This window comes from Cynocephalus volans, chromosome 4 (genome assembly GCF_027409185.1).
Source record: "Cynocephalus volans isolate mCynVol1 chromosome 4, mCynVol1.pri, whole genome shotgun sequence".
Lineage (NCBI taxonomy): Eukaryota > Metazoa > Chordata > Mammalia > Dermoptera > Cynocephalidae > Cynocephalus > Cynocephalus volans.
Window position 1 is genome coordinate 103,653,617 of NC_084463.1, and position 52,839 is coordinate 103,706,455.

Here is a 52,839-nt window from a genome sequence, read left to right on the forward strand (position 1 = left end):
TAATGGTTCTTCACTGTGTACTGAAGTAGCTGTGGCTCCAAGGTCCCCCCGCCCCACAACTTCTGAGTGGATAATTATCTGGAGAGGCAAAAGGAATTCTGACAGAGACCCTGCCATAGTCATTTCTGAATATTTGTGGGACTGGAAGACTCTCCTGACTCAACCTGAGCAGTTAAAGCCTACACAGAGCTTCCTCTCTCTCAGCTCCTATACAGGACCCTGCTGGTATTCTCAATCTCTCTCTCTCTCTCTCTCTCTCTTTTTTTCCTAAGTACTCCCTGATTTTTCTTTATCTCATCTTTGATGATATAACAGGAAGGTTTGAGGAAGGAGCATTAAAAAATTGGAAGAAAAGATTTATTTGTAAAGAATGCAAAACCATCAGACTTCAGAAGATATGCCTCACAAAACACAAACCCATCATACATTTAAAGAAAAAAAAGTAAAACAGAAATTACCAATGATATCAGGTTTACATTAATGAGTATGTGGTAGATTGTGATCATGATATTTACAAAGGACATAATTTACTTTCAGACATCAGCCTAACAAAATCAGAAATCCTATTGTTTTTGTTAGGGAGTTTGTGTTAACAGAACATATTTAGGTTCTATTATTTTGGGGATCAGGCTGACGAAGTACATTGGAAGTTTTGTTTCATCTCATCATCTCAGGTTGCAAATTATTTTTCTTCATTTTTTTAGACTTTCATTTGTGAGGTGCTCAATATAATGAAGCACAACAAAATTTGGCTGCTGCTCCTCCTCTTCCTCCTCCTCCTTCATTTTAGGGAAAGTGTTTCCCTCAAACAGAATGTGACATCTAACAGCCATCTTCTGACTCTTACACAATCTTAAATGCCACAGTGACTCCAAACAGATCTGACACCAGGCTCTTGTGGAAATTACTTCTCGGGCCATACACTACTATTCAGGGTTGGTGGGGGATGGCTTCCTGGATGGATTAACCCTCCAATGGACCCCTCATCATTTGTGACTTTCACAACCTGGTACCTCTGCAGGATTCATTGAGGACCTAGGAATCTGGCACACAACCCTGCTCTGAAACCCAGTCTCACTAGAATGTGCAAAGACTTCAGGGCAGTATTGAGAGCCCACTTAAGGTTGCGTATAAGAAACTTGTAGCCACGCCAGTGTGCAATTGTAGGGTTACAAGGGGATGACAGAGAAGGATGTTTAGAAACGAAGTTTTGATGGAAGAAAATGTTGATGACATTGACTTGTGAATTCTGGGACACTTCAACAAATCTACGTACAAAGCCTGGCCACATCCGTAGTCTCATAGTTCTTATCTCCTCACTTCTGTTACCTTTATCTCCACAGTACCTCAGCCAATTGTGTATGGACATGTCCCGGACCTTGTCACTGCTCAGAGATACTAGAACTCTAAATTTTTGAGCATCTTGCCCTAAACTACAGTATCCTGTCTCTCTGTGCTTTTGCTTATCCCATGTTCTTCCACGTCATCAACTCCTTTATATATGTGTGTGTGTGTGTGTGTGTGTGTGTGTGTGTGTGTGTGTGTGTGTGTGTGTGTGTGTGTGTGTGTGTGTGTGTGTGTGTATAGCACATAATAAACAGTATAAAGGTTATTATATGGACATATATTATATAAACATAATATACAAAGATGTATGCGTACATAGAATAAATACTATGGGTCTTTAAAGTTTTCATGGAAAGATTTGTATTATGTTTAAATTCCATTTTTCCATTTTCTTGTGTATGAGTTCATGCTGGAGTATAGTGAGCTCCTAATCCTATATGACTGGAATCTTTATATGAAGGGGCATGTGGACACAGAGATCCACACACATGAGAATGCCACGTGGATGTGAAGGCAGAGACCAAGATGATGCATCTCCAAGCCATGGCTTCTAGCAAACCACCAGAAGCTAAGGGAGAAGACGCATGGAACAGATTCTCCTTCCTAGTCAACTGAAGAAACCAACCTGCCAACACCTTGATCTTGGATTTCTAGCCTTCAGAACTGTGACACAAACAATTTTTGTTGTTTAAGCCATTCAGTCTCTGGTACTTTGTTAGAGCAGACCTAGCAAACTAGTATAACAATAAGTACATTCGTTATTCTAAATCTTCACCTATAAATATTTATACTTCACATGGACTATAGACATTCAAATATAGTTTTAATGAAATTGCTTATCTAGACAGGGGCCCTACAAAACATATTTATCTGTGCCCCACGTACCTTAGGAGTGACCTTGTATTTATGTAAAGATACATAAATATGTTATTGAAAACATGATTTTAAAAAAAACAAAACTAAAATAGCTCCAAGCATATAATTGATTGTAAATAGAGAAATCAATGCAATTTAGTGACAGAAAAGATGTCTTTTTATTATTTATTTATTTATTATTATTTTTGGTTATACATACATGTGGAGTACAATGATGACTTTCAGCAATTTTGTACAACGTGTGGTGGTTAGATCAGTATAGTTAGCTTATTCATCATTACAATAAGCGATCATTCTTCGTGTCCCTTAACCAAGTCCTCACTAGCCTCCCTCCCTCTTCTCCCCTTTTCCACTTCTGGTAACTGTGGTTTTTTTCTTTCTTTCTAAAAGTTCACAGATAAAAATAACCAGGATTCTTTTCTCTGTTTCTAATTTTCTAAAAGTTACTGTGATTGTTGTTTCTTTCTTTTGCTCTCTGTCTCTCTTTATTGTATATTTGTTTATTTATGGATTCAGCTCCCAGATTTGAGTGAGAACATGAGGAATTTCTCTTTCTGTACCTGGGTTGTTTCACTTAGGATAATTTTCTCCAGGCTGCAATGGTAGAATTTCATTCTTTTTTATGGCTGAGTGGTATTCCCTGGTGTATATAGACCACAATTTCCTTATCCAGTCATCCATCCATGGACGTTTAGATTGGTTCCGTCATCTGGCCATCGTAAAAACAGCTGCAATATACATGGGAGTGCAGGTATCCCTTTGACCTGATGATTTCAAATCTTCTGGATATATCACCCGTAATGGGATTGCTGGATTATATGGTAGTTCTATCTGCAGTTGTTTTATATATATTTTCCAGGGGAGCATTATGCTGCAGGTGACTGAATTTGGGGAAGAAGGGAGAAGAGAAGGAGGGAAGTAAAAGGGCATTTATTCCCTGCACTCTACATAGCAGGAATAGAATCTAAAATTAATTAGGGAGATAAAGAACCTTTATATTAATCTAAAAGATTATAAATAATGTAATAATTAAAATGGAGTAATAAACATATTAATTTGATGTGTTTCAGTCTAGAGTGAGGAATCTTCTGGGAAATTCTAGTTGTTAGGGACAAGTCCCGAGGGTCTCTCGGCAGCAGGGTTGGGTTATATGCTGGGCTCCTTACAGAAGGCCTGGCCCAAGAGCCACCTATACACACATTTGACTGGGAAGTGAGTAGAAAAGGCAGTTCACATGCTGTCGGGATCCAGGTAAGATGCTAGGACCAGAAAGAGCAGGCCAAGAAGACAGAGACCTTAGAGGGAGGTTGATGATATAGAGCAGAGAAGGAGGGATGGGGAGTGAAGAGGCAGGTGCTTAGAGACTTCAAATCAGAGGCAGAAAAGTAGAAACATTAGGAGGAGGGGTGCAGAGTAACAGGCTCAAGCTAAAGGTTGTGGGACTCAAGTAAGATATCAGCAAGTAGTTTGCAAACAAATTATTTCTTTCCAGGGAAGAAACCTCAAAGTCAGTTACTTCAAGGAAATAAAGTAGAATTATTGTAATTCCGTGTGGCCCTAAATGTGAGATATGCATATATTTTATAGGTACTTCACTTAGTTTTTAAATTTGACTGACTTCTGTGTCTCTGTTTGTTAGGAAATAAGCTTCTTGAGTCCTTCCACTTGGCATCAGCTCCATTTTTTTTATAAGATTCTCGAATTCTGAGCTCCTTCTAGCTCTTAAAATAGTAGCCATTTATATTTAGAAAGAAGTACTTTAAATAAAACTTGAGGTTTTTAACCATTGCAGAAACATCTAGAAATAGTCAGGTCAGGAATATTTTATATATATATAAAATATTCAAATATAAATAAACACACACACACACACACACACACACACACACACACACTTTAGTATACGTATTAATCGGCAGCTGTCTTGTACAGGGATTGAAACATGGTGTTATCAGTACCATGTTCTAACCAACTGAGCTAACTGGCCAGTCCAATCAGTGATATTTTTAAAGTCCAAGATTTATAGATCATGGACCATAGGTGGGAATGAGGTTCTACATCCAGTCAATGGTTGAGAAAGAACTTCTATCTTCATCTTTATTATTCTGCCTGGCCAGAATAATTATGTATCCCAATATTTACCATTTCATCTATGACCAAAATCTCTGGACACAGAAATCTGTTGTTATCACTTCCTGTTTCTAACTCCCTCATCATCAATCAAACCATAGAACATCACCAAAGGGGAAAAAAACAAACACACACAGTCTAACTTAAAGAAAATGCATGGGCACCATCTCCTGATATTTACATTTATTTGATCAGGGCTGAGATCTTGGCTTCATATTTTTTGACAGTTTCCCAAATGATTCTAATGTGCTGACATGATTAAAATGCAGTAATTTAGCCTACCAATTTTATTAACTTTTTTAAAGCTCACAAGGTGGAGACTATACATTGAGTTGATAACAAATAAGTGTCAAATGGAATAGCCAAAACAAAATCCAGATATTTTGATGCTTGGTTCACTTACTAAAATGGAGAAGTTGATGAGTTTGTATGGGGGCACTTTTTTACCTTCTTAGTAGAGGGATGATTAAACCATCTCTTTACTAACATCTTTCACTTCCTCTACTGTCCCATTCAACATTATAAATCAAGTTGTTTTTATTTAATTTTTGATCCCCCATCTAGCCTTGGACTAATTTTATATTGTCTTGTTTATTCCATTTTCCCAAATACATTCAAATCTTTATATCTTATTTTCTATACTTTAATTCAGATTGCCATTTTTAACTAGATACATCAGTATTCTTTGGTTTGGCCCTCTAATGCATGTATAATATGCTGTACTGATAATTTTGTTGACATATATCTTTTGCAAGCAGTAGTATTTAAATTTAATGCAGTGTTTTATATCAATATTTTACAAAGTTGCTTTAATTTTATCCTCAAAAAGTCATAAATGCATTTTCTTTTATTTGTTTCAATATTATTATAGATTTTTGCCTTGAGATTATTAATTTAAATACAGGGATATGTAAAGTAGGAATCTTTTTATATTTTAAGAAATTGTTACCAAATTGGCCAAACCTCATTTATCAAAAAACCAGTTCTTTATTTTACTCATAGAAGATTTTATTATTATCATATTTGTTACCCTCATTCACAGTTTTATGGGAAATACTATTCTTTTCTTGGGATATAAATTTTTATAACTTTGTCAATATTACACTTTCTTAATTACAATAGCTTTTTATATTACATTTTGATATTTCAAAGGACAAGTCTCTCCTTTTTATTGTTATTAATATTATACTAAATGTATTTGCACATTTATAGTATTTAATATACTTTAGTGTCCATCTGTCACTATCCATTAAAAATTCTTGTGTGCTATTGATTATAATGCTTGGAATTTATGAGTTAGTTACTGGGAGAATTCACATCTATTCACTGTTGAAGATTCCTATCTTCAGGAATGTAATTAAGGAATAATGAGCTTTCTTTATGTTTTTTAGTAAAATTTCACAGACCCTCCTCTGCCTCTACCCAAAAACTTTTTGTTATCCCAATACATTTTATAGTTTTGTTGTTATTGTGAGTAAAAAATTAAAAAAAAATTTTCACAGTGATTAATTTTGTGAACAGGAAAATCTATTGATTTGCGATATTGATTTTCTATCTGGTTATTTTTATAAATGGTATTTTAACAGTTTACAGTCTATTCTTTTGGATTTTTTCAGGTAAAAAATCAGTTAAGAACTAAATAAAGACATGTCTTTTTTCTTTTCAAATGAAACACAGTTTACTTCTAATTACTTGTCTTTTTGCTAATAATATTTCAAATATTTCATAAAACGTTGAATAGTAGTAGATATGGTATCTTGTCCCTGATTTTAATGAAAATGCTTTTAGTAGGTTACCAGTAATTACGTTTGCTCTAAATATCTGGAAGATATTCTTCACTAGGGAACATTTATTTTTTTCCTAAATATTAAGAAAATCATAAATTTCCATTGAATTTTCTGAATTTTTTTCTCTTCTCTTCAGAAAATCATGTTTTCCGTTTAATATGAGTATTTTTTTATTCATAACAGAATCAACAGTGTTAAAATGCAATATTCTTTAAAAGCACAGTCGCATTTGACTTGCTAATGAGTTATTCATGTTTCCATCTGTCTTCATAAGTAATTAGATAATGACTTTCCATCTTTTCATATGCTCTAGGATAGGGTTTCTCAAACTTGACATTATAAACATTTTGGGCTGGATAATACTCTGTCTTAAGGAACTGTCTTGTGCATTTTAGGATGTTTAGCAGGATCCCTGGCCTCTACCCGTTAGATGCCAGTAACACTCCGGTTACAGTTGTGGCAACCAAAAATGTCTTCAGACAGTGTTCAATGACCCCTGAGGGACAAAATTCCCTCTATTCTGAACTAGATGAATTTGTAAAAGATTAAAGTACTTATTTTTTGCTTAAGTTCGGTAGAAAACTCACAAATCAAAACATGTTCTGATTCTCCTCCCCTTCATTAGTAAAGTTTTTCCTATCATTACCATTTCTTCTCTGCTGGGTTTTATTTCTTAAGCTAGATTGGTAATTTATGTTTTCCTATAAAATTATATATCTTATATATGTCATAAAACATATAGTTATAGTTTTTCATACTATTCCTTTGTATTTAAAAGTATATTTCTGTAACTAGAATTGTTATTATTTTCATTTTTCGTGCTTTTAAAAAAATTTTCTTGACCAATCTTATAAAAGGCTCACTTATAATCTTTTTAAACAATCAACTTTGACTTTATTGATAACTCATTCATTTGAAGATTTTATCTTTCTCAATAGCTTCTTTTGACATTTATTTATTTTCCTAGATTCTTAAGATGAAAACTTAGATAATTAATATTTCCCATCCTTGTTTTCTGATAAGTTTGTAGTCTTCTGGTTATAAATTGCACTCTGGTATCTTGTCCAACAGCTTCTGACATGTGGTATTCTCATCACTTATTTTTATTTTTATTTTTAAAATTTTTTAAAAAAATTTTATTTTGTCGATATACAATGTGGTTGATTATTGTGGCCCATTACCGAAACCTCCCTCCCTCCACCCTCTCCCCCCTCCCACACAACAATGTCCTTTCTGTTTGCTTGTTGTATCAACTTCAAGTAATTGTGGTTGTTATATCTTCTTCCCCACCCCTGGTTTTGTGTGTGTGTGTGTGTGTGTGAATTTATATATTAATTTTTAGCTCCCACCAATAAGTGAGAACATGTGGTATTTCTCTTTCTGTGCCTGACTTGTTTCACTTAATATAATCCTCTCGAGGTCCATCCATGTTGTTGCAAATGGCAGTATTTCATTCGTTTTTATAGCTGAGTAGTATTCCATTGTGTAGATGTACCACATTTTCCGTATCCACTCCTCTGATGATGGACATTTGGGCTGGTTCCAACTCTTGGCTATTGTAAAGAGTGCTGCAATGAACATTGGGGAACAGGTATACCTTCGACTTGATGATTTCCATTCCTCTGGGTATATCCCAACAGTGGGATAGCTGGGTCGTATGGTAGATCTATCTGCAATTGTTTGAGGAACCTCCATACCATTTTCCATAGAGGCTGCTCCACTTTGCAGTCCCACCAACAATGTATGAGAGTTCCTTTTTCTCTGCAACCTCGCCAGCATTTATCGTTCATAGCCTTTTGTATTTTAGCCATCCTGACTGGGGTGAGATGGTATCTCAGTGGAGTTTTGATTTGCATTTCCCAGATGCTGAGTGATGTTGAGCATTTTTTCATATGTCTGTTAGCCGTTTGTATATCTTCCTTAGAGAAATGCCTACTTAGCTCTTTTGCCCATTTTTTAATTGGGTTGCTTGTTTTTTTCTTGTAAAGTTGTTAGAGTTCCTTGTATATTCTGGATATTAATCCTTTGTCAGATGTATGTTTTTCCCACTCTGTTGGTTATCTTTTAACTCTGTTAATTGTTTCTTTTGCTGTGCAGAAGCTCTTTAGTTTGATATAATCCCATTTGTTTATTTTTCCTTTGGTTTCCCGTGCTTTAGGGGTCATATTCATGAAATTTGTGTCCAGTCCTACTTCCTGAAGTATTTCTCCTATGTTTTCTTTAAGAAGTTTTATTGTTTCAGGGTGTATATTTAATTCTTTAATACATTTTGATTTGGCTTTAGTGTATGGTGGAAGGTATGGGTCTAGTTTCATTCTCCTGCATATTGATATCCAGTTCTCCCATCACCATGTGCTAAAGAGGCTGTCTCTTCCCCAGTCTATAGGCTTGGTGCCTTTGTCAAAGATCAGGTAGCTGTAGGTGTGTGGGTTGATTTCTGGATTCTCTATTCTATTCCATTGATCGGTGTGTCTGTTATTATGCCAGTACCATACTGTTTTGGTTATTATAGCTTTGTAGTATAGTTTAAAGTCAGGTAGTGTTATGCCTCCAGCTTTATTTTTTTTGCTCAGCATTGCTTTGGCTATGTGTGGTCTTTTGTTATTCCATATAAATGTCTGGATAGTTTTTTCCATTTCTGAGAAAAATGCCATTGGAATTTGATGGGGATTGGTTATATCTTTACCTGGTTTTGGTATTAGGATGATGTTTGCTTCATAGAATGAGTTTGGGAGATTTGCATCTGTTTCAATCTTTTGGAATAGTTTATAAAGAATCGGTGTCAATTCCTCTTTGAATGTTTGGTAAAATTCTGCTGTGAATCCATCTGGTCCTGGGCTTTTCTTTGTTGGGAGCCTTCTGATAACAGCTTCAATCTCCTTTATTGTTATTGGTCTGTTCAGATTTTCTACATCTTCTTGGCTCAGTTTTGGGAGCTTGTGTGTGTCCAGAAATTTATCCATTTCCTCCAGATTTTCAAATTTGTTGGCATATAGTTGTTTATAGTAGTCTTGAATGATTCCTTGTATTTCAGATGAATCAGTTGTAATATCACCTTTTTCATTTCTAATTTTTGTTATTTGAGTCTTCTCTCTTCTTTTTTTTTGTTAGCCATGCTAATGGTTTGTCAATTTTATTTATCTTTTCAAAAAACCAACTTTTTGATTCATTGATCTTTTGTGTTGTTTTTTGGGTTTCAATTTCATTGAGTTCTGCTCCGATCTTAATGATTTCTTTCTGTCTGCTAACTTTAGGTTTGGATTGTTCTTGTTTTTCTAGTTCTTTAAGGTGAAGTGTTAGGTTGTTCACTTGTCATCTTTCCATTCTTCTGAAGTCAGCATTTAATGTGATAAATTTCCCCCTTAGTACTGTTTGGCAGTATCCCACAGGTTTTGGTATGATGTATGATTGTTTTCATGAGTTTCAATAAATTTTTTGATTTCCTGCTTGATTTCTTCATGGACCCATATGTTATTAAGTAGAATGCTGTTTAATTTCCATCTGTTTGTATAGTTTCCAGAATTTCGTTTGTTATTGATTTCTAATTTTAATCCATTGTGGTCTGAGAAAATACATGGGATAATTCCAATTTTTTAAAAATTATTTGACACTTGATTTGTGACGTAATATGTGATCTTTCCTGGAGAATGATCCATGTGCTGATGAGAAGAATGAATATTCTGAGGTTGTTGGATGGAATGTTCTGTAGATATCTGCCAATTCCAATTGGTCTAGAGTATTGTTTAGATCTTGTGTTTCTCTGCTGTTTCTTTGCCTAGATGATCTGTCCAATATTGACAGTGGGGTGTTCAGGTCCCCTGCTATTATGGTATTAGTGTCTATTTCCTTCTTTAGGTCTAATAGAGTTTGTTTTATAAATCTGGCTGCTCTGACACTGGGTGCATATATATTTATGATTGTTATGTCTTCTTCATGAATCTATCCTTTTATCCTTACGTAGTGTCCTTCATTGTCTCTTTTTATGGTTTTTAGTTTAACGTCTATTTTATCAGATATAAGAATAGCTACTCCAGCTCGTTTCTCTTTTCTGTTTGCATGGTAAATCTTTTTCCATCCTTCCACTCTTAGTCTATGTGCGTCTTTGAGGTGGGTCTCTTGAAGGCAGCATATAGTTGGGTCCTCCTTTTTAATCCAGTCAGCCAGTCTGTGTCTTTTGATTGGGGAATTTAAGCCTTTATATTAAGAGTTGTTATTGAAAAGTGTTGATTTATTCCTAGCATTTTATTGATTATTGTTTGGTTGTCTTAGATGTCTTTTTTTCCTTGCTTTCTGATTTACTATTTGTTTTCTGTATTTGTTGGTTCCTTGGGTTGTAGATAGCATTTTTGTTTGTTTGTTTTCTCTTCATGAATGCCATTTTTATTATACTTAGTGGGTTTTGATTTTTCTTGGGTTTTTATGTCAGTGTTAGTTATTTTTCAGGCACCAAACCCAGTACTCCGTTGAGAATTTCTTGTAAGGTTGGTCGTGTGGTGGTGAACTCCTGCAGTTTTTGTTTGTCTGAGAAGTATACTATTTGCTCTTCATTTTGGAAGGATAGCCTTGCAGGGTAGAGTATTTTTGGCTGGAAATCTATGTCTTTTAGTATTCTGAATATATCATCCCATTCCTTTCTGGCTTTTAGGGTTTGTGGTGAAAAGTCTGATGTTAGTCTGATTGGAGCTCCCTAATAGGTGATTTGATGCTTCTCTCTTGCAGCTTTTAAGATTCTCTCTTTGTCTCTGAGTTTTGCCAAGTTGACTATAATATGTTTTGGAGAAGACCTCTTTGGGTTGAATATGTTTGGAGATCTTTGAGCTTCCTGGATCTGAAGATCTGTGATTTTCCCTATACCTGGGAAGTTTTCTGCCACTATTTTGTTGAATATGTTTTCAATGCAATCTCCTTTTTCCTCCCCTTCTGGAATACCCATGACTTGGATATTTGAGCACTTAAGGTTGTCTGATATCTCTCTCAGATTTTCTTCAATGCATTTGATTCTTTTTTCTTTTTTCTTTTGTATGCTTGTGTTATTTCAAACAGCCCATCTTCGAGTTCAGATGTTCTGTCTTCAACTTCCGCAAGTCTGCTGGTTAAACTCTCCATTGTGTTTTTTATTTTGCTGAATAAATTCTTCAGTTTGGCAAGTTCTGCTACATTTTTTCTCAGGGCATTGATTTCCTTGTACATTTCTTCTTTCAGGTCCTGTATCCTTTTTCTCATTTCATCTTATTGTCTAGCTATGTTTTCTTGTATCTCATTCAGTTTCCTTAGAATTATCACTCGGAATTCCTTTTCAGTCATTTCAAGGGCTTCTTCTTCTATAGGATCTAGAGCTTGAGAATTATTACCCTTTGGTGGTGCACTTTCTTGATTTTTCGTGTTTTTGGTATCTTTTCTTTGATGTTTATTCATTGTGGCAGGCGGTTTCACAGTCCACAGGTTTGACACTATTGTCTGACTAAGATGTTGCTGGGGTTGCCAATTTGGTATGGCTACCTCAGTGACTGCTCAGTTGGCCACTAGTGCCTTGTGTGTGTGGTTGCCTCTGATCTTGGGCCTCTCCAGGGAGCCACCTCTCTGGTCAGCTTGCACTCGGCCAGGCTGCTGGGTCACAGGGAGGTACCACAGGGTGTGTGGTCTCTGCTGAGCTTCCACTTCCCGTGCTGGATATCTCCCTTTTCCCGTGCACTGAGCCGGGCTGCTGGGATGCGCGGAGGCACTGCAGAGTGTGTGGTCTCTGTGGAGCTTCCCCTTCCCCTGCTGGATGTTTCCCTGCTCTCTGCACATTGGGCTGGGGTTGGGATGGAGCTGGGTGGCAGCGGTGAAGCCTACCTGCTGCTGGATCACGTGGCGGCAGCCCCCCCACAGGGTGTGGGTCTCTATGGAGCTTCTGCCTCTCCCACTGGATGTCTCCCTGCTCTGCACGCACTGGGTCCGGCTGGGAATGGAGTCGGGTGGCAATGGTGAAGCCTATCTGCTGGATCATGCGATGGCGGCCCGCAGGGCTTGTGGTCTCCATGGAGCTTCTGTCTCCCCTGCTGGACGTCTCCCTGTTCCCTATGCACTTGATGTTATCTTTTTATAGTTGTAAATCAGTTGATTTGTGGGAGAGAGTGATGCTAGGGACTGTCTATTCCACCACCGTGACCAAAAGTGTCACAGCATTATCGGGCCACCTGCTCCCACTGCTGCACCCACACTCTCAGTAGGACGAGTGCCGCCACCTCCCCCCTCTGCCACCGCCGGCCTCCGCCTCTGCCTCAGCCACCAGTGCCACCTGTTGGGGCCTGCCGCAGCTGCCGCCACTGCCGCCACCGCCACTGCCTCATCATTCAGTTTAAAAAATAGTTTTTCTTATTTACATTTTTCAGGCATAGAGAACATGCCTAATAAATGGATGTTGTTATTGCTTTTCAGTTCTTGTCATTATGATATTAATATTATTATATTAATAAAAATAAAGTATTATTACTTATAAACTAATTTAATAGTCTAGGTTAGAGAGTGTGAAGATCTGGAAGAGAGCATTTTATATTTAGATAAAGATACAATGAAATAGATAGAGGGATATTAGAGGTTGAATAGAAAAGACATGGCAATTACTTAGAAGTGGTGTTAGTTAAAAAATAAAAGACTAAAGGATGATGCTCATATTTCTAATTTAGATAATTGGGGTATTTTGTGAAAAATGTAAGCTTTATACAGAATATGTGGGAGGAAGAACGGTTATAAGGGAAAAGGTTCAATTTGGTTTTGAACATATCAGGTATGAATTACTCATGAGAAATCCATGTGGAAATGTAGAGAAGCAAGTTTTATCTTCAGATCTGGAACCTGGAAACCAGAACTGCCTTTGAAATATTTACTTAAAATTTATTATATAGGTGAAATATGAAGGTGTAAAAATTAGCAAGGTAATTTTTAAAGTGACTTGAGAATGGGCATAGAGTAAATCCTTAAAGGATACCATATATAAGGGTGGAAAACAAGGTTCTCGGAGGGGAAGAAACAAAGAAAAAATAAAACCAAAAGAGTCAGAGAAAGAGCTGATTAGTGGGTAAAAAATAATAGACTAGTGCTTTACAAATTGATGGGAAGAAAAAATTCCAGAAAGAATCATCAGTAATGTATGTAAGAGCTGGAAAAAATGAGATAGTCACTACAATGAACCAAATGAATTGGCGAGTTCCATTTTAGCGTCATGTTCCATTTTGGCACAGCGAGTGTAGCATGGAAGCCTTATTCTCTGAGCCCTTTGCAGAGAGGGATAATCAACATTAAGGACTTTCCAGAGAAGCTGAAAGAATTTCATATCTGCTCGTGTTATGTGGAATTAACATTTGTCATAAAGGACTCTACTAGAAAGAAACCTCATTGATCACAGCATGTCTCTTTAAAAGCACACATCTGAAAAACGTTTGTCAGAAACTGTTGTCAGATTGGTTTAGAGAATCCTTTTATGCATTCCTCAGCTTTATGAGTGCAGGCCTTGGAGTCAGACATGCAGATTTCAGTCCCGGACTTTTTGCTGCCTAACTGCATAATCTGGGGCAAATTAATCGTTTTAAACATCTGTTTCTCATTTAATGTAGGAACAATTATCAATAAACCTGTTATTCTTTTTTGAATGACACACAAAAAGCACTTTAATTAGTTACACGTTTTTTCTTAAAACTCTTTACTCTTTCTATGCTTCCAAAATAGCCATTTTATAGAGTGAACCCTAAAATATATATCAGTGTAATTCAACATTGGGCCTTGCATAGATGGGACTATTTTGCCCTGTATTATGTCCAGGGGCACAGCCAATGTAAATACAAGCTACCATATCAAGGGCTCAACATCAGTTTCTGTTGCTGTTAGTTGAATATTAAGAGTGGTAGTAACACTGCTAACATTCTGGGAATGAGGAAAACACTATTTTCAAAGTCTTCTGCCAAGATTCACCTTGGAAAAGAGAAATCATACTTTTGGTTCATGCTTTATTTCTATCTCTGTTGTAATAACTCAACTTATGGGCCCACTGCACCACCAATGAGGGAGCCAAGGCTTGCTGATCTCCACACATGGGTGCTTTCTACCTGGTTGTTGAGTTCCTTCTATGACGTGGGTACTGTCTGGTTAGTATTGAAATGAGATAACAAAGATGTTTATCCTTTGTGTCTACCCCTATATGCATGTCATAAACATTTTCTCCAGATTTCCTTACTTCTCTTCTTCCAAAATTGGTAGTTCCATCCCCTGATCAATTCTCCAAGCCTTTCAGTAAAGTTTAGTAGTCCATATATACCCACACACCTCAGATGACCTTTCATTTCAGACAAAGTTAACCACCAAGATTCCTACTCACACTATTATGAGGATTTTCCTTCACCAGTATTTTTTTATGACCACCCGTGTGGGGGGCTCTTATACTACTGTACAGTCTTCCATTTTTGGTTAACACCAACTTGTTCACCAGTCCATCCATGAACCAAGCCTGAATATTTTCCTCCCTTTCAACCCCTTATCCAGGATGAGGCCATGGATGTGAGTAAATGGAGAGACAGCCATATAAGTGAGAAGTGCCATGAGATTCTAGGCAAACCGTTCACATAATTTATTTGTGCTTTTTTGACCTTGTGCTTCACCCCACCTACCATAATTCTTCAAACATCACAAATTGGAATAACCTGAGAATTTTTCCAGCAACTAAGTATATTACCCCCAATTATGCCCTTAAGCATCTGAGCAATAACCACAGGTAAAGGTCTGTGCTGTCATTTTCTACATTGGATCTCCTACTCAATGACTTGACACATAGTTGTACTCTAAACTATAAGCTCGGTAAAAGCAACCCATCTATTTTGGTCATCTGTGTTTCTCAGCAGCTTGCACGCAGTGCTTTGTGCATAAGAGGTTGTCAAGAAATACGTTAAATGAATGAATGGTGATGACAGTAGATGTGCTGATTGTGGGAAGGAATAAAATTTACTTTTCCTGCATTTCATAATTTTTGACCAAGAAAGGTATTTTTATAATGTGTATATCTTCGAGAATTAAAGTTGGAGTGAACACAGGTCATGGCCCCTTTGGATTCATCTTTCTGGCTAGGTGAATCTAAGCAGGTCTGTAATGTTCCCCTGGCTTGACACTATGTGTTCCCTTTTCTAGCCATTTATTTTTATGACAGCTGTATTTTTCCTTTTAGATGCTAGAGTAGGAAGTTTAAAAAACTAGGCTGGATATTTTTGGTGGAATGAAAAAGAGTAGGCCTTTAGGGCTATTTTTTCTGCTCCACTAATAGTATGGAAGTCCTCCGTATAATCCTGCCTCATTCTGCATAGTTCTGCCACAGCTTGTAATAAAGTGCAGACATGTTTTGGTACATGTTTCTGTATATATATCCATCTCTGAGCTCTCTTGGGAATCCTGGCTAATGTTAGGCTTTTCTGGATATTCTGTCCTCCATAATGCTGCCATAATTACATCTTGTTTTTAATATTCTCCAAAATAGTCATGTGGCAAAATGTTTCCTCCAGATTACCTACACTGTACTACACAACACTGGCATCATTTCTGTGTCATGAATTCAAGCCCACGTTGGCCATGTAGACCTTTCAGTGCAAGGCAATTCATGTTCCTATAGCGATGCCAGAAGAGGACCATTCAAATGTCCTGCATCCCTTCCAGCCTGTCTTACTTAGCATCCAGTTCTAAGTAAATCTACTGCCTAACAAATCTGGCTTGATTCACCCAGTTTTCTGGGAGTTGCGGCACTGTGTCCACCATCGTGTCCAGTTAAGCCTTGCATATAGGGGAACTAAGACTATAGGGAAACAGAGCAATATTTAACCAGGACTCAACTCTTCCTGGTAGTAGGAGATTAGGTGTCATGACCATGACTATACTTCTATTGGCGTGATCTTGCAATAAAAAGCTACTAATACCAAGAGATTCTGAGCTTAAGTACGATTCACAGCTTTATCAAGGTCTTCAGAAGTACTAAGCCAACAAGATCTATGCTATAGAACCAGGCCACCAGTTCATAGGTCTCTTTTCTGTTTACTGACTGCTCTAACTAGATGACGACAGCCCCCACCTCCAGCCCATCTCCTCTTGTATTAGACTGAAGATAGAGTTATGACTGTTGGCTCATCTAGGTTGGTTCATTTATTCATTCCTTTTTTTGAGGCCAAGGGTGTTTTGTGATACATTTTCTTTTGCAATATACATAGATATATTACTGTCTAAAAATTATATGTTACCTTACAACATGCTACCAGAATTGTGCCTTGTATTTATTTCCAATTTTCAACCTAGTAAGCAGTATAAAAATTGATGTCTCCTTCTAAACTCAAGGGTCCAAGATATCAGGCATGCTGAGACTTGGGCTTTCCTTCCTGTTCTGTGAAGTCAAGTGCCTGAAGGGGCTGAAAAATGTGAAGGGGCTGGATATAAGATCATGAAGAAAGGAGAAGTCTATGATAAATTTGGGTGTTTGTGACCTACCTAAGGCCATTCACATTAAAAATAAATTTAGACATTGAGATGATCAAATAGAACAAATCTCTAGGCAGGATTCCACCTCAGGTGTGCGTGTCTCTGACCTCAGAGATGGTCCTATATTGAGTCTATTAGGGCATGTGCTGAATCTTAGAGCCACTGTTGGATATGGGCTACCTTTACCAATGTCTGAGACATCCCCAAAGCCTGCACCTGATGTGGGAGCAGGATGGCAAAAGTTATAGCTATGTCCATGAGTCAGAACCCACTCTCTGCATTTTCTTAAGAGAGCCCCTTATTGACAGACACAAATGAAGCAAGAAGAGTCATTGTTCCCAAAGGATTAGGTGTCAGTTCTCAGGAGGATGTGCTTATGCTAAAGAAGAATATGAGAATATAAATAAGGATGTGGATTCCGAACAGTAGGCTACATCAGAAAAGCTGCTGAACTTGCAGAATTTGAAGCTACTTCACCCTCAGTCTGGAATTAGGGAGCAGGAGCCTGGTAAGTCTCGTGAAGACTCAAATTAAGTTTCCCTAGGAAGATTTTATTTTTTTCTAAAGAAAACACTGAAAATTATAGAGATCTATTCTATGTCTCTCACAGGGCTGAGGGCAAAAATACTTCTTGGGTTGTCCAACCCAAGGGATCGAGCTACATTTGAGTCAGGGTTTATGGATGAGAAGACTAGTGTCCACATGTGGGATGTGGTACTTGAATTTGCAGGATGAATACAGTTGAAAAAACAACGTTGTCAACATTAACTCATTTCTTCAGCTACCTGAGCTAGGTTTGAAGCATATAAAGAAAGGTGTCAGACATGGAACCTTGGAAATTGTTCATTTTGAGGGAACTTATTGACCAGAGATGGAAGGTGTGCTATCATTTCTCTCCATCTGTCTGAATCTCAATCTCCTGGCAAGGACAGACTGACACCTGCACTATTGGGACTTTTGTGGTCTAGAGCTCTTAAAAGGAGAGTTACCCTAGGTGTCAGTGATGCTGGCACTAGGAGCATGAACAGGATCAAGTCCAAATACCAGAGATAAGAACCTGAAAGGGTCACCAGTATGAAGGGAAGAGACAGAGAAGTCAAGAATACTGGGAAGGAAATCCAAGAATGGGGGAGAGAAGGGCAAGAGCTGTAGCCTTTCTGAGCAGGGCCAGTAGCAACAGCTTGGAAGTCGTGAGTGCCTTAAGCATATATGAATAGCTGCTGTGGTTTGCAGCACATCAAGGGAGCATTAACTACAACTGAAAGGCTGAAACAAAATGGACAGTGCTGTGAGTAGAAAGTATGTTCTCCTTATCCAGCCTTATTTCATGTCTTCTCCATATGACAATGCCAATACATACCACTAAATCTCTTTAGTAGTCCCCAACTCTAGTCAGCTTGGCATGAAGTCTCTTTCAAAATTTGGCAGAGAGGAAAGGCTAGCGACTTTTTCTCCTCTTCACTGTTTTCTATTTCCGCCCATCTTCCCCTGATTTCTTCTGTCTGGATGTAATCTCCTCCTTCTCCACCCCTGCCAAGAAATGCTCAGAGACTGCCCATGAAAGGACAGGTACTCAGGCATGGCCATTCCCTCCTCACCACTTACTGTGGTTTTCCTGCTGGTGACTGGCCGCTATGTAATGACAGCTGGTGTTGAAAGAGGCCTTCCTGCCCTGCTCCCTGAGGTGCTGGACTGGCCATATTGCCACGCCACAGGCAACGGTCGGGTTCTGGCAAATAGTGTTTGGTGCTAGAGATCTTTCTGAGGCTTTGAGTCTGTGGTTCTGGGAGTGATGCTCCGTAAGACAATCAAGAGGGGATAAGAAATTAAAGAACATAGAAAAATACAGAGAAATTCTGATGGACACATTTAAACATGTGTGTATTTGCTTCATCTGTTTTTTAGTTTTTTAAGTGAAAGAAATAAAATGTTACCATGAAATATGAAGTTTCTTTATATACACACTCCATTTCTGTGCTACTCATTCATACTACCATGATATTGTGTGTGTGCACTTGCAAGCATAATTTTCTAGTCTATTGGTCAACAATTTTTTTTCTGTAAATGTCAAGGAAGTAAACATTTATTATTTTAAGGCACATACCATCTCTATCACATATGCTTTTCCTTCTTTTGTCTTATTTATTTGTTTATTTAAATACAACCCTTTAAAAATATAGAAAAGCCCACAGGTTGTACAAAAACAGGCTGTGGGCTGAATTTGAATATTTGACTTTCCATTGTGGAGTGCCAGTCTCTATGGTAGACCAACTTTATATTTTCACATACATATACCATGAACGATAATAGGCCTCTTTTAACTCCTGCTCTTATGACATCTGTGGTTTGCACGAGTACATGACCATTGGCCACACAGCCATGATATTAGAACTCTTCCAGACTGCAACTTATTCCTCTTAGTTTACTTAATGTATAAATCTCAAATGATGGTGGTTTAAAAAAAAAGATATCGAAACACCTTGTTACTTCTTAGCTATAGAGTTGTTTAAAGATATATCAGAGAAAAAAAGTGTTTGAAGAGTAGTATAAAGGCCTTAAATAAAAACTGTGAAGAAACTGTTTAAATCTACTCCATATTTTTCTTTATATAGGAAAAGTTATATTAAACTATTTCTTGACTCCAAAGATTAAGCTATATTTCATTTAACCAACAACTGAATTTAGCTGTGTTTGGTAAATACATCTAAGGATTTCCATCTGTTGTTGATCTTACTTTAGACCCATGAGAGACCTGTTTATGATGTATCTCAGCAATACCTCAGAAGTTGAAATCTCCACATTCCTATTAATTGGGATCCCAGGGCTTGAGAATGTACACATTTGGATCTCCATCCCTATCTGCCTCATGTACCTCACGGCCATCCTGGGCAACTGCACCATCCTGTTTGTCATTAGAACAGAGCCTTCCTTGCATGAGCCCATGTATTATTTCCTGTCCATGCTGGCTCTATCTGACCTGGGCCTGTCTTTCTCCTCCCTCCCCACTATGCTGAGAATCTTCTTGTTCAACACCATGGGGATTTCTGCTGATGCATGCATTGCCCAGGAATTCTTCATCCATGGATTCACAGACATGGAGTCTTCGGTGCTTCTGATCATGTCCTTTGATCGCTTTGTAGCCATTCATAACCCCCTGAGATATAGCTCCATCCTCACTACCTCCAGAGTTGTGCAAATTGGTCTGGCATTTGCTATTAAAAGCATTCTCTTAGTGCTTCCCCTTCCTTTTACTTTAAAGAGACTCACATATTGTAATAAACGCCTGTTGTCACACTCCTGCTGCCTCCACCAGGACGTCATGAAGCTGGCCTGCTCTGACAATAAGGTTAACTTTTACTATGGTCTGTTTGTTGCACTCTGCATGATGTCAGACAGCATACTCATTGCTGTTTCCTATGTGTTCATTCTGAGGACCGTATTGGGCATTGCATCCCATGAGGAGCGGCTCAGAGCTCTTAACACCTGTGTGTCTCACATCTGTGCTGTGCTCATCTTCTATGTGCCCATCATCACCTTGGCCACCATGCATCGCTTTGCTAAGCATAGGTCCCCTTTAGCTATGATTCTGATAGCAGATGCATTCCTGCTGGTACCACCCTTGATGAATCCCATTGTGTATTGTGTAAAAACTCGGCAGATTAGAGTAAAGGTTCTAGAAAAATTGGGTCTGAAGTCTAAATGATGGGACAAAAGTAGAAGTTCCATTGTCTCTATCATAAATTGTCTTAGGAGCAGGACAGTGTTTCATCCAAATAGGATGAATAGGATCATAGGATCATAGAATGAATAGGATGAATAGGATTCAGTCCATTAATCTCTATTGAGTATCTGATATGCCACAGCTTTTCTGTTTCTGAGAAAGAAGAGGCTTATATTTTATAAAGAAGGTATAAATCCTTTTGTTGGTGTTTGGGTGACTGATGATATCTATCTTCAGGCACAGGAACGAAGAGTAAGATTCTCAAGAATCTTCCAAGGAGAACCTAGGAAGCGTAGCCCTGCACTGTTACTGGGAGAACCATGCAAGATTCTGTAACCATTAAACATCTCTGCATTTGCCTCCTCTTATTTGATTCCTCATTGTGATTTACACTGAACTCTTTACAACATGTCTGAGTTTCTCTAAGTCTGTTCTCTACTTTGCTATTCAAAGTGTGGCCCATTGACCTTCAGCAAAGACATAACCCAGAAAGTTGTTGAAATTGCAGAATCTCCTGTCCTGTTGAGTCAGAATCTGTCTTTTAGCAAGATCCTAGGCAATTGGCTTATGAATTAATGTCTGAGAAACACTCTTCTGAGGTGATTTGAAAGGGGAACCTAGAGGGATTATGTCATTTGCTGAAGCCAACTTTAGGGAAATTCAGTTTGTGGGGAGGAAGTTATAGAATGGCCTTGGCATTTGGCAACATTTATAGTAAAGATAAGGTGCTGAGTTCTTGGTGCTTAATGGTTACATCTCCAACATTATGCATATGTCTCTCTCACCAACTATATTGTGAATTTTCACATGCAAGAGCTGTAGATTATTCAACATTAAATCTCCTGAAAATAAAGTACACTGTCCACAGTATGTGCTTGGTAGATGGATATCAGTTTGAACTAAAAGAATGGTCTAAAGAAAACATGGTAGCACCTGGTAAATGATTGGCATAAAGAGGTGTAATAAATATTAGAGAAGAAATAATAATTTCAGAAGTTTCTGAGATAAGGGCACTTGGATCAAAGTACCAAAGTGCATTTAATACGTAAAGAAGTCCAGGACCAATAGTCCCTCAGGTTTTGCTGGATTTGGATTCTTGGGTGAATCAGAGGAGTCATTCTCTCGGTTCAACTCAGCCCTCTCTCTTCTCACACCTCATAATAAGAAGTGAACATTACAGAGACTGAAGAAGCATTTGTGAGGCAGAGGAATTCTTCCTTTGGATGCCACCCTCTGAATTTAGGGCAGTCCCTGATGCTTTTAGTCAATAATGACCATCAAGCCATAACTCAGAATCTGTACCATAGTGGCCAAGCTGACACTCAAACAACTTCAATACCTGGACCTCCCTGGACCCACCTGTCACTTACTGGCATTGTAAATGGAGCCAGATCAACTTGCCCCAAGAATTGCCTATGAGAGAGGGTCAGCAAGGAAACTTTAGGAGCCACTAGGACCATGCCTTCTTTATTTTGGGCATCAGGATCCAGGATTACTCCTAAACAGTAAGATAAATTGTAGCTCCAGTACTTAGAAGCTAAGCCACAGAAGAAAGAGGAAATGGACTCCATCAGGAATCACATGTCCTGTAAACTCTCTGCTGTGATAACTCAGTCCAGCCAGGGAGGAGACAAAATGGGTGGAAAAACTCAGGACTTGGTAAGGATCAATTCCTCTGGTCTCAGCTCTGCCATTTTCTGGCTGTGTGGTCTTAAGAAAATTACTTTCTATGTATTATGTGTTATTATACATTTCATATGTACTCCGAAATTAAGACTATAATTCCTTCTCAATGCTTTGTAGAGATTAAATAATCTGTTTAAAAGCTATAATATCCCAATAAAGGCTTCAGACACGCTTATTTGGACAAGATTGTATTTAGATGATTTCATATAAAAATATAGATTTATAAATTATCTTAAAAATGGGAAGATATGACAGCACTAGGCCTATATTCCCACATATAAACATTCACTAGGAAACCGTTGAGAAGTGGCTGGTCCTTTAGTTAACACAACCCCCAATATTACACAGTCTGAATTTATACTTTTTACATTTACTTATATTATCTGCCTGGCTCCTCTAAGTGTTTGAACTTGATGATCCCTACTATGAATTTCTCTCTCTCTCTCTCTCTCTCTCTCTCACACACACACACACACACACACACACACACACACACACACACACACACACACACACACACACACACGCACACAATTAAATTGTGTCTGCTAGTCTGGATGGAAGGCTTTTTTTTTTTTTTTTTTTTGTCGTTTTTTCGTGACCGGCACTCAGCCAGGGAGTGCACTGGTCAGTCCTATATAGGATCCGAACCCGCGGCGGGAGCGTCGCCGCACTGCCAGCGCAGCACTCTACCAAGTGCGCCACGGGCTCGGCCTTGGATGGAAGGCTTTGTTCAGCAATTGTACCAATCCAGAGATCAGTGTTTTGCGAAGCTTTTCCTGGTCTGCAGTTTCATCCAACTGCTGTGTGTCACTGTCACATTTTGTTTACAATTGTAAATGTTCTTGCTAATACTTCCATCCAGCTGTGTGCTGTTAAAAACAAAAAAAGAAAAAAACCTTTTTTTCCAAATGTATAAGTCTAGTTGATGTGGAGTGATTTGTAGAGGGAGAAGAGTATCCTTGACCAGCCAGAAGTGGTAATAGCAACCATTATACACTGGAAGTTTTTGACACCACTGGTGAAGATTTGGCCAGCAGCCAAGAGAGTGGAGAGTGTGATTACCAGGAGAGAGCAATTGACGTCCTGCTGTGACAGAGTTCCTTGCCACCCTAATTTAACAGAATACTAAACACGTGGAGACAGCCAGAAATACTAGGTTTTTAGTTCAGTATCTACCATTGACTTGCAAAGGTCCATTCAAAAGTGCTTTAAACAGGCCCCAAATTGAACTTTTCTGTCTATAAAAGGAGGTGGTGGGAGCTTAAAGAAACTTCCGGTTGTAAAGCTCTTTATTAAGATTGAGTATGCATTCAAAATTCAAATATAGTTATTGTTATTTTCATTATAAATTCCAAATAACTACCATTTATTGATTAACTTTTATGTTCATACACTATGATTTAGGGATTTGATTTCATGCAGTCCTCACATACCTATTTTACAAACATGGGAACTACTGATGCCAAATCCCACATGAAGGAGTGAAGTAAGAATTCAAACACAGACCTGTGTGACTCTAAACCTTAAGTTCCCATCATTCTACTACCAGCAAATAATGGGAATCTGGAGATGGAAGTACCAGGGAGGAGGAGGGACAGACTTTGAGAAAGCAGGGTTCGCAGAGATGTCATCACTGTTGCTTCAAGACCAAGCTGCTTCTCCATCCAACATATTTTAAAGGTCAAGTGCTTTGGACTGACAAATCTGAAAATAAATGCTGTCTCTGTAATTCTACAGACTTGGGACATTCTTAATTTCTCAGCCTCAGTATTCTCATTTCTGAAATTGAGAGACTAACTCATCTAATTAGTTTAATAAGAGAGTAGCTTTATATAATATGTAGCTTTATATAATATTCTTGCAGAGTAGCTTTATATAGTATGAGGATATAACTATTCCTGTGATCCTGGAATGTATCTAAATATGTCATTGAGTTATTGTTTTGGTACTAAGTGGATTAAATTTGCTATTTTTCATTTAAAATGAATTCTTCTATAATCACAAGAGAACAACGATGTTTTAATATAAAAAACTTATCAATACGTTAAAGCAGACAATAATGAATTTATCAGTGAATGCTTAAAAAGCCTTTGACAGAATTCAGCAGGTAAGCCTGCTAAAAATAAAATAAAATTGGAATATAAATCAACCATTTAATATTATGAAGTTTACCCAAAGATCTAGCAGCCAACCATAGTTCTAATAGGTGAAACACGCCATTTATATTAAAATCAGAAACAAGATTTGAATATTCACTTTCACTATTATCTTTTATAATTGTTTTGGAGGTTACTGTGAATTAAATAAAAAAGAATAGAAAAGAATATGTATGAATATTGGAGAAAAGTTACCAATCATCTATTTATACATATATATATGCTGCATGCAAATAAAATACAAAAAATTAAAAAAAAACTGTAATGTTAATACATCTTACCAAATAATAATTTGGTAAGATGTATTACTGCAAGATAAGACATGTTTTATTTATAATAGCAACAAAAGACTTATGTTTATAACATGCAAAGAAATAGGTTTAACCTACACAAATTATTTTACTGAAAAATATGAAAAGGCTGTTAATAAATAAAACACCTATCACCGATTCTTGGATGTGAAAACATATTATTGTTAAGATTTATTTTCTTACATTTAATCAATAAATATAATGTAATTCCTCTTAGAAATCCAAAGCTTTTGTTTGTTTTGTGAGAAGGGGATTGCTTTATACCACATATTAAGTATATCACACTATGAAGCTACTATAGTAGATTAGTGATATGCCATCATTTATTAAAAAAATCTGAAAGCAAAGTCAATACCAACACATACACACAAAAACCTACATGTGATGCATATATAACATAAAAAATAACACGCATAGTATTTTATTTCAATGGGAAAAAGAAAACGAATTTAGTAGGTGATTCTGCTATTGGTACATGCAATAGGCCTTCATAAAGCTCATGGAAAGATTTGTATTACCTTTAATTCCATTTTTCCAAGAACTTTTTGTAGTATCCTCATATTTACCTTGATTAATGTAAATTTGGACTTCTGACAGAGAAAGACTTAAAAGTAAAAACTACTACAACATTTTTAGAAAAAAGCATAAAAGACTATACGTACAACATAGAGATCAAAGATATATTTATTAAAGCAATATATGCAATGAAAAAAATAGAAATAAAAATAAAGGTGAATTCAGTTATATAAAACTATCTATATTTGCATGGGAGTTGGTTGCCAAACAGGGCCAAAGACAGATACTAGATTCTGAAAGGCATAAAACTAAGGTTTTCTGCAAATTTATATTTAAAACATAACTCAGTAAAGAAGTGGATAAAGATTATTTGAATAGGCTATTCATGGAAGAAAAGACAAAATAGTCAATAGACACGTGAAGGACACTTACAATTAGGAAAATTCAAAATAAAATAAAATAAAATAATTCTCACTAATAAAATTGATAAAAATTTAAAAATAGCAGAACTTAATTTTGGTGGATATGTAAGAAGAAGGAACTCTCCTACATAGTACAGAAATACAAATTGATATTGCCTTCTGTTATGCCGGAGACCAGCTCTGCAGGATTCGTTGGACCTGAATAGGTGGTGTGGCTTCGTGATGAAGTCCAGTTTCAGCGAGGGGTGGGTACCCGAAAAGGGAAGGAGAGGGTCGGTGAAAATAACAAACACAGACGGAGACCTCAATGCATCAATATGCATGTTCTCTCTCTGTGGGCTGTCAGCGTGTTACAGCTGGAGCCCAGTAGAGCATGAGACAATGCCTTTTATTTAGATTTTTCTCTGCAGGGGGGTTTTGGGTACTATTTTTATTGTATCAGCAAGCTTAAATCAATAGTCCAAAAAGCAGGGAGGAAACTTTTTTAGAGGTCAGCCAGTCCTTTCCTTTTTTCAGCATGTCTCAAGTGATCAACTTGTGCTTCTTTTTCCTGGAATCAGGTTATCAGATCAAAACCATCCCTTCATTGTCTTGAAGTTATCTTGTGACATTTTTCTGTTAGCAAGCTGTGGTTAATATCCACCCTATTAACAGGGTGGCAGCTATTTTGGTTAAATACAACTTTGCTGAAAGGAAAAATGTTAACATTTAAATCTAATGGGGGTCTAATGATTTTATGTTCTAATGGAATGAACCTACTGTTCACATGGAAAAAGAACAGTGGATATTTGAGCAGCATTATCATGCACATTTTAAGGATACGCATTGGCTGTGGCCCTGTAATCTTGATCTAAATGTCAAAGTGTCATTGTGCACAGCACCATCCCTCACAAAACCAGTTGCACTCTCTTATTTTTCTAAGATCTAATTTTGCAGGTTTAATAATTTTACAGCATATATTTTTATCCTAACACCTGATTCTTAATGATTTATTTAAAACTGGGCACCACCAAGTAAAGGGGGTTCTACAGTTTTGTTCCCATATACTTAATTTCTCCCAATCATATAATTTCCCATTAATGCCAACCATTCCCTTGCAATTAATTCAATCTCCAGTAAATGATGTTTGCCAACTTAGATTATACTTTGGACGTCCCCTGGGAGGGTACCAAATTTTTCCCTTCATCATTTTATATCCCATGTAACCATTTACCCAGATGGTGGGAAGAGGATGGGGACTTCTTTTATTTTTTAATTTCTTTGGTAAAAGCAATTGCTCATGATTAATCGTAACTGATGTTTTTGAAACATCCGTTGGCATAATTAATTGACTCAAAAGGGACAATTTGGAATTGTTCAGTCTTCCTGGATCTTTGGTGGGACTATCTAATTTTATGACAACAACTGTTTGTGTGTCATTTTCTGCATCTTTTGGAAACTCAGGAAACTGCCACGCTGACCAAAACATCAAAAGAGAAAGTAAAAGCAGTATCACTATGCCAAGGCAGAGATCCTTACAGCAAAAGCAAGTGCTCATAGCCATGGTCCTGCCAGCAGCTCTCCCTCTGGTGGCCTTGCCAACTCAGGCAGGGCAGCCCAAGCTATTCTTTTCAGGACTCTGCCATGGCGTGGACTGCACCAGCTTCAGTAAGGAAAGAAAAGACACGGACCACGATGTCTAGTACATCAGTGGACCACTCACAAAAGTTGTCCTCTTTATTTATATCTTTTACTTAACCTTTAATATAATGATTTATCTTTCCATCAAAACATTTCTTATTTTAAAAGAAAAAAAGTTTAAAATGTTCCAAACCATTCATGCTTTTACAAGAACATCTATTCACACATCAAACATCAAAAATTTACCCCAAAGTCTGTGGCCTATAGCCAAGAAACTGTACAATAACAGCATGCTTGGCTTTAGAATGTCAGACCTTTGGTCTGAGTCATAATTCTTAACCTTTTAACTTACATTTTAACTTATGTTCTAAACTCTTAATTGATTATACTTATTTATTTATACCTATTTTAACAATTTAAAATTACTTATACTTTATATTGATTATTTTAATTCATAACCAAAATCACAATGTCTAATATATGATTTTTATAATGAAAATTAACTATAACGTTCCATTATATTTTATTCTATTGTTAAAAACAAAAACACTTTAAACTAATCTAAACAAAATCTGTTAATATCAAAACTTATTTATGTATCTTTACTATTTTACCTATCCATCTCTGTAGCAAAACTTTCTTTTTCCTTGCCAATCAACTCCAGGAACAAGGAACAGGGTGAAAAATTAAATGATCCTATTCATACTAAAAAACACATTACATCAATGTTATTATTACTAGGGACACAACTTGTTCTTGGTAAATCAAATGAAATTGTGGGAATGGGGAAAACAAAAAAAATCCATAACTGGTTATGATCAATTAGTTGTAAACACTACTGCACTAGGACCCACCACCTCCCTGGGGGATGTGGATAGAAATCCAACATAATAACTTCATTCCACACGTACAAGAGCATGACCACATCCACAATGGGTCCATGCACACATCATTAACAAGAAAGATTAATAACAAAATTAAATCGAGCCAACCCATACCAGGAACATGCATCAAAAACACGTTTAGTACTGACAATGTCTTTTAAATAAACCAGTTAATTTTGATGTATTTTAACAAGTCCTTTGAGAAACTCCAGGGAATTTCCCAAAGCCATACTAAGCCAAAAGGTTAGGCTGTTTAATTCTGGGAAGCCTTGTCAAGCAACGAAAGGTGAACAAACAAGAAATTCTACAGTGCCGTGCCACACACGTGGGGCCCCCTTGTAGCCTGCTGAACAAGGGGTATCACTCAGGCTCCCATGCAGGATGGCTCATGGCACTGTTAAAGGAATCTTCCAACACATATTGAAATTTTAAAAAAAGAATACCATTCTTTAAAGCCAGCAGCAATGACCCGGAGATCAGTCTTATAGAAATAATAGCATTAAGTACACATGGAGAACTGTATACGAATGTTTATTACAGCATTGTTTGGAGTGGCATAAAACTGAAGACAATTCTAATACCCATTAATAGAAAACAGTTGAATAAATTACAGTCCATCAATACCATGAAATTTCATATAGTCATTTGAATGAATTAAATCCATACCAACCGACACAAAAGTATTTATACCATGAAAAAAACAAGATCCAGAAAGGTGTATAGAATGGTATTCAACTCTTATGCTACAAACAAGGCAAACTCCTTATATGAGGGTACTTTGAAATTTTGTGGAAAAATAGAATTAAAAGATAATATGAATCTTTTCATGAACTTTTTCAAGTACCCTTATATATATATATTAATAATTGTACTGACATAAATTTTAAAATTGGGAAATTAACCGTGTTTATAAAATAAAACTATAATCACACAGTGTTAGCCCACTTTTGATACATAACAACCACAAAACCTCTATAGCTTACAACTACAGCATTTGTTGTAATATTCACTGGTCATTAGGTTGATAGAGGTGAGGTTCTCTTGATTTAGGCTGCTTTGATTTGGTGGCTCTGCGTCAGGTCTTCAGGCAACAGGAACCGGACCCAGGCTGTGGATTTGCCTTAGGTCTGTACCATGTGTCTCATTCTGGAGACCTGGTTGAAGGAGCAGAACCTACTAGGTAAGAACTATTCATCACACAAGAAGTCAAACCCCATCGCAAAATCACACTTAAGTTCCTTCTCTTATCATATCCACTAACATCCTATTGACCAAAGCAACTCATGAGGACCACATTGATGGAGCAACTCATGTGTCCAAGCTCAAAGTCAAAGTGAAGGTAAGTACAGTCTTCCCACTCTGATGCTCCTGATGTAGGTGTGGATGTGTAATACTACTGCTAGGATGTATAGAATATGTATATAATTCCATATAACATGTAAATTCCATTTATATAAAACACATTTTTAGTGTTTACTAAAGAGGTAATTATGATTAAGTTTGGATGATATAACTGTAGGTGATTTTTATTTATTCTATTTTTCTGAACTATGAGAAATTTTAACAACAAATCTGTACATATATATTCAAAAATTATGCAAACATTTTGAAGACTAAATAGTGAAAAAAAATTTACTTTACCTCTTCTTTTCCCTGGCCTGTTCAGAGTTAAACAACCTATATCTCTTGGTGTACAAACCCTAAATGAGAGACTTGCTTGTGTCTTCCTCATTCATTTAATCCTTAAGGTTCAGTCAGATTTCCTGTTTCTTGTGAGGGTCTAACACCAGGGAAAGGTCCTCGATCCAGGCAAGAAGAATGTTTCTGTCTTCTCTGTGCTGTGTGGCTGTTGAACTCTTCCAGCTTCCTCCATTATTAAGGTGTAGACATAGTGAGAGAATTAACAAAACAGCCACATATGTGGATGGCTGTGACAGGACCTGGATTCTGGTCCTTTATATGCCATTGGCTTGTACTGTAACAGTGACTGGGTTACTTCTTTTCTCTGAAGCTTATAAGCTTTCATAAATACATGCATGTAAACTTCAAGGGCCAGGAAGATACACACTCATGTGTCTGCACGTAGGTTTGCCTAAATGACCATTTCACTCACAGTGAGCTGAGTTCTCAGTCATAGAAACATTTGTATCAGGAGCCCTGTACCACCAAACATGGAGGGACATCCTCCTCACCGCACAAAACCCACCTTCCTGGGCTGCAACCTCTTGAGTATTCTCTCTCTAATCTCCTTCATCTTGACAGTATAGAAAATAGGGTTTATCAGTGGAGGAAGCAGGAAGTGGACATAGGAAAGGAGAGTATGGGCATGCTGAGGGATTGGCAGCTTAAGATGGTTAATGAGTGCCAGGAGGATCATAGGCATGTAGAAGAGGAACACAGCAGAGACATGGGCAGCACAGGCTTGACTAGCCTTCCAGCGATCCTCACTGGACCCCACACCTCGCAAAACCCTGCCAATCAGTCCATAAGAGAAGAAAATAAGCAGGGGGTCCAGTCCCATGACTGACAGGACCACAACGAAGCTGTAGACTGGACTCCAAGCTCCTGGACAGGCCAGATGGGCCACATCTGGGTGCAAGCAATAAGAATGGGTCAGGACCTGTGGGTGGCAGTAGGGCATGTGGGCCAGGAGGAATGGCAGGGGCAGGTGGAGACCCAGGCATCGGAAAGCAATGGCCAGGCTGATCTTGCTAACGACGCCATTAGTGAGGAGTGCTGGGTAGTGGAGAGGGCGACAGATGGCCAGTGCCCGATCAATGGCCATGGTGAGCAAGACAGAGGACTCCATGACAGAAAAGACATGGACAAAGAACATCTGTAAGAGGCAGGCTGGGGCAGGGACAGCATAAGCATCAGCAAAAGCCAGGCCCAGCAGAGTGGGCATCAGGGCTGTGACCAAGCCCATGTCAGACACACTAAGCAGAAAAAGGAAAAAGTACATTGGGTGGTGTAGGGCAGGTTCCAGGGCAATGATCCAGAGGATAGTCCCATTGCCCAGGGAAGAGAGGAGATAGACAGAGACGAGAGGTATCATCCACCAGGAGGGTGCAGCTGACAGGCCTGGCATGCCTGCTAGCAGGAAGGTGGGGGCCATTGAAGTGCTGCTATTGGCAGCTGTCTGAGTGGAGAATGTTGACATAGCTCAGGATCCCACTTTGAACTCTGGAACCTGAAAACTGATGAGAAATATTTACTTAATCTTGTGACGCATCTGCATAATGCTTTCTAAACAGCCTTTCTCTCCCCTCTCCTGCCTCATGCACACATACACATACACATTCCCTCCCTATGTACACATATATTTGAATAGTCTATGCCATATTCATCCCTTGTCTTGGAGCTCTTTTTATAACTCTTCTCAAATCTCTGTAGTTGTTTCTTTATATTGTTTTCCTATTTTCCTTTAACCCTGCCTCTCCCTATAACATTTGCTTAATTTACCTTCCTCCTTTACTGACAAACAGCTGAGGAGAGGGTCTATATATTTATATTTTCTTCTCCTCCTAATCCCAGACAATCTGACTTATGTGCTGCTTTAAGACATTCACCTTTTCATACATTTTAATTTCTCTTATTAAATAACCAAGTACTCCTTTATTTCTAAATCAAGGGACACTCATTTTTCCAAAGTTTGATTTATTTCACAATGAGCTTTGACTGCTTTCAATCCACTATTTCTTTTTCTTTTTAATTCTACCTCTCAGAACTTAACTTTTTAATTCACCTTGCCATGTTCCTACAATTTATACACTGGTATTTTTGAAGAATCTTTACTTGGCCCTCTTCCTTCTCCTCAGTGTTCTTATCTACTCTCATGACTTCAACTAAGCTCTATAAACTGATGAATCATGAATACATTTTCCAAACCATTCTATATTCACCTCATTCTGGAAATCCACACTTGGATGTCCCAATGCATCTTAAATTTAAATAATCCAAAACAGATCTTAACAGATGCATCTTAAAGCATCTTCTAGAATCTTCAGTTATGACACAGTGAAAGGGAAATTACAACAATGACAACAACCATGAGACATATCTTAATTCCCTAAGTAAGTTGTTGGCATCGCTACTCACCAATTTCACAAAATAAAATCCTCATAATTACCCTGTCCTCATACATAAAACTCAAATATTATTTACAATTTTAACAAGAATGACTAGGCACACACTATAGTCATATCTCCTTCTCCCAGCCAAATGCCCAAAAAAGTTGGAACTGCAATTTCAGACAAAACAACCATAAAAATTGGGATCTAGGTAAAAGCAAAATAAAAACATGCTAAGTTATGTTCTCAGGGGAATGATGCAGATACAAATTAACCCTAAAATATTAACACAAATGTATATGTTCTAAATGTATATGTTCTAAAATATGAAGTTAAAATTTTTAAATAAAATGTAATAACTTTTATTTAAAACAAATTCAAATAAAATAAATACAACAAAGAGATTAATCAATCCAAGGAAGACATCAAAAGAGGAACAAATAGAAGTGAGCATGAGCATTAATTTCTGGAGTGATTGAGTGAGAAGGCTAAGTCCTCTCCTTCACAAAGCAGCTATAAAGCTGACAAACTGTCAATAACATCCATTTCGGCACTCTGGAAATTCATAAGATATAAACCCATGTATTGAAATGACTGAACTTTGGAAAGTGACAGCCATGTTCTGTTCTTGGCATTCTGCCCTGAGGCTGCTCTCATCCGCACCCCTGCCTTCAGCTCTGTCAGCAGTGGTCAGACAGGAAAGCCAACAGCTTTGTCCCACTTGCCTGAGGCAGCTTCCTTGATTTGGAGCATGTCAATTACCATGGCAAATTTGGTGGCCAGCACATAGGGAGGGCCAGTAGCTCTACTATTTTAAGGTTTTGGTCCTCTTTGGGGCATGTCATTCACCAGCAGACTAGCTGGGGATGTAACAGGGAGCTGTGGCTGAAAGAAAATAAAACTAGATGGTAATGAAATCTATAGGAAGAAGTGAAGAGTACTGGACAAGTTAATATGGCAGTAAATAAAAAGGACTCTATAGATACATCTTCCTCAATTTTCTCAAAAGATATAGACATAGATTATATGGAGAAATACCTGTAACACTGTATTTTTGGGTCAATTGTATATGTGTATTTTGGGGTCAATTGTATATACAAATATATATATATGTGTATATATCTTATAATACCACATAAAAGGGGAGGAAATGGAAACATATTGAAACAAAAATGTTATATTTTACTGGAATTGAGTTAATATTATTCTGAAGTAACTTATACATTAATGGGCATATTGTAACCTAGAGAGCAACCACTAATAAAAAGTTTAAAATAGTAAAAACAGAAATCAAAAGATGAATTAAAATGTTTCACTAAGAGCATTTATTTAACACAAATGAAGGCAATGGAGCAACAAAGAAACAAGAAAGAACACAAGATTAACAGAAAACAAATACCAAACTCAGTAAATCAATTAAACACTCCTCACAAAAATCACACATTGTTATACAGAATAAAAAGGCAAGGTATAAATATATTTTCTATACAAGAGACACATCCTGGATTCAAAGTCATAAATAGGCTTAAAGTAAAAAGGTGAAAAAATACATACGTTGTAAACAAGCATAAGAGATCTGGAGTGGCTATACCAATATCAGACAAAATAGACTTCAGGATACGAAATATTGTGAGACAAAGAACATTTCACAGTTAAAAATTGGTCAATATCAGGAAGCTATAGCAATTATAAATGCATATAAAAATAACAACAGATCCCTAAAATACATTAAATGAAACTGACAAAATTGAAAGGAGAAATGAGCAATTCGACAATAATAGTTGAGATTCCAATATCCGAATCTCAATAATTGATAAAACAATTAGACAAAAAATCAGGAAGGAAACAGAAATCTTGAAAAACACTGTGAACAAAAATCATGTTTATATGATACATTGCACAACAGCAGCAGCATGAACATTCTTTTCAAGCACATATGGTGTTTTCTGTATGAGAGACTATGGGCTGGAAGACAAAATAAGCCTTAATAAATTTTCACATATTGAAGTTATACAAAGCATGTTTCTGGCTAAAACAGAATTAAATTAGAGATCTGCAACTGCAAGAAATATGGGCTTTAAATAAAGCAATTCTGAATAACCAATGAGTCAAAGAAGAAATAACCAGAGAAATTAAAAACTATTTTGAACTATACATATGGAAATAAATACACAATATATCAAAACTATGGTATGCAACTAGAGGAAGACTTTGAGGGAAATTTATAGCTTGAAATGCTTATATGAGAAATAAAGTTATCAAATCAATAACCTGAGCTTGTACCATAAATAGTAACAAAACAAAGAACAATCAAAACCTGAAGTAAACTAGTGTTGGCGAGGATGTGGAGAAAAGGGAACACATACATTGTTGATGGGAATGTAAATTGGTACAGTCATTGTCAAGAACAGTACGGAATTTCCTCAAAATATTTTTAAAAAAGGACTACTGTATGATCCAGCAATACCACTTCTGAATACACATTCAATGGAAATGAAATCACTGTCTCAGAGAAATTCTGCACTTTCATGTTTACTGAAGCATTATTCACAATAGCCAAGATACGGAAACAACCTAAGTGTTGAGTGATGAATAAATAAATAACAAAAATGTGGTATTTTATATATATATTATATATATATATAGTAATACACATTTAACATATATATATAATACTATTCAGCCTTAAAAAAGAAGGAAATCCCGCCATTTGTGACAGCATGGATGAAACTGGAGGACATTATGCCAAGTGAAATAAGCCAGGCACAGAAAGAAAAATAGTGCATGATCTCACTCATTTGTGAAAACTAAAAAAATTAGGCTCATAGAAACAGACAGTAGAAGAGTGGTTACCAGGGGTGACAGGGTGTGGGGATATGGAGAGATGTTGGTCAAATGATACGAACTTGGAGTTATAAAATGGATAAGTTCTGAAGACCTAATATACAGTGTGATGACTGTATTTAATAATAATATATTGCATACTTGAAATTTGCTAAGAGAGTACATCTTAGTTATTCTCACTACACATCTACACACACACACAAAGGTAACTATGTGAGGTGATATGTTCATTAGCTGAATTGTGGTAAACATTTTACAATGTATACATATATCAAAATATCACATTGTACATCTTGAATATATACAATTTTTTCAATTATACCCCAGTAAAGCAGAAGATAATAAAATAATTTTAAAAAATACAGGTGAAGTGATTAAAGAAGTGCCTGATGCATACCATACGTTTCACAGAAAATTCCTGCTCATTAAAAAACAGGTCAGGTAGCTGGTGTGTTAGACAGAAAGTAAGACAGACAGAGGTTTGGGTAAGATGCTTGTTGAGAAAAGCCTGAGAGGCTTCTCTGGGAATATTTAAGCCACCACAAGGGAAATTTTATATTTGACAGGTCCACCCCTCCCCAGAATTTTGAAAGCCCTCTCATATACTTCTAACTAGAATACAAGAATCATATATATCTTCTCTCATTTTTATTATTCACACACAAAAGGATACTCATGTTTAGTAGTCAATGTGCATAACCACTCATGATACAGACATATACACATGTGCACATACAAACATCCAAATCAATACAGAGAAACACATGCACACTCATGCACACATGTAGAAAAGGTTTATAGCCACAGACAGAAATATTTTTAAGTCAGAAGCATATTAAATTAATAGTTATTCAAACAAAAATGTACATTCCTATTCATAGACAAGAGTACTTTAAAAAGTTCATAGAAAGATTTCAATTTAAGTTTTTCATGACCTTCTTGAAGTACCCTTATAGATAGTCAAGGATGCAGAAGTACACAAATAAATGTTTATTCTGTAAAACAGAAGCACTTCTGCATACGTACTGACTGACACATTTGCATGTACTCACATATAAAGTCACGTGAAAACAAAAGTACCTGCACATGCATATATGTTGTTATCATGTATACATACATCTCTACAAACCTTGAATAGCAAGCGTTCTTAACCAATCTCTTGCCAACTCACACAGTCGTAGCCAGGGAAATACAAAGACTCAATCATTTTTCCACAAATAATAAGCAACTCCTATCCCTTAACATACATGCATATTCATCAGAGGTTCACAAACATCCTTTCAATATACATACGTCCATCAATACACATAAAATGCAGGAGATAAGAGACATCTCTTGGACCACATCTCACATACGTAAACTATTTATTAGGTCATTATTATTTTACTCCAAGTATCTGGTACATTGCTGCGAAGATAAGTAAATCTTTCCCCAACTGAAATCTTGCTTTCTATATATTTAATTTTACTATTCAAACTAGAAAGTGGAGACACTGTCACCAAAGGCACTTTTCTGGAAGAGGGCAAAAGTTTTATTCATTTCCAGATTAGTTCCCTGACATCTAAAAGACAAGTGGCTAAGACTGCTAAAGGGATGGAACATAGGATATTTAGTCATAAGGGAGATTTGATGCTGATGTAAGTAAGAAATCTGAGCACCTACTTAGAGATGGAAGATATTATGAACAAATTTACTCACTTGACACTTGTGTCCAGTCCTAGTCTTGGATATTAAGAGTTCTTATCAAAATTCTCCCTGGTACTTACCAGACCAGCACTGAAAAGTGTGGGTCAGACAGAGTCTTTATTGCAGATAAATACTACAGAATTAGAATGGCTTCAAGAAAGGGTCAATGTGTGAGAATTTATAGCATCAACTCCCCAGGATTTAGGCCATGAGGGGACAGAATAGAGTAGGGAGAAATGGCTAGGAGAGTGGACTTATCTCCAAGGCAATGATTGCCCCTCCATATCCTGAGAGACCCCCATTATTTTCCGCATTAGCCCTGAATGTACTAAGAGTGCTGAGCCCCAAGGAATCTGCTGTAGACAGATGGTATATCCCATGGATAAATTACCAAAGTAAGAAACAGAATCATATATTATGAAATATGGTATGATAAGAGACCTAAGGGAAGAGACCTATAGGGAAGAAAAAGAAAAAAACAAGAGAAAAACAAGCATTAGCATCTAGGTTGAGAAATAAAACAATCTAGGAAAGAGGAATGATTAGTTAAGTTACAGGCATTCAATTTAGATAATATCCTCCTATATTCTTAGTTTCAAATCTCTGTCTGTCAGTTCTGATGCTCCATATATTCAAATTATTTCTCATTCTGTGTCTTCATTGGGGATGCCCATGGGATTCAGCTTTGCCCTGAAGAACCTGGAGATGGGAATCCTAGCAGATTATCAATAGGGCAGTGCAGGTAGAAAGTCAGGTCATATATAAGGGGGAGAAGGTTACTGCCATCAAAATTTCAAAGTTCCCCAAGTTCCACCATCCAGAATCTTTGCCACCACTAAGTTTAGAACTATACTGTACAATTTAAAGACATCTCTCAGTGATAAGCTTGGCAGGCAAAATTTGCTCCACGTGACTTCCAAGTTCTAAAGTATAGTTTTAAATTTTAGAGTTCTTTCCCTCTGGTTGTCTAAGATTTTTACCCGATTCCAAATATTGCATGCTGTTCCATATCCTTTGCCTTTGCACATGCAGTTATATCTGTCTTCTCTCCATTTTCCATCTCAGAAACCAATTTAACCTCACAGGAACTCATATACTGCCGGCTCCCATAACCTTTCTGGTATATTACTTCCCTTCAGATGAATCACTCCCAATTCTTCTTTCCAATATCCTGATCTCCACACATTTCTAGAGCATAAACCAATTCACTATTGTAACTCTGTCCATGCCTTCTTGTAACATTGTGAGCTACCTGAAGATAATCTTTCATATTTTTCATTTCTATAACAACAACATCTACCTTTTGTACCTGCGATATTTGTTCAGTTTCAAGAATTATTTTTAAAAATGTGTTTAAACAAAATTTTCTCATTGTCCAGATTCTGGACTCATATCTCCATATCTTCCACAAAAGGCATTTAAAAAAATATCTCCCCTTGCTCTGCCCCAGTCCCCCAGCTTCAGTTTACTTTCCAACTCCTCAAAAATTGAAGTAACTTTCTGAGAAGGGTCAAATTCTTCACCTTGTTTTTTTTCTTTTCTTTTAGGCTCAGAAACAGTAATGTCCACACCTGTTTCTCCCTCTTCTTTCCTCTCTTTCTTGCTTCATCCCCAGTTTTTACCCTCTCCCTGTTTATCACTCTTACCTGCAGTCTTGTCCTTTCTTCACCTGCTATTCCCTTTGCTCAGTCCACTCACCACATCTGGTTTCTCCCAGTGACACTCAGACACTGGTGTTGTAGGGGACTGCCTGGGGTGTATTTTTTATGTTACTGTGGTGTACCACGTTTGGAGGAGTGGGTGGTGTGTACGGTTCAGAGCACAGGTGTCTAGCCTCTAGTTGCCAGAGCCCCATGGGGGGCCCTCAATCAGAATGCTGTGCTTTGTTGAGAGCCTGTTGTTCTGTCCACAGGAAGCACCATGACAACCTTTGAACTGCAGCTGGAGTGGAGGAATCCTTCCATCCCTCGCATCCAGTCCCGCTCTCATAGCCCATGAAGCAAGTCCCCCTCCACCCCACAATAGTCTACTGCACATAGACCCAATAGGCTCTGATGTCTTGTCTTGCCCTGACCTCCCTGCTCTTTGGCCATTACCATAACGTCTCTTCAGGCTTTTTTTTAGAGAGCAGTTAATGAGCCCCAGAGAGTTCCCGAGGCTCAGTCCACAGAGACACCTGCTGGTTTTGTTGCTTGTCTTTGTTTTGACTAATTGCGATTAACTCAGTGTGGTACCACATGGTGCTAATAACACTAAGGTCACAGATTCCATCTCTCCAGGGATCACTTAGTCACTTTGCCTTGCACCCTCAGGCTAGGGCTGGATCAACTCAAAGGCTATCTGGGTTACAGAGTGAGTTCTTATCCTTGTCACAATTTGATCCCCATCTATGGCTATATGCACAGTGTCATAAATAACCCCAGATCTCTCTGAAATACAACAGCTAGCTTGATTGGACCCCCTCACTCCTATGGTCCAGCTGTTTTGACTCCCCCTTTTTTTCTCTCTTCTCTGTACTTTGCTCTTTCCCTTGTCATTTCTTGTTCCTAATTTATGCCCTGTTTTCTGATGGATCAAGTATCACTAGATACCCCCACTCCCCATCCCAGCTGGTGGCTTTTCTGTCACACCCTGGTCAAAATTAGCCCAAGTCTCTGTAAACAGCTGGGACACTCTTGTGTGCTGTGCCATCCAGTGCTCCTCCCTTCCCTCAGACCTTTCAGGGGTGCTTTTATTCCTGTAATCCCTGCATCAGACGTGGGTAACCAGATCCCAGATCACAGGTTTATCATGGCTGGTCCCCGTCACTACTATACCCTTTCTTTTTATCCTCAGGGTACAGACAAACTTTTCCTGGATTCAGGTTACTGCAGCCCTCCTCCCACTTCCTTCCAGATAATTCCAGGTGGTGTAATCTACTGGATTTGGAAGTTGCCCCCAAACTTGAGAACTGAAATTTAACCCCATGTTAAATAGAGCATGGGGCATGGGTTTAGTTGGCCATAGCTTCTCAGAACCCCACAACCCTATATCCATGTCCTGTCTTAGGCTCCTTGTTCAGTTTAATGTACCATTCCCTACCCCATTATTACCCTGGGATCCAAGATTTTCTCTTCTCTGGTGTCTAAACTATAAAAACAGCCTTCATATTTATCTTCACTCTGGTATCCTTGATGTCCAGGGTGGTAATTTATTAACATGAAAAATGAATCCGACATAACAGGTTAGAGGAATGGATAGAATTAAACTATGCCTAGGTCATTTGATGTTTTAGGAGCCCACAGTATGGCACTGTAGTTTTTTTGTTTAGATTATCTGAGCGAAAATCTTCACTTTGCCACTTTCTCGCTATAAGGCTTTGGGCAAACTACTTTGTATGCCTGAGCTTCAGTTTCCTAACCAGTAAAAAGCATTCAGATGAAAAGTTAGTGAAGTGTCCAGCGCAATGCTTAGTTCCTATTATTTATAGCATTTACATATTAATCATAGTTTACTAATCTTCTGCCTTTGCTGTCTAAAATTGCTTTCACTCAACAGATCATTTTTGAGCACGCGATATACTTCAGGTGTTGTTCCAGGATATGGTAGTAAAAAAGGGAGATAAGACTTCTTTTATGAATCTTACATTCCAGTAAGGATTGATAGAAAATAATTGAGCAAACAGTTATGACAATTCCAGATGACTCTATATAAGATCTATGAAACAAACACAGAAAGGTCATGGGATAATACATGAAGAGTGGCTGAATTCTGCAGAAAGGGTAATAGTTCTGAAGAGGTGATATTTAAGTTGGGACCTAAATACTGATAGCGAACTAGCCATGTGGAGATATGGAGGAAATGCTTTCCAGGCCAGTACTAAGGCAGTGAGGCAAGACTAAGCTTGGCATTTCTGAAGAGCAAGAAGGTGGCCAATGTACTTGGAGTAGAAGGAAGGAGGAAAAGATTAAAACAAGAAGATATTGGAGATGTTTACAGGGCTATGCCGTACAGTGTCATCAGACATGGTTAAGAATTTTTATTCTAAGTGCATGGAAAAACACTGGGGTGTTTTAAGCAGAGGAGTATATAGATGCGATTTGTGATTTTAAGAAGTTACTTCCACAGGCCACGTAGGAATGGACTTTCCCATACAGGAACAAAAACAGGGAGACCATTTAAGGGAAACCGTTCAAAGCAGTGGAGGAAAAGTGAATCTCAAACCAACTATGTTGCCACATTTGTATGTGATGCCACCATCCTTCTATCTTGTCAGGGCAGAAGTTTCAAAGTTATCTTTAGATTCCCTGAGCAAACACTGAATATCTACCAAGTTCTGCTGAGCCTCTGTGACATTAGTATTCCAGCTTATTCTGCTAACTTGTTTGTCCCAATCATCATTTGTGCTGCATTAACCTTGTTTGTCTCCTGTTCTCCACTGTCTCCTTCTCTTCTGAAGAATGTATTTGATATTTTGTCCTACAGAATTTTTTCATTGTTCATTCCCTGCCCCTTGGGTAACTTTCAAATTCTTAAAGCATTCGAGGCACCTAACATTCTAATTCCAGTATTTCCCACTTTTACCACCATGCTTCTCTCATCCTATATCCCCAGCCATATGGGTCTACAGTGTTGTCTCCTAAAAATGCCCTGAACCTTCTTGCCCAAATGCTTTCATATGTGTTCTTCACTCTGCCTTAAATATTCTCTCTCATTGTTCCTAAATCTAAAATCCTAATGATTCTCTAAGACTTTATTTATTTATTTATTTATTTATTTTTAAATATTTATCATTTCTTTGCAATGAGAACATTCAAAAACCTCTCTTCTAGCTATTTTGAAATGTAAAATACAATATTGTTAACTCCATTAATTCTACTATGCAATTGAACACCAGGGCTTATTCTTCCCATCTATCTGTAGCTTCGTACCCACTGACCAGTCTCTCACGGTCACGCCTCTCTCTCCTCCCCTCCTCATCCTCTAGTAACCACTATTCTACTCTCTACTTCTATGAGAACAGATTTTTATTTATTTATTTTTTATTAGGGCAGCCCACCCTCAATGGGAGAAGATTACACAACAGTGTGAATATCAAGGGTGGTGATCATTGGGGACCATCTTAAAAGCTGCTCACCACAATAAGGCTCTTTGATATAAGCTGGATAAAAGCATGTGGCTGGGGATTGTATCTGGTTTTATTTACTTATTTATTTATTATGAATATTCATGAGATACAAGGCTGATTGTCCCCCCTCCTGCCCATGATGTGGGGGCCAGATTCATACAGGGGGCATATCCATTACCAGAAATTATTTTTGTACCCTTTGTCCCCTCCCAATTGTCCTCTAACCCCTTCCCCTTCCCCCTCTCCCCTCAACTCCAATTCGTAGCCCTGGGAATATTCTCTCCCTCTGTTGGATCACGGCACTACTGTGGTCTTTCTTTCCTGCCTTCTTTCTCTCTTAGCTCCCACATATGAGTGAGAACATGCGGTATTTATCCCTCTGTGCTTTGCTGGTTTCACTCAACATGAGTTTCTCCAGATTCATCCATGTTGTTGCAAATGGGAATATTTCATTCTTTTTAATGGCAGAGTAGTATTCCATAGTGTATATATACCACAGTTTCCTTATTGAATTACCTATTGATGGACATTTAGGTTGGTTCCATATCTTGGCTCTTGTAAACAGAGCTGCAATAAACATGGGAATGCAGATATCTCTTTGACATGATGATTTCCATTCCTCTGAATATATACTCAGAAGAGGGATTGCTGGGTTATATGGAAGATCTATCTGTAGTTGTTTGAGAAACCTCCAAATTGTTTTCCAAAGTGGTTGTACTAATTTACAGTCCCACCAATAGTGCAGTAGTGTTCCCTTCTCTCCACACCCTCCCCAGCATTTTTCACCATCTAAGACTTAGTTTAAATTTCACTTGTTTCATTAAATTTCCTCAGTCCTCCCTGTCCTCTACCAGTAAACAATGATCCTCCTAATTTTATTTTATTTTATTTTTCAATTTTTATTGGGTACAGTGTTATATTTCAATATATGTACACAATGTATGATGATCAAATCAGGGTAACTAGCATAGTCATCACTGCAAAAAATTATTTCTTTGTGATGAGAGCATTCGAGCTCTTCTTTTCAAGCCATTTGAAAACATACAATAAATTATTGTTAATTATAGACACCTAGCAGTACTGTAGACCACCAGAACTTATTTTCCTTATCTAGCTGTAATTTTAGAGTGAAGAGGCTACCTGCAGAAGGGGAGAAAATATTTGTAAAATATTCATCTAACAAAGGATTAATATATAGAATACACAACAAACAAACACATCAACAGAAAAAAAAAAAAAAACTGATAGAAAAATGGGCAAATGTCCCAAATAGACATTTCTTAAAAGAAGACATACAAATGGTCAACAAGCACGTGAAAAGATGTTCAACATCACTAATCATCAGGGATATTCAAATCAAAAGCACAGAAAGGTATCATTTCATCCCAGTTAGAATAGCCATTTTCAAAAAGACAGGAAATAACAAATGCTAGTGAGGATGCAGAGAAAAGGGAACTTTCTCATACACTATTGGTGGGGATGTAAACTAGTACAGCCATTATGGAAAAAAGTATGGATGTTCCTCAAACATCCATAAAAATGGAACTACCATATGATCCAGCAATCCCATTACCGGGCACTTATCCAAAGGAAAGGCAATTATTATACTAAATAGATATTTGATCTTCCTTTTTAAATGCCTGATCTTTGGCCTTATCTCCTCGTATAGCCTGTAGTACATAAACATATCTTGCGGTTATTTTAATATTTGTTTTATTACTTCTCCAAATATATCCTAAGTTTTTTTAAAAAAGTGGTAAAAAAACACATAACATAAAATTTATCATCTTAGCCAGTTTTAATTGTACAGTTTGGTAGTGTTAAGCATGTTCACATTGTTATGAAAACAGAACTCCAAAACCTTTTCATCTTGCATATCTGAAACTCTATACCCATTAAACAATAACTCTGCTTTTCTACCTGCCCCAGTTCCTGTCAACCTCTGTTCTACTTTCTGTTTCTATGAATTTGACTACTTTAGATACTTTATGTAAGTGGAATCATGCAGTATTTGTCTTTCTGTGACTGGCTTATTTCACTTAGTGTGGTGTCCTCGAGGTTAATCTATGTTGTAGTATGTGATGGGATATCATTCTTTTTTAAGGCTGAATAATATTTTACTGTATGTATATACCATACTTTGTTTAGCTATTCAGTCATTGACTGAGATTTGTGTTGCTTCCACCTCTTGGCTATTGTGCATAGTGCTGCTATGAATGTGGATATGAAAATATGTCTGTTTTGGTTACTATAGCTTTGTTCTATAATTTGAAGTTAGACTTTATTTATTTATTTATTTTTGCTCAGGATTTATTTTTTATAGTTTGTTATAATTCTATATTTTGAAGTCAGGCTTTACTTTTATTTACTCATGATTGCTTTGGCTATTTGGGATCTTTTGTTGCTCCATATGAATGTTAGAATTGTTATTTCCATTTCTGTGAAGAATGTCTTTGGTATTTTGATGGGGACTACATTGAATCTGTAGATTGCTTTGGGTAGTATGGACATTTTCACAATGTTAATTCTTCCGATCTAAGAGCATGAAACGTCTTTCCATCTTCTTGTGTCTTCTTTAATTTCTTTCACCAGTGATTTGTAGTTCTCATTGTAGAGATCTGTCATATCCTTAGTTAAGTTTATTCTTATGTATTTTTTTTGTGTGTGACTATTATTGTATTATGATTTTTTGTTGTTGAGTTGTAGCTGTTCTTTATATATTCTGGATATTAATAATGTCTTAGATATCTGATGTCTGATTTTTAGAAAAAAATTAGATTTTATCAGATCTTTTTATCACATTTTCTGTTAAAGTGGTTTCCCACATTCTTTTCATTGTTAATTGTGCCCTTTGATGCACAAAAGTTTTTAAGTTTGTTGCAGTCCCATTTATATATTCTTGCATTTGTTGGCATCATATCCCAAAAACCATTACCAAGTCCAATGTCATGAAGGTTTCTCTCTCTGTTTTCTTCTAGTAATTTTATAGTATTAGATCTTATGTTTAGATCTTTAATCCATTATGAGTTAATTTTTGCTTATGATAGAAGATAAGGGTCCAACTACATTCTTTTTCATATCCAGTTTTCCTGAACACCATTCATTGAAGAGACTATCCTTTCTTCATTAAGTGGCTTTGGCACCCTTGTCAAACATCATTTGACACAAAGATTTTATTTTTGGCTCTTTATTATATTTCTTGTCTTTTTGTCAGTACCACACTATTTTGATTATTGTAGCTTTGTAATATGTTTAAAATCAGGATGTGTGAGTCTTCCAACTTTGTTATTCTTTTTCAAAATCATTTTTGCTATTTGTGGTCTCTTAAAATTTCATGTGCATTTTAGGACTTTTTTTCTGCTTTTGCAAAACATGTCATTGGAATTTTGTAGGATTACACTGAATCTGTAGATTGCTTTGGGTAATATGGACATCTTAACAATATTAAGCATTTCAATCCATGAACAAATGATGTTTTACACTTACAGGTGTCTTTAATTTCCATTGGGTATATATACCACATTTTCCTTATCCAGTCATCTGTCAATGGTCATTTAGATTGATTCCAACTATTGGCTATTGCAAATAGAGCTGGTATGTTGAACAGAAGTATTGAAAGCATGCATCTTTGCCTTGTTCCTGTTCTAAGAGGAAAGGCTTTTGGGTTTTCACCATTGAGTATGATGTTAGGTGTGAAACTTTCATAAATGGCTTTTATTATGTTGAGGTAGTTCCCTTTTATCACTAGTTAGTTGAACATTTTTTTATCATGAAAAGACATTGAATCATGTCATATGCTTTCTTCAGCATCAACTGAGATCATTCACATGGTTTCTGTCTTTCATTCCATTATTGTGGCATTGCATTAATTAATTTTCATATGTTGAATCATCTTTGAATTTCAGGGATAAATCCCATTTGATCATTGTCTATAGTCTTTTAAATACACTGCTGAATTTAGTTTGCTAGCATATTATTAAGGAATTTTGTATCAATATTGGGAAAGAATATTGGTTTATACTTTTCTTGCGGTGTTTTTGTCTGGCTGTGGTGTCAGGGTAATGCTGGCCTCATAAATAAGCTTGAACGTGTTTCCTCTTCTTCAATTTTTGGAAGAGTATCAGGAGGATTTGCATTAATTCTTTAAATATTTGTTAGAATTCTCCAGTAAAGGCATCTGGTTTGGGCTTTTCTTTGTTGGGAAGCTTGTGATTATTGATTCAAACTTCTTACTCATTATTGGTCTGTTCACACTAGCTATTTATCCATGATTCAGTGTTAGTTGTGAGTTTCTAAGAATCTATCCACTTCTAGTTTATCCAATTTGTTGGTGTACAATGTTTATAGAATTCTTATGTAATTCTTTTTATTCTGTGGCATGAGCTGTAATGTGATGAAATGTAATTGGTTATAGCTATTGAGTCTTCAGCCTTTTTTCATAATTAATATAACTAAGGGTTTGCCAACTTTGTTGAAATTTTCAAAAAACCAAAGCTTAATTATGTTTTTTTCTTATTCTATCTATCTCTGTTCTAATTTTTATTATTTCCTTCCTTCTGCTAGCTTTGGGTTAAGTTTGGTTATCTTTTTTCTAGTTTTTTTTTCTGAGATGTAAAGTTAAGTTGATCTGAGATCTTTTCTTTTCTTTATAATACATTTGCAACTATAAACTTTACTGTTAGTGCTGTATCTCATAAGTTTTGGTATATTGTGTTTTCACTTTCATTTGTTTCAAGGTATTTTAAAATTTCTCTAGTGACTGCTTCTTTGACACATTGGTTGTTTAAGACTATGTTTAATTTCCTTACACTTGTGAGTTTTTCTGTTTTCCTTCTGCTGTTGATTTTTACCCTCATTTCCATGGTGGTCAGAAAGGATATTTTGTAAGATTTTTATCTTCTTGAATTTGTTAAAATTTGTTTGGTGACCTGAAATGTGGTCTATCCTGAAAAATGCTCCAAGTGCAACTGTGATGAAAGTTTATTCTTCTCTTGTTGGGTTAAGTGTTCTGTATATGTCTGTTAGGTCTAATCAGTCTACAGTGTTGTTCAAATACCCTATTTACTTATTGAGAATCTCTCTGGTTGTTTCATTCAATATTGAAAGCTACTGAAGTCTCCTACTGTTATTGTGTTTCTGTCTCCTTCTCCCATCAATTCTGTCAATGTTTGCTTTATAAATGTAGGAGTTCTGAGGTTTGGTGTATAAATATTTATAATTGTTATATGTTTTTGGCAAATTAACCTTATCATCAGTATGTAATACACTTCTTTGCCTCTTGTGACAATTTTTGCCTTAAAATGTATTTTATCTCATAATAACATAGGTGCCATTGTTCTCTGTTGGCTATCACTTGCATGAACAATTTTTTCATTCTTTCACTTTCAGCCTATGTGTATCCTTAGATCTAAAGTGAGTCTCTTGTAAACAGCATATACTTGGATTCTATTTTTTAAATACATTCAGCCAATCTATGTCTTTTGTTTGGGAAGTTTAATTTATTTACATTTAAAGTAATTACTGATAGGAAAGAACTTATTGTTGCAATTTTGTTAATTATTTATTTTATTTATTGTAGTTTTTGTATACCTCATTTCTTTTTTCTTTTTCTTTTTTTTGTCTTTTTCGTGACCGGCACTCAGCCAGTGAGTGCACTGGCCATTCCTATATAGGATCTGAACCCGCGGCGGGAGCGTCGCCGCGCTCCCAGCGTCGCACTCTCCCGAGTGCGCCATGGGCTCGGCCCTACCTCATTTCTTATCTTATTGCCTTCCTTTGTGTTTCATTGATATATGTCTACTCTTTGTAGTGAAAATCTTCAATTCTCTTCTCATTTCCTTTTGTGTGTATTCTATAGATACTTTCTTTGTGGTTATCATTGCAATTGCATAAAATGTATTATTTTATTTTAAGCTGATAACAATGTAACCTCAATTGCATAGAAAAACTCTATTCCTTTACAACTTCATACCCCTGCCCTTGACTTTATGTGATTGATGTCATAAATTATGCCTTTATATAGGAGAATACTTTAGAAAGTTTGTGCAATAGTAGAATTAAAAGATAATTATGACTCTTTCCATGAACTTTTTGAAGTTCTCTTGTATAGTATTCCCATTAACATAGATTTAAGATTATTTTTTATGTTTTTCTCATTTAAAATGGATGCATCAAAATTACAATAACCCAGGTTACTATATTTGTACATATTTACCTTTACTGAAGAACCTTATATTTTTGTTTGATTTTTATTGTTGTCTGGCATCTTTTCATTTCAACTTGAAAAACTCCCTTCGGCATTTCTTGAAGAGCAGGTCTAATGCCAATAAACTCCCTAGCTACTGTTAATCTGGAAAAGTCTTCATTTCTCATTTTTGGAGGACAGTTTTGCTGAATACAGTATTCTTGGTTGAAAATATTTTGTTGTTGTTTTTTTGTTTGGTTTTTGTTTCAGAACTCTGAATAATTATCCCACTCCCATCTGGCCTGCAAAGTTTCTGATGAGAAATCCTCTAATAATCTTATGGAAGCTCTCTAGTATGCAATGAGCAGTTTTTTTCTTAGCTTTCAAGATTCTCTGTTTGTCTTTGGATTTAGACAGCTTTATTATAATGTGTCTCAGTATGGTTCTCTTGGGAGTTACGTGACTTGGAGTTCTTTGAGTTTCTTGAATTGATGTGTCCAGTTTCCACCCAAACTTTGGAAAATTTTTGACCATTATTTCAAATAATCTGTCTGCCTCCTTTTCTCTCTACCCCTTTTGGTATTATAAGAATGTGTAACTCATTGGTCCTCTTGATAGCGTCTCATAAAGTCCCTTGACTCTTTTTACTTTTCTTCATTTTTTTGCTTTTTACTACTCTAATTCAATTATTTCAAATGACCTGTTTTCAAGTTTGCTAATTCTTCTTTCTGCCTAACCAAATCTGCTATTGAACCCTTCTAGCAAATCTTCCAGTTCAGTTATTGTATTTTTCAGCTACAGAATTTGTTTTGCTCTTTTAAAAATTGTTTCCATTTCTTTGTTGTCATTTTGTTTGTGCATCATTTTCTTGATTGTGTTTAGTTGTCTATTGTATTCTCTTTTAGCTAATCAGGCATCTTTATGCCAGTTGATTTAAATTCTTTGTCAGGCAGCTGATAGATCTGCATTTATTTAGGGTCAGTTTCTGGAGTTTTATTTTGTTCCTTTCATTGGGCTATGATTTCCTCTCTCTTTGCATGCCTTGTAATCTTTTGCTAAGATTTGAGAATTTGAAAAAAAACAACCTCTTTTTCCAGTCTTTGTATACTGGCTTTGTGCAGGGGGAGACTTTCACCCATCAGCCTGGCTAGAGGTTCTAGGATCTCCCAAAGCTTTTCTGATCTCCTGCTTCCCCAGATGTCTGTTTTTGGAACTGCAGCTCTAATGTGCTGCAGTGTTTGCTTCCATTAACTGCTTCCAAACTCTGCCACTGATCAGCCTGTGCACCAAGACAGGAGAAAGAGAAACCAGTCCCTTGAGCAGGCCCTAGACAAGCCAGATCATTGGACATTTAGTCCACTCTATTATTTCCATCTTAAGGAGGAGCCCAGAGAAGGGAAGCTTCCTCCTGGGTGCACACGCTATCCTATGTAGATGGAGGGGCACAGACAGGAGGGCAAAATGCCACAAATTTTTCTATCTCTTTTGCTGTAATCTCTTCTTGGTTTTACATTTGCTTGGGTACTTTAGCTTCTCAACTTGTATCTAGAGTTCTCATAGAGGAATTATTGCCCATATATTATGTTAACTCAGTGTTGCTATGGGAGCAGAAGGGCCTGGAGCTTGTTAGTCTGCTGTTCTGCTAACATTACTCTCTCTCATGGACTTTTAAATTTTTTATTATAATTTAAAAATGTTTGTATCTACCAATATACCTAGCACAGTTCCTTTAATATAGATGTTGCTCAGTTACTGTTTGCTGGATCTATGGATGAATGATAACAGATGTGTCCCAGGAAGATGGATCTGACAGCTGTAAGCAAACTGAATTGGAAGCACAGAGATCAGCAACATAGAAACAGTCAGAGGTCCAATGCTATTGTGCACATGGGAGATGGTCAGTGCCCAGTATTGGCCTGTTGGAGTGATTAGGTGAAAGAGCAGATAGATGTAAGAAGCGTTTTAAAAAATAATGGTACCATGGTGTTGTACAGTTTAATTAGGTCCCTGCAGTGCTATTGCAACCTATCAGCCCATACTCACACGTCTGCTGTCTGTTTCTTTAACACCCTTGTCTTGGCCTTCAAGATCAGCAATTGTCTAAACTCACTTCCACTTTTCCCTACGTGGATTCTACCCCAGTAAAACTAATAAGCTCACCTCAAATGAACAAATATTACAATTATATTTATGCCTGTGTAGACACGGTAATACTCTTCTACAAAGTGCATATTAACTCATGTTCTAGTTCTATACTGTCACTGAATCTTTGCTCAATTCTCACTCTTTCTGAGAAGCACCTAATGTCTACACAAAACCTCACAGTATTCTCATTTCATAAATATCTATAGCCCATATTCAAAAACACTTTTATGTCAAACAGATACTGCATATTATTTCACTGATGGTTTCAACTATATGTCTTGTCTCCTTGATGGAAAAGACTGCTCTTCTCATCCTTCCTTGATTCAAGAATGGGTATGAGGACATGAAGACATGTTTTACACATGTGTTGAATGGAACTCTGTGGGTCAACTAGATTTTGGCTTAATACCTGCTAAACCTATGTACTAGTTTGGTGCTTCCTGAAGTCAAAATCAAATATCTTCTTCAAGGGGTCAGATTCTTCCATGTCCAAAATTTTGCAAAGAAATATTTCTGTTCTGTCTTTTGCTCCCCCAAGTCCACCCACACCTCTGTACTCACTGCCTCTCATACACAGACTCAAATGCTCATTCAGATATAGTCATCTAAAACGTAGTGAGTTTGGAGACCTCAGAATAGCAGATATCAAGGTCACATTCAACAGCCACACCAAGTTGTGTTGTACATCTAATAGATTAAATGGCCCCTAATTGGCTGCTCTAATTCATTTACTTATTTGATAAAAATATGCAGATGCTCATCAACTTATGATAGGGTTATGTCTCCATAAACCCACTGTGAGCTGAAAATATAAGTTCAAAGTGTGATTTCTGCATATTGCTTTTGCACCATCATGAAGTAGAAAACTCGTAAGTCAAATCATCATAAGTTGGGGATTGTCTGCACTGCAGCCACACAATCTGTATTGATTACTATATAAATAAGATATTCTCTCTGGAACCAATGAGGTAATAATATAGTGCAGATCACAGAAACAAAATATGGAAAATGATGTGCTACAGTGCAATGATAAAAACTGGAGCCTGTATTGTGAAATAAGAAAGAGAGTCACTTAGTTCTTTCGGTCAAGAAGGAAAGATCATGGTTGTTTTTACTGAGAATCTCTCCTGCTACTGTGACTGCTACTGTAAGTCAGAGAGAGTGAAGACATCTTTTTCCTTCCTTGTTCTTCACTATGTTTCCTCAAATCCATGCAGCAGAGCAAAGCAGTAGAATCTCCTACTTTCTTCTTCTTCTCCCTGTCTGAACCTCCTTACCCGCCTTTAGGGCTCGGGTGGATTTGGATCCTAATCTATGAACTTAGATCTCAAATCTCTTGTCACTCACTGGGACTTGTGTTTCAAATGTCTTGAACATTTACTGAATTTGTTGATGATTCTTTTCAGAATGATAAGGGTCTTACTAACTACCAGAGATCCTGGTTCCGTGAATGTATAAACAAATTATGTTGTGGTTTAATTCCAAAAGATTTAAGTGTACCCATCTACCACTGGTCTATCTGGACTTCAGCTATTCATTTTGTAGCAATATTTTATCAGCTAAAATCATGATGCAGCACCATCTTGTAGTAAACCCCAAATGAGACTCCATTCACTTATTTAAACATCTCCACCATTTCATTCTTGTATTACTGTGATTCCTTGATCTCATCCTTGTTCCTTCATTTTAAATATTTCACTCAGCCCTCTGAAACACCCACTGCTCCTTAGTTAACAAATGTTGCAGGTATCCTCTGTGTTTATGGCTCCTTCACCTCCGGCCGTTTTCATCAAAGGGTAATGCTCCCCCTGAACCTCTTTCAAATGGGGCTGTTCACGCTCCCATACGCCTTTTTTTTCTTCCTCAGTCCTGTATGACTCTAACCCTACCCCTCTTTAATATTTTTGGAGGGAAAAGCTACTTTTAGATATATCTCCTTTCCTCACTATCAAAGGAACATATAATACTTTAGTTCATTAATAAAGACTTTGTCACCTAAATGGGGAATTGGAAGTTAATGTAAGTCCAAATTATGGTGAAAATTGTGAAAAAATAATTTCTTCTAATAACAGGGACTTATTTTTGCACATCAGTGAAATGTGAATATATATAGATTAATAAATTATTACATTGCTCAAAATGTCCAGAAGATGATTAAAATAATACCATTTTATGTGTTAAAATGAATGAAAAACCTCTTTGTTCAGTATTGTTTTCTCCTTCTGTAGAGAAATTAAAGTAGAAATCAATAGAATATTTAAAAATACCAAAATATTTGGAAACAAAACAACAAATATATAAACAATTCAATGGAAATTAGAAAATATTAAAATTAATAAAAATGTAAATACATCATATAAAAATTTGCAGGATGCCAATAAAGCAGTGCTGAGAGAAATATACACATCACTAAAACCTAGTATTGGAAAAGGAAAAAAGAGTCTGAAGACAAAAATCTAAGCTTTCATCTTAATAGATTGAAAGAGAAGATCAAATTAAATCCAGAGCAGTCAGAAAAAAGGAACAATAAAGATAAGAGCAGAAAACAATCGAAACATAAAACAGTAGAGAAAATCAAGCAAGCTTCTTGGACAAGATCAACAAAATTGCTATTTCTCATATAAGTTTCCTGTTACTGTGCTACAAATTATCACAAACTTAATGGCTTAAAATTAAACCAACATTAACTTGAATTTCATAGGTCAGAGGTCTCAAGGGCTCCATTAGGTTCTCTGCTCAGGGTTTCAAAAAGCCAAAATCAAGTTGTCCGCTGCGCTAAGCTCTTACCTTAGGCAAGGAAGAAGAATCTGCTTCCAAGATGATTCATGGTATTGGCAAAATTCAGTTCCTTTTCTTTGT

At 36.8% G+C, this 52,839-nt stretch overlaps 2 protein-coding genes across 2 annotated transcripts; one reads left to right on the top strand and one right to left on the bottom strand.

Moving 5' to 3' along the window:
• Positions 1-19,386: 19,386 nt before the first annotated feature.
• On the top strand, positions 19,387-20,328 carry LOC134377265 (olfactory receptor 51A7-like). Its single transcript, XM_063095905.1, has one exon. The coding sequence runs from the start codon at positions 19,387-19,389 to the stop codon at positions 20,326-20,328; it is 942 nt and encodes a 313-aa protein (XP_062951975.1).
• A 9,804-nt stretch (positions 20,329-30,132) lies between these two features.
• Positions 30,133-31,104, bottom strand: LOC134374668 (olfactory receptor 51S1). The gene has a single exon (XM_063092557.1). The coding sequence runs from the start codon at positions 31,102-31,104 to the stop codon at positions 30,133-30,135; it is 972 nt and encodes a 323-aa protein (XP_062948627.1).
• Positions 31,105-52,839: the final 21,735 nt, after the last annotated feature.

Coding starts and splice junctions, on each gene's coding strand:
- LOC134377265 (XM_063095905.1), top strand. CDS start 19,387: ATGTATCTCAGCAATACCTCAGAAGTTGAAATCTCCACATTCCTATTA.
- LOC134374668 (XM_063092557.1), bottom strand. CDS start 31,104: ATGTCAACATTCTCCACTCAGACAGCTGCCAATAGCAGCACTTCAATG.